This window comes from Carettochelys insculpta, chromosome 9 (genome assembly GCF_033958435.1).
Source record: "Carettochelys insculpta isolate YL-2023 chromosome 9, ASM3395843v1, whole genome shotgun sequence".
NCBI lineage: Eukaryota > Metazoa > Chordata > Testudines > Carettochelyidae > Carettochelys > Carettochelys insculpta.
This window is the reverse complement of record NC_134145.1, coordinates 47,836,695-47,903,170: the sequence shown is the minus strand read 5'-3', so window position 1 is coordinate 47,903,170 and position 66,476 is coordinate 47,836,695. Positions and strand designations below refer to the sequence as shown.

The 66,476-nt window shown below is 44.0% G+C and overlaps 1 protein-coding gene across 1 annotated transcript; it reads right to left on the bottom strand.

Moving 5' to 3' along the window:
* Positions 1-11,124: 11,124 nt before the first annotated feature.
* Positions 11,125-36,877, bottom strand: LOC142017949 (complement factor H-related protein 2-like). The gene is made up of 8 exons (XM_075003304.1): positions 36,769-36,877; positions 25,763-25,945; positions 24,237-24,437; positions 21,025-21,225; positions 20,740-20,940; positions 19,136-19,318; positions 16,833-17,033; positions 11,125-12,901 (listed from the first exon to the last, which is right to left on the bottom strand). Exons 1-8 carry the CDS (start codon positions 36,833-36,835, stop codon positions 12,894-12,896), a joined length of 1,245 nt encoding a protein of 414 aa, XP_074859405.1. The 5' UTR covers positions 36,836-36,877; the 3' UTR covers positions 11,125-12,893.
* Between the last annotated feature and the right edge of the window lie 29,599 nt (positions 36,878-66,476).

Here is a 66,476-nt window from a genome sequence, read left to right as displayed (position 1 = left end):
AATAGTAAAATGTTTTTTAAATACATTAGAAGCAGGAAGCCTGCTAAAAAAGCAGTGGGGCCCTTGGATGATAAAGATATAAAAGGAGCGATCAAGGAAGACAGTGCCATTGCAGAGCGATTAAATGATTTCTTTGTTTCAGTCTTCACGGCTGAAGATGTTACAGAGGTTCCTAAATCTGAGCCAGCCTTTTTAGGTGACAAATCTGAGGAACTCACTCAGATTGAAATGACATTAGAGGAGGTTTTGGAATTAATTGATAAGCTGAATAGTAACAAGTCTCCAGGACCAGACGGCATTCACCCAAGGGTTCTGAAAGAACTCAAATGTGAAATTGCGGAGTTATTAACAGTGGTTTGTAACCTATCCTTTAAATCCACTTCGGTACCAAATGACTGGAAGACGGCCAATATAACACCAATATTTAAAAAAGGCTCTAGAGGAGATCCTGGCAATTATAGACCGATAAGTTTAACATCAGTACCAGGCAAATTAGTAGAAACACTAGTAAAGAGTAAAATTGCAAGGCACATAGAAGAGCACGAATTGTTGGGCAAAAGTCAGCATGGTTTCTGCAGAGGGAAGTCGTGGCTAACTAATCTATTAGAATTCTTTGAAGGGGTTAATAAACATGCGGACAAGGGGCACCCAGTGGACATAATATACCTAGATTTCCAGAAAGCCTTTGACACGGTCCCACACCAAAGGCTTTTATGTAAATTAGGTGGTCATGGGATAGGAGGAAAGGTCCTTTCATGGATCGGGAATTGGTTAAAAGACAGAAAACAAAGGGTGGGAATAAATGGTAAATTTTCACAATGGAGGAGGGTAACTAGTGGTGTTCCCCAGGGGTCAGTCCTGGGACCGATCCTGTTCAACTTGTTCATCAATGATCTAGAAAATGAGGTAAGCAGTGAGGTGGCAAAGTTTGCAGATGACACCAAGTTGTTCAGGACAGTCAAAAGCAAAAGGGATTGTGAAGAACTACAAAAAGATCTCAGCAAACTGAGTGATTGGGCAGCAAAATGGCAAATGAAATTTAATGTGGGTAAGTGTAAGGTAATGCATGTTGGAAAAAATAACCCAAATTACACGTACAACATGATGGGGTCAAATTTAGCTACGACAGATCAGGAAAGGGATCTTGGAGTTATAGTGGATAGTTCTCTGAAGACATCCACGCAGTGTGCAGCGGCAGTTAGTAAGGCAAATAGGATGTCAGGAATTATTAAAAAAGGGATCGATAATAAGACAAAAGATATCATACTTCCCCTATATAAAACTATGGTACGCCCACATCTCGAGTACTGCGTGCAGATGTGGTCTCCTCACCTCAAAAAAGATATATTGGCATTAGAAAAGGTTCAGAAAAGGGCGACTAAGATGATTAGGGGCTTGGAACGGGTCCCATATGGGGAGAGGCTAGAGAGACTGGGACTTTTCAGTTTGGAAAAAAGGCGATTGAGGGGCGATATGATAGAGGTATATAAAATCATGAATGGTGTGGAGAAAGTGAATATAGAAAAATTATTTACCTTTTCCCATAATACAAGAACTAGGGGACACCAAATGAAATTGATGGGTAGTAGGTTCAAAACTAATAAAAGGAAATTTTTCTTCACACAGCGCACAGTCAACCTGTGGAACTCCTTGCCCGAGGAGGCTGTGAAGGTCAGGACTCTATTAGGGTTTAAAAAAGAGCTTGATAAATTTTTGCAGGTTAGGTCCATAAATGGCTATTAGCCAGGGGTAAAGTATGGTGCCCTAGCCTTCAGAACAAGGGCAGGAGATGGATGGCAGGAGATAAATCACTTGATCATTGTCTTCTGTTCTCCTTCTCTGGGGCACCTGGCATTGGCCACCGTCGGCAGATGGGATGCTGGGCTCGATGGACCTTTGGTCTGACCCAGTATGGCCATTCTTATGTTCTTATGTTCTTATGTAAATATGTGCTGAAAATTCTGCCACCTTCAGAGAGAGAGAGAGAGAGAGAGAGAGAGACTCAGCGACTTGTTAAGCAAAAGCTGTTGTGCGTGCAAAAGAAGGGGTCTAACATAAAGCAAGAGGGACAGGAAATATAATTTGGGATCCAGGAGCACCTTAGGAATGTCAGAGAGAACAAAGAAGGGTGTTTGTGACATTGAGAGGGATCACCAAGAAGTTCCAATCATATTGTGGTTTTGGCTGTTTAGCAAAACAGAACATTTGTGGCTTCTGAACACTGGCTATAGGACAGCTGCTATGCAAGATTAACATGTTCATTATAGGCAATTCTTGAAACTTTTCTAAAATCAACGCCCATAGGGAGTTTGTCTCAAAAATTCCTTTGACACTGCAGATATTGGGCTGGAACACATGGTGCAAATTTGGTAAATTCAGTCCAAGATTTCCAGGATATGTTTCCCTTCTCATAAAAAGAGTCAGCTTTCTACAATGGTAGATGCTTATCATGCTTTTATGTGCAGAAGTTCAGAACAAACAGTGGGGCGGAGCAACACAAAACTCATATCCCTGAAGTCCCCCTGGACTCAGCTTGGGTACTGCAATGGCCTCTTCAAAAGCATTAATAAAAGATTAGCCATTTAGTTCAGTTCTGTGGAGTGAATAGTTTTTGGCTGGACAGTACAATGCACTGAATCAGACTGGTAGACAAGCATTTGTTTGCTGAACAGTGCATGGTTAACTAGTGCTGACTGAGTGCCAACACCAAAAAAATCCTCCTGCTGGAGAAGAGGCATTGGTGTGAATAATCTACGTCTTCCTCTTGGATCACACCAACTTATGTTGATCTGCCTGGTGTTCTCAAGTGAAATGAAGTGTTCCAGTATGCCACATTAACAGAAAAGGATGTGCCAAATGGAAAAGTCAGACATGTGGGAATATCAGTTTAGTGAGTATATGTAGTGCAGGGTTCTGAAGAAAGATGGTTTATAAAATCTGATGTAGTTACCAAATTTTTCTAAGCAGGAATTTTGGAAAACTCCATCAAACACTTCTTGTACATATGATTCTCAATCTTTCCAACACCAGGAATTCCTCTTTTAATACTGGAATAACTCGTAAAATCCATCTCAAGCTTTTCAGGTCCCCAGGGTACTTCAGACCCACAAAAACTCTGTACAAGCTCCCTGGGGTAGCAGAGGGTAGTATTTAAAGAAACCTTGGCGCTGAAGAACTAATTGATTATTTTGCATAATGATGTTTTCTGAAGACCAAAAAATGTTTAAGTAACCTCGGTTTACCTGATATTGATCCATGAGGGATTTCTCTAATCCCACAGTAAATATCATGTTTATCACGGAACAAATATTTTCCTCATCATACTGGGAAGGGAGAAATTCCATTCAATCTAAGAGTGTCATGAAAAAAAAAGTTTGGCCTGTAAACTCCCAGTGGAGTTTCCATATGTTATTTCTGGTGGTTAATGTTGGAAGACAGGAGATAGAATAATGGAGGAGAGTCAGAAAACACGATCAGTCTTAAAATAATTGCGGGGGACGAATTCAGAGAGAAGAAGAGCTCAACATCAGCCATCACAGGCACTGGATTTAATTCATTACCCCTCATGATTACTTTACTGACATGTATCATCACTCAGCTTCTCTGGGCTTCCTGTGCTAAGGGACAAAGTAAAATACAAAATGAGCCAAATATTCAGTAACACTTCAGCTTAATTCTTCCCTGATGTTCGATGATATTATATATACTCAGTACAGCTCATGGTAGAGTTGAATGGGAGAGCCAAGGAGAGAATGTATCTAAAACGTGGTGATTTTCTTGAGCTTCGCTGCAGATCAGGATATGCACTTGCAAGGAATTCATCTCAATCTACGTTTATGGTGCAGTGCAGTGGAAGTCCCACTGTCTATCCAGGATGCAAACGTAGTTAGAGCTGGGCTGTAATACAGGGGAATTCTGGGGACGCTGCTGAAAGACTCAAATGATGGTGAATTCCTTAGAGACAGGTCTACTTATAGTCCAAGACCGAGGGCTCTCCACTATGAGGTGCATCAAGCCTGTCAAAAGGGCCCTTCTATTCACCGCTCTGGGTAGCAAGAAGTCACGCAAGCAGCCCCCTTAGATATTGTATCTTTCCTATGCCACCACCAACAGCACTTCTAAAACAGATGGGAGGTTAGGAAGACCAAGCTCACCATATCACAACAGGCTCTTCTAATGCCAAAGGACCAGCCACATTCCCAGGTTAAGTGAAGACACAGATCTTAGCCAAAAGAGCACACTTTGCCACACTGGTATAATCCAAAATCTAAAGCGCTATCAATAAAAGGAAAGAAAGAAGGAATAAAACTAAAAATAATTAAAGGAATGAAATTGCGCCTACCAAGTGCAAGTCTTTGGTGCGGGATTATAGCAGAGATGGTGCTGTTACTTGTCACTTGTTAACAAGCAAATATCATGTTCCTTTTAGGGTTTTTTTTTTGTGTTCAGTTCCAGTATTAAGAGGATTTTCTACATATCCCTTGAGATTTTTCCTATTGTATCAGAGCACATTCACAGTAGTGTTGTGTAATGTTTGCGATCAGACAGCACTTATTCAAAATCCCTGGTGCAACTATTCTCTATTGCTACACTTAATTTAGAAGCTACTGGGAAGTGTGGCCCCCCTGCTATTGATTATGGCAACACCACTGGAAGTTATCATGTAATGAAAGGATTTGAATATGTTTACTGTGAGTCTGGCCAATGGACGGATCCACCAGTTTGCTTAGGTTGGTATTAATACCTATGATATGAAAAACTGATGAATTATACAGCTCTGTTGTTTTGCATTCTATGGGCACTGTTCTGAAGTTACACCTAGTGATATAATACTAATTTAAATCCATCAGTCTGCATGAAGTCACTTTTCTTTCACACTAGAGTACGTGAGGGGAAGACTCATATTCTCTATAGAAATATCGCTGAACAATTTTTAAAGAAAAGATCAGCAAACACATCATTATGAATATTTGGAATGTATGCATCCCCCAAATAATATCTCAGTTAAAATCTATAGAACTCCATTACAATGGAGTAGAAATGATGCTGCTATAGACAGCAGTGGATTCTCCTTCTGTCCAGGGCTACGTCTACACGTGCCCCAAACTTCGAAATGGCCACGCAAATGGCCATTTTGAAGTTTACTAATGAAGCGCGGAAATGCACATTCAGCGCTTCATTAGCATGCGGGCGGCAGCGGCGCTTCGAAATTGACACTCCTTGCCGCCGCGCGGCGCGTCCCGATGGGGCTCCTTTTCGAAAGGACGCCGCCTACTTCGAAGTCCCCTTATTCCCATGAGCTGATGGGAATAAGGGGACTTCGAAGTAGGCGGCATCCTTTCGAAAAGGAGCCTCGTCGGGACGCGCTACGCGGCGGCAAGAAGCGTCAATTTCGAAGCACCGCTGCCACCCGCATGCTAATGAAGCGCTGAATATGCATTTCCGCGCTTCATTCGTAAACTTCGAAATGGCCATTTGTGTGGCCATTTCGAAGTTTGAGGCACGTGTAGACACGGCCCAGGGGAACTCCAGCTGGCATAAAACTTATGTAGTCTGCTCTGCACCATCCTGTCTAGAGTACACTGCTGTGCTGCAATCACTAGCTTTGAAGCTGCTTCTTTGTGGTTCTTTACTAGTTCTTTACTATGGTGAACTGATCATGTGGGCTGGTATGTCCTGGATGTATCTTCTAGATTTAATATTAACAAATAGGGAGACTCTGGTTGAAAATTTGAAAGTGCAAGGCAGCTTGGGAGAAAGTAACCATATAATCACAGAGGTCATAATTCTAAGGGAAGGTAAAAGAAAGAACAGCAAAATACAGATGATGGTTTTCAGGAAGACAGATTTTGGTAAACTCAGAGAACTAGTAGGTAAGGTCCCAAGTGTAGAAAAATCCTCTTCTGAGGTGATTTATATGTCCCTGTTCATGAGCCGTGGTGTCTGTGTAGTTGCCCTGCATCCTGACCAAACAGCCCTTAAGCTAAGCATTTAAAATTTATAATCTGCTTTACCAGCAGTGGTGACATATTTCCCTCACGAACCACATCAAAATTAGATAAATTGAAAAATATATTTACTGTTAAAATGGTATTTAGATACACAAAATGGCCGCTGGAAAATGACAGTTAAAGAATGACAGTTACAATTAATATTCGGCGGGCCATAAATATGTATGAAGTTATGGTTTGAAAGGTTTCAAACTGATTGGTTAATTTAGAATCCTTATACATATGTAGTAGTCAAATGCCCCTTTGATACATTGTGGCACTGAGGAGGACCTAGCAGGCAGAAGTTGTCAAACAGGTCCACCCAGGCAGCATATATTCAGGAGAGCAGCCCTGCTTGGGGCATTCTGGACCAGACCTCGGAGGAGAGCAGAAGAAGAAGAAAGAAGACTACAGAGAAGGACTGAGCTAAGAGCTGGACTGAGCCTGTAGCCGAACATTGCTGGCGGAAGAGCCGAAGCTGACCTGCGTGTCAGTCATCGCTCGCTAGCCGCCGTGGGCCGACGAAGAACAGAAGAGTTCCAGCCAGAAGACCAGAAGAGCTCCAGCCTATACAGAGCAAAAATCACTAGTAAGGCTCCGGTTCTTTTATCCGGAGGGTTTGCCCGGCAGACCGCACCGCCCAAACAACGGTGCCCTGCACGGAGAAACCGCAGCAGCGACCCTGCCCTTCCAGTCACCGAACTTAGCTCGGGCCGGTGTCTGAAATATCACGGTCATTCCTGAAAAAACACAGGAGGTTTTGTTAACCAAGCCGGTTTTCCTCCTGGTTCTCTTTTTCTTCCTTCCTCCTTTACTATCTGACCTGACGCGGCTGCCGTACAAGCGCGCCGTGAGGGTCATAACTTCCTAGCTCGAAGAGAACTACAGGCCCAGCGCCTGGATTACAGAGCAGGAATAAGGAGGTATTTGCGGTCTGGGTTTAAAGTCAATATAAGTAATTAGGTGAGCAGTTAATGTTTTTATATAGTTTTGTAACAGAGAGTGGATTGGGACTTCCCCAAGTCCATGATCTACGTCTTATATTTTGTACCCCTTGTCTCTTTGTAAAGGCACAGGAGGCCAATGCTATTGGTCTAGCCTAAAACTATTACGTGCACACAGAAGAATAGTTAGGCAAACTGCTTTATAATTATAATCCAGAGCCATAAGCTCCCCCCTATTTAGGAGGGTAGAGCGGTCAGGGATAACCCTATAAAGGGAAAACCCTGGTGTTCTTAGTAACCCTTTAAGGGTAATGAAGGTCTGCAATAAAGGGCTACCATAACAAGGTGGTCGAAATAGGCAGTACCTTTTTGAGGGGATAACCTTTAACTAGGAAAACCCCACTATTTAACTAAGGGGATAACCTCTCAGAAGGAAACCCCACATATACTGGGCTCTCCCCTGCTTGGCCAGCAGGGCAACCCACTTAACTAGAGAATTGAGCTAGCTTAGCGCAGGCAAATTCTTATTCTAAGTAAGATCTGCTCCCCGCGGTAGTCGGCCAAGGGTTGAGCGACCTGGTGAACCTCAGGAAGATCCAGGAATAAATAAATACAATATTCAGCTCTGAAGTTAATCTTTCCATTTTACAGCACGCATTGAAGGCTGCACGGCCCGTCCCGGAAGCGCAGTAAGTAGCTGAAGGGTTAGATAGCAGTGCTGTTATAGCAGTTACCTATTGTTTAAGGCTATAAGCCAATTAGTATTCAAATCCTGTGCTTATTTCAGAAAAACAAGGGTCCACATATCTTGTGCTACTTAGCTTACCATAATCCATACTTTTGTGTTATAAAGTAAACCCTTTCTCCCTGTTTGAACCTGACACCTTGTCTGTATTTCTTCCTTGGGTAAACACACCGCAGCAGCGCAGTTCACACACCCTGAAACCCCGTTGTGACTAGACCCACCGTAGACGGCGAGCAGGGTCGCGGGGTAAAATCCTGGGAGCATTGGAAAGGACTTAGTTTTAGTCCAGTCCATTGCTCTGGTGTGACTGACTTAGCCTAATCAATAATCAAATTTATTCTTACATCACTCACATCCTCGATACCAAGAAGCAAGACTAATAGCAAAAACAAGTGAAGAGAGTTGGCAGTTTATCAAAGGGCCATTATTAAGGGCCCAAAAGCAGGCTATTCCTCTGTGTAGCAATGACAGAAAGTATGGCAAAAGAGCGCCTTGACTTAACCAGCAGATCTTGCACGATCTCAAAAACATAAAGGAGTCAAATAAAAAGTTGAAGCTAAGACAAATTACAAAGGATGAATATATGCAAACAGGACAAGTATGTAGGGTCAAGATTAGAGAGGCAAATGCCCAAAATGAGCTCAAACTAGTTAGAGACATAAAGGGCAAGAGGAAGCCATTCTGTAAATATGATAGGAGGAAGACGAAGGACAGGGTAGGCCCACTGCTCAGTGAGAAGGAAGAAACAATATCAGGAGACTTGGAAACAGAAGAGGTATTTAATGACTTCTTTGTTTCTGTCTTCCCCAAGAAGTCTTATGATGATTGAATGCCAAACATATGGAATGCTCATGGGAACAGGCTAGGTTTTGAACAGTGATTCTCTACCAGAGGTACATGCACACTGGGGAATGCTCAGAGCTCTTTCGGAGAGGGCATTAACTCAGTGTTTTCAACTTTTTATGGATAAAAATATTAGACTTGTTATGGATTCATGAAGGGCAAGGCAAGCCTGACAGATCTGATTAGCTTCCATTATAAGCTAACTGGCTCTGTGGACATGGGAAAGTCAAGGGATCTGATCTACTTAAACTTCAGCAAAGTTTTTGATACAGTCTCCTACAATATTCTTGCACACAGGTTAAGGAAATAAGAGCTAGATAAATGGGCAGCAAGGTGGTTAGAAAGCTGGCAAGATGGTCATGCCCAATGAGTAGTGATCAATGGCTCATCTACAAAAGGGGAAAAAGAACAACCCAGGAAATAACAGTCCAGTCAGTTGAACTTCTGTGCAAGGAAAGATAATGGAACAAGTAATTAAGGAGTTCATCTGCAAACATCTTGAAGAAAATGATTGGCCTTTTGCATACAGAAGTTTTGTAGCCACTGCTGATTGTCTCATAGCTGCGAAATGATGTAGTTCCACCAGCATGAGCTGGTTTAACAGCTCCAGAATGAGTGCTCCAGATTATCATAAGGTAGATTTTTATGAAATTCAAATATTCTGCAGTGTTGCTTCTCAAAAAATGAGCTATTTTGTTTTGAGAATTTTTCGTTTTGCTGTAGACTGTTTATCTAGATTTTATCTGCTTCTTCCAACCATAAATTTAAATTTTTGTAATAATTTCTCTCAATCTAATTCAACAATTTCTATATCATAATCTACTTTATACCCTTTTTTAGTGTTTTCCTTTTAGGGAAATAAGAGTTCCCCCTTCTTCACAGGATGAAGTCATCCCTCCCTTCCTCTTGACAGTGTATGGGGCAGTTTCAGAAAGAGAACACAATTGCCAAAATTCCCAGAAAATACTAGGATCTGAGAATGCCACTGACATCAAAACTAGTCATATAGATTTCAAGTAGCAATCATCTTCCTTAGCATGAGCAGCACCAATACTGTGTGAAATTGTTCCAGACTGAAATTCTCCTCTTAGTTCTGCCAGAATGGAAAAATGAAAATATTCTGATGCACTATAAGGAGTATTTCCATAAAGCCACACCATTTATCAAAAAAGCTAAGTGGCAGTGACTAAAATTCAGCCATGCCTTCTGAAGCTGGTCCACATTGTATTAAACAGCCAGGGTGCTGCAGAGATATTGAGCATGACCCAATGGGTAGAACAGGGAAGGAATAGGGTTGTGAATTTACCTGATCTGTGAGAGTCTTGAGTCCCAGTTTTAATGAATATTTTAGTTACGTTTATAAATAATTAGTTGGACAAAGTAGAGCAGCTTAATAAGACAGTCTGAGAAAACATAAATTAGAATGGGATGGACAACAAGTGGCCCAGGGGAGCTGAGCAATGGGAGCTGCAGGAAGCGGAGGCCCAGCCTGCACCACTGCCCACAGCTCCCAAGCACCAGGAATGGTGAACCACAAACCACCTATTTCCCACCCCAATGCCAGAATAAGCCATTGCCTAGTAGTTCGGACAATCAATGCAGGGGATGGGGGGCATTATTTTACATCCCCACTCCGTATAAAGGTATGGGGATAAGTCACCTTCTTGGGCACATGCTCTAGAGTATAATGGTGAGAGTTTAATGAAAAAAAGGCTGATGTGGCATAAGCACCTAATTCCAAGAGAGAGTCCACCACTGTGAATTCTGCATGCAGAAAGGTGCCCAGCTCCCACTCAAAACCAAGGGTTAGGGCACACTTTGTCCTTTGCATTCCCCACTATCTGTCTTTCTCAACTTGCTGGCTTTGGTGAACTGCACTCTGAGGATATGTCTATGTTTGAATGGAATGTTTGATGCCCAGCTCCCAATGATTAGTACTGCACAGTGTAGAACCTAAAAGTAGGAGTGTGATGCAGCCACACCATCAATAGCTTAAGCAAGCTACAGGAGAGGTGGCTGGGGGTATGGCAGAGCTGTTCTTGGGGAAGCTCGGCTGAGGGAGTGCCTGTGCAGTGCTAGCTGAATACAGCTATGGCAAATATGTCTATTCAAATGGAGCATCACAATCCAAGCTGTAATGAAGCCCTACTGGCAGGTGTATTACTTGCCCCAGACATTGAATAACAAGTCCAGGTATTTAAGATAAAGGCAGAAAATCCACTAACGGTGGGAGAGTGGCAGTCACTAACTCTGGCAATAATGTGAACATTTGCGGGCGTCACACAATTTTGGGGAAAATGGTTGGGATTTTTCTCATCTCCTCGAGTAAAGGAATGTGCTTATTTGTGTTTGCCCCTGCTCTGGAATGTGGATAATACACACAGAAGCCCATAAGTGTTCACTATCACTTTTTTAATTTGTCATTCTGCCTTACATGGTGTCTGATACACTCATTGCTTCTTCAGTTTGTCTAATTTCCATTTTGTTGCTTACAATGAAAGGTAAGCATAGGCAAATTATTCACCTAATATCAAGTCGATGCATCACAGTCCTATTTGTTAGCTAGTGACAGAGAAGGAGCCGTGTTAGTCTATATAGTATCAAAACAAAAAAGCAGTCAAGTAGCACTTTAAAGACTAACAAAATTATTTATTAGGTGAGCTATCGTGGGACAGACCCACTTCTTCAGACCATAGCCATACCAGAGCAGACTCAATATTTAAGGCATAGAGAACCAAAACAGTAATCAAAGTTGACAAATCAGAAAAAAAATTATCAAGGTGAGCAAATCAGAGAGCAGAGGAGCAGGGGGGAGTGGGGAGGTCAAGAATTAGATTAAGCCAAGTGTTCCAAAGAGCCCCTATAATGTCCCAGAAAGTTTGCATCCCGGTTCAAACCATGTGTGAATGTGTTGAATTTGAATATGAAAGAGAGTTCAGCAGTTTCTCTTTGTAAAGCAGACTGGAAATTCTTCTTCAATAAAACACAGACTTTTAAGTCATTAACAGAATGGCCCGCTCCATTAAAATGTAGACTAACCGGTTTGTGGATCAGGAATGTTTTGATGTCTGTTTTGTGCCCATTAACTCTTTGTCTGACAGAGTCTGAAGTCTCTCCAACATACAAAGCATCTGGGCATTGTTGGCACATGATAGCATATATAACGTTAGTTGAGGAGTATGAGAATGTGCCCACGATTTTGTGAGTAACCTGGTTTGCTCCAGTGATGGTATCACCAGAATAGATACGTGGACAAAGCTGGCAGCAGGCTTTGTTGCAAGGAGAAGTCCCAGGACTGGTATTCCTGCGGTGTAGACTGTGGCTATTGGTTAGAATCCTCATAATTTGTTATTATTAAATTATTGAATTATTAAATCCTCCTATTTGTTAGCTGTAAGCTTCCATCTTTGTCTCAAGTTTTTAACAAATCCTAAAATGTTGGATTTGTTCATAAAAACAGGACCAAAATAGATTTTTGAAAAAAGTTACTAAATGAAACTTACAAATCCTTAATATTAGAATTTTCGGTATTTTCTCTACAACTGTGTTAAATGTTTGGATAACAGTTTGATTCCGTGGATGAAAACATGTGGCAGAACCATGACCAATCCTGATGGTCAGAACATTAAAAGTCCTCAGTCTATAAACAAACCTCCTTATGTGGCAATTGAGCTATAAACCTCCCAGACTAAAGATTCATTGTGAGACTTCCAGGAGCTTCCAATCTGATAGCTTTCTTCGATAGGATACTGAGCCTTGTGGATAAGGGAGAAGTGGTGGATGTGGTATCCCTAGATTTTAGTAAGGCATGTGAGCCTGTCTCACATGATATTCTTATCAATAAACTAGGCAAATGCCACTTAAATTGGGCTACTTTTCGGTGAGTGCAAAATTGGCTGGATAACTGTACTCAGAGAGTAGTTATTAATGGTTCTCAATCCTGCTGGAAAGGTAAAACAAGGAGTTCTGCAGGGGTCTCTTCTGGGACCAGTTCTATTCAATATCTTCAACAACAAGTTAGATATTGGCATAGAAAGGAAGCTTATTAAGCTTGTAGATGATACCAAGCTAGGAGGGGTTGCAATTGCTTTGGAGGATAGGGTCAAATTCAAAAGGATCTGGACAAATTGGAGAAATAGTCTGAGGTAAACAGGATGAAGTTCAATAAAGACAAATGCAAAGTGCTCCACTTAGGAAGGAACTATCAGTTTCACACATACAGAATGAGAAGCGATTGTCTAGAAAGGACAGTTCAGACACTCGTGTTCAAATACTTTCAAAGACATACTGCATGAACATTATATTTAATTGCTAGATGGATTCTGATTCTCTGATCTGGGTTAAGATTATTTGCTTGATGTTTCTTTTTATTCACCCTCCTGTCCGAGAAAGAACAAACACCAGAAAATTAATTCAGAACATACTGATTTTTTGATACAAACAACACATGCAAATCACTTATGGATTTCTCACAGAATCAGGGCACTGATTTCAGCATACCTCCTGCAAATTCACAATGGGTAAGGTTAGCCATCTTTGGAAACTAAACAGAACAAATATAATTACTGTTACGCCTGAGCTGCTGTGATTCAGAAACTGTTCCAATTTAAAACTATTATTTTACACAAAATTAACCTAAACCAGCATAGAAAAACATTCACATTATAATTTCATATACATTATTGTGTTTTAACAAGATCCTTGCTGTAGCTACTAGAATTGAAACCTTGTGGAATTTTTTGAAACAGGGATTTTCAGCCTGTTTCAACCTATGACTTTAATCAATTTCTTTCAGCCTGCCCTCTTCATTGCCATGCATGAATCATTTCCTTCTCTCCCCCGTGCTACAAAGTCGTACACTTGTGGTGTAAGAATTGCCATAATAATATAGGAGTAATCCTATTGAAGGAGGAAAAGTAGCAGTTATACGTCTTTTATAGCAGAAAGCAGAATAATTACAAGCTGAACCTCTCTTGTCTGGAACTCTTTTGTCTGGCAACATCCATAATCCAACATAATTTTAGTTAGGCACACAACCACTTATCATGTGAGTGACCAAGTTTCCTGTGATCCTATAAAGTTTGTTTCCAGCCACCAGTCTTGGCTCTCAGCATTCTGGAATTTACCCTAAATGTCTTCTAAGAGCCCAGCAAGCAGTGGAAATGTTGGCAATGCTGCTCAACAATATTGACTTCCTGTGGTCCAGCAAATTCTCTTGTTCAGCACTGGTGAGGTACCATGGTGCTGGACTAGAGAAGTTCAACCTGCAGAATGATGCAAGATAAAACAAAATGAATCTTTCCATCAACTGGGTTTTGATAGCTCACAGTGGCTATGTCTACACTCGCCAAGAACTTCGGAATGGCCATGCAAATGGCCATTTCGAAGTTTACTAATGAAGCACTGAAATACATATTCAGCATCTCATTAGCATGTGGGTGGCCGCGGCACTTCGAAATTGATGCAGCTCGCCGCCGCGCAGCTCATCCAGACAGGGCTCCTTTTCAAAAGGACTTCTGTGACTTCAAAGTCCCCTTATTCCTATGAGCAGATGGGAATAAGGAGACTTCGAAGTAGACGGGGTCCTTTCGAAAAGGAGCCCCATCTAGACGAGTCACGTGGCGGCGAGCCATGTCAGTGTCGAAATGCCGCGGCCACCCGCATGCTAATGAGGTGCTGAATATGTATTCCAGCGCTTCATTAGTAAACTCCAAAATGGCCATTTCAATGGCCATTTCGAAGTTTTTGACAAGTGTAGACACAGCCAGTAAGCGTGTTACTAACCTGCAGGAAGTTTGTACAGCCTGGGGATAGAGAGACTTGAATCAATTGAGTTAGTTTAAGGAATTTATGATTTATGCTTTAACATAGGGCTCTGGCATCCACACCACAGTGTGCACAGTCATGTCAAAATAATCCTATTCCAGAGTACCTAACACTTCAGGTGCATCTACACTTGCATTCCCCTTTCGAAAGATGCATGCAAATGAGGCAAATTGAAAATGCAGGTGAGGTAGAACTTTGCATATTTGGCATATCATTTGCATATCCTAATTTCAAAAGAGCATTAAATAAATGGAAGAAGGATTCTTTCAAAGATGGGTTTACTTTCAAAAAAGCAGCATCTACACTGGCTTTCTTCTTTCAGAAGAAGCTCTTTTGAAATTAGAATATGCGAATGAGTTGTCAGATATGCAAATTTGCGCCACATTTGCATTTTTAATTTACCTCATTTGCATGCCTCTTTCAAAAGAGGAATGCAAGTGTAGACACAGCCTTCCTCCTGTCTGTCCCCTGCCCAGTGTCAACACACCAGCCTTATGCATATGTTTCGTTATGGAAAAACTCTACAGTTTCCTGTAAAGTTGCTATTATTTGGATTCATGTGCTCATACAGAGCATATACACTGCATAATTAGGCCCCTGGATGACTGTCTCAGCAGAATGACAACAGTTTGAGAAAGCTTTATACCAAACTTCCATCTACTCTGAGGCTATGTCTACACTAGAGGGGTTGGTCGATAAAACTGGCAGTTTATCAGCAAAACCCACTCAGTGTTTACATTCCCAAGGTGTCCTGTCAAAGGTAAATCACCAGAATGTGGCAGTTTTGACGACAGTGTTATCCCACTCCCCACAAGGCAGATCATCTCTGTGACAGAGATCTGCTGATATAAAGCCTGTCTGGACATTCTGGCTGCATCTACATGGAACCGCTCTCCCAGCATCTCCATGCTAATGAGCAGCCTCGAAATTGCAAATGGCTGCTCATTAGCATGGTCCCGTGGCTCATCAGTATAGCTGCTCAAGAGCTCGCTCTGAGCAGAGGGGGACGCTGGCGGTGAAGAGGCCGTGCGGATGTGTCCCTGCTCTCAAAAAGCCCTTCTGAATTTCCAGGCATAAGGGGCTGGTGACAGAGGGGCTTTTTGCTGGCAGGGGCATGTCCACACAGCCTCTTCACCACTGGCACTTCCCTCTGCCGAGAGCGAGCTCTCACTCGGAAATGCTAATGAGCCAAGGGACTATGATAATCAGCAGCCATTTGCAATTTCAAAGCTGATTATTAGCATGGAGCTGCCGGGAGATGGGTCCATGTCGACCCAGCCTCTAGGAGGTCTTCTGTCAACAGAAAAGGCCTCCAGGCTGCCATACAGGTGCTCTAGAGGATTCCTTGTCCACAGCCATCAATGCTCTATGGTTCCTGCCTCTGGGCTTTCTGAAAGCCGCAGGGAGCCGGAGAAACCTTGTGGCAGGAAGGTGAGTATTGCAGAAACAGTGCCACGTGGTTCCCTCCAACATGCCTATAGCCACGCCAGCCAGCAGCTTGGCTGAGCAGCAGATGCCACACAATTCCCCTGGGCCCTAAGGGACTAACTGGAGGGTCCTAGGACCTGCCACAGGGCTAAAAGAGGTGGGCTTGCTCCTGGACCAGCACCAAGGTACAGACCCTGTTGTACCCATGGAGTGAAGAGAAGACCCTCCTCAACCCCAGAGCCCACAATGACAGCTGGAGAGCTGGGACAGGACCCACCACCTGCCTCCACTGCACACAATACTTCTTCTCCACATATGCCCATCAACACCCTGGGACCCAGCCCCTGCCAGACCTAGAGACAGAGATGAGGTCTGAGGCAAGCAGCAGCACCCTCATCATGACCCTACAGTTGGTCTTCACCAGACAGGCCACCACCTGTCTTCAGAGCTGGGTAAGTTTCCTCTGGTAAGTACACAGTGTATCACACACCCTAGGACATGGGAGGTGGGCAAAGATGGCGTGTCCTGCAAGCATCAAGGATACGGGGACCTGTACTGTGAGTTTGTATTACTCTGACTGGTCCAATAGTAACAGAGAGGGAGCTATCTTAGTCTGTATTCTAACAAAACTGTATTCTAACAAAAGCAGTCATCTAGCACTTTAAAGAGCAACACAATAATTTATTAGGTGAGGAGCTTTGGTGCGACAGACCCACTTCTTCAGATCTCACTGGTCCAGATCTGATCAGCTCAGCTTTCAAGGGGCTATCCCTGGAAATGAGCTAGCCCCTCATGGCAGATGGCACTTCGGCTATTAGCTGGTCCAGATCTGGTCAGCTCAGCTTTCAAAAAGGAGCTAAAATATCAGCTTCAGAGAGCAAACAAATTAATGTACATGAGAGTGGAAATCAGTGGCCTCAAGGAGGAATTGGATCATCCACAGAATTTAGATAAGATCTGACACAATGATGCCATTTTATTTTTAAACTGAGAATTCCAGAATAAAATGAAGAAATCTTTCAGTCAGATCATTCTCTGATATTGCAGCTTATTTACCTCTTTTCTTACACTTAGCATATTCCAGTTTCCCTTGAACACACTCTACTCTAAATGCAGAAGATGTTGGATCCCTCACATATCCATTATTACACTCAAGTTCAACCAAGTCTCCACCTTGCACATATATTTTTGTCTTTGAGGTCCATTTCAGATGAATATTGTGTTTTGCCATTTCTTCTGGGGATGTTATACATGGCTCTAGAAACAAAAAAACATAGTTTCAGCACACACATGTGAGTCTCTCACTGATCATTTGACTCACTAATTGTATTGAGACAGACCTGGTGCCTTCATGTTCTACATAGCTAAATAAAGCAGGGCAATATTTTTAGGATACATTTGAAATGCAAATGAGAGATGGTTAGGTTGAGAGAGCAAGAAGATGTTCTAGAGAAGAAGGCTTTCATATTAACTGGAAGCATACTGTGGAAAGGCACAGAGAGGAGACTGAACAGAGAGACAGATGGCCTTAGAATCTATTTTACCATACGTCTACACGTGAAGCCTACTTCGAAGTAGCTTATTTCGATATAGTGACATCGAAATAGGCTATTTCGATGAATAACGTCTACACGTCCTCCAGGGCTGGCAACGTCAAAATAGGCGCAGCGAGGGAACGTCTACATGCCAAAGTAGCACACATCGAAATAAGGGTGCCAGGCACAGCTGCAAACAGGGTCACAGGGCAGACTCAACAGCAAGCCGCTCCCTTAAAGGGCCCTTACCAGACACAGTTGCACTAAACAACACAAGATCCACAGAGCCGACAACTGGTTGCAGACCCTGTGCATGCAGCATGGATCCCCAGCTGCGGCAGCAGCAGCCAGAAGCCCTGGGCTAAGGGCTGCTACACACGATGACCATAGAGCCCCGCAGGGGCTGGAGAGAGGGCGTCTCTCAACCCCTCAGCTGATGGCCGCCATGGCGGACCCCGCAATTTCGATGTTGCGGGACACACAACGACTACACGGTCCCTACTTCGACGTTGAATGTCGAAGTAGGGCGCTATTCCTATCCCCTCATGGGGTTAGCGGCTTCGACGTCTCGCCGCCTAACGTCGATGTTAACTTCGAAGTAGTGTGCACGTGTAGACACGGCTCATATGGCCTCTTTGTGCCATTCAGCTGACACAAGTGGATCAGAACTCAGGCATAGCAGGCCAAGAGATTAGCATACTTGGAGAAGGCTACCAAAGGCATGGCCAGAAAGCTGACACACTGGCAGTCAATCTTCTGGGGTTTGATTAAGAGCATTTAACGGAGCCATTCTAACTGACTGATCACGGCACCACCGTCAACCCCCAGTACTCCTCACAGCCATGAGGAGTAAGAAAAGTGTCTGAGAGAGTTTCTTCCATCAACCTCCCACTGTGGGGGCTGACAGCAAACATTGATTTAAAGAACAATTGCAGCTACTCAATTCTCATAACTGGAGTTGGGTAGTTTACATTCATTTTTTATTCCTTGTGCATATCTGGCCTATTCGATCATGTAAATCTCACAGATGAGTCTCCCTATTGTTGTCCCTCCCCAGCGCTTGGGTGGTTGATAGGGCACAAGTGAAAAGGCACATGACAGACTAGTAGTGAGCTATGAAGCCAGGTCCAGAATACACAGGCCTGCTACATAATCAGTTCATTGTAAATTGAACCCCCACCTCCCCTCACACACATGCATGCACACACACCATTGGGGATCACTGTATCACCATGCACTCCAGCCACCCCTTATTCCTCACTCTGAGCATGAGGAGGTTGGACAAAGGGTGGTGTCGAGAAGACTACGTAGGTTTTATGCCAATTAAAGTTGTCCCTGTGCAAAAACAGAATCACAAGCTGGTCATGCCAGCATCATGATTACACCTACTACTTAAAAGCTATGACTGATATTCCTCATGCTTTTCCATACCCTGTTGAATTGTATTTCACAGCATCTGCCATATTTGAAATCTTTTCTACTTGTAGTATATTTGAATATATCTTTTCACTTCTTTTGAATGCTGTTTCAGATTCTAACTAAGATATATTTTGGCAGAGTATTCTAAATAGCAGTCATGGTATGGACATTTGCCATTTTCCAATATTTTCTTTTTGAAATATCTGCACTGATTTTCTCATAAAGAATGTGAGATTTCCTTCCACATATCTGGTGCAAATCAGGAATAACTTCATTTATGCTGATGGAATTATTCTGATATTACAACAGTGTAGCTGATTTCTGACTTGAGCCATAATATGAAAAATATCACAACTGTATAACTTATGACAATTCTTTTTAGTATCATGGATTATTTGTACCTACCTAAGCAAACTGGCGGGTCTGTCCATTGGCCAGATTCACAGATGACAATTGCGGAACCCTGCATTCTATGAAAATGTTGGCATTTGTATTCCAGTCTTGAACCTGACACATATTCTTCCTTTGGAAAGACCAAGATATCTCCTCCATCAATAACAGGTGGGCGACCACATTTTCCAGCAGCCTCTGAAATTAAGTAGAGATACAAAAATATGTACATCAGTGACTATTTATAATAAATGCCATAAGATCACAAATATTACAAAACAGAAGGCCTACCCTGCAGCCAGAGCCCGAGGAGGAGGAGCAGCACCCTGGGACCCAAGCCCTGCAGGAACCAGAGACAAAGATGGGGTCTGAGGCAAGCAGTGGCACCCTCATCATCACCCTGCAGTTGGTCTCCACCAGACAGGCCATCACCTGTCTTCAGAGCTGGGTGAGGTTCCTCTAGTAAGTACCCAGTGCACCACACACCCTGGGGCATGGAAGGTGGGCACAGATAGGGTGTTCTTCAAGCATCACCAGGCTAGCTCAGGTGGGACCTCATGCTGTGGTACAAGCACATGGAACCACAGGCAAGGTACAGTGTCCCACCTGGTCCCTGCAGGCAGCCCCTAGGCATGGGTGACAGCATGCTACAGACTCAATGGAGGCTGGATGACCCACAGACCCCAGGGCTGTGGCAGGGGGAGCTGCCAGAACCTGCCATGCCTGTAAGGCAGATCGCCAGAAGGGAGCTGGCCTGACCCCAGACATACCAAGAATGGCGGTCCTGGCATGTAGGCATGACAGCAGGCGTGAGGCAGCACCCAGTCCTGTGGACACCACTGTGAGCTCCATGTGTGTGGGGGGCACAGGGGAGGCTGGGAAGGGCCAAGCCTCTCCTGGATCACCTGCCCCCCACCTGGTTTGTGTCTTGAAAACACCTGGTTTTTAACTCCATTTTTTCCATCTCACAGAAAAATAAGACAGAAGATTTTAACTATTGGCTGAATACTCAGGCCAAACGTGGTAAGTCAAAGATAGGCAAATGAAATTGGAATGGAAGATGTCCAGTCACCCAACTTTAGTAAAATGCCTTTGCAGTCTTAGTTGTACTTCACTATTGAAAATAAATACTGTACCATCTGCAAATTTTGCCAAGTCACTGTTTACTTTTTTTTTTTCAGATAGGGTGTTGAACAGCTCTGTCAGGAGCACCATTTCCTTCTCTCAATTCTTGGTAAGATTGGTTCTAGGAGTAAGGGGATTTTGAAGTGTGCAGGATCCTTTCAAAAAGGACCCCATGTAGACAAGCCACACACGATCAAAAGCAGCACTTTCAAAGTGCCACAACTATCACCATATTCATTGCAGCGCCTCATTAGCATATCCTGAAGTGTCTCATCAGCATCTTCCTTTCAAAAGGTGGGGGTGCTAATCTAGACACAGTCTTTGTCTTCCCTATTTAGATTGCAAGTAGTTTAGGTCAGGAAAAAGGATTTTCGGCAAGTTGGTATGGCACCCATCACAATGGTGGTTTTGTAGTTCTTAAACCTGAAGTTCCTCCATAAAAATTAAGAAATATTTTTGGCCCAGTGATTCACCAGATATTGGTGATTGCTTACCTGGTCTCTTGCAATTAGGATATTCCAAATGTCCTTCCACACACTGTACTCTAAATGCAGAAGATGTTGGATTCCTCACATATCCATTTTTACACTCAAATTCAACAAACTCACTGCTTTCTAATTGCATTATTGTTTTTGAGGTCCATTTCAGACCGATATTGTTTTTCTCCATTTCTTCTGGGGAAGTGACGCATAATTCTGGAAAGAGACATGTATAATTGTAGCATGTCCATATGGATGTATAATTGGAAATATAACTGCATTGAGATAGAACCTGTTTACCTACTCTCTTGCAATTAGGATATTCCAATTTCCCTTCCACACACTGGACTCTAAATGCAGAAGATGTTGGATTCCTCACATATCCATTTTTACACTCAAATTCAACAAACTCTCCGCTTTCTAACTGAATTCTTGTTTTTGAGGTCCATCTCAGACCAATATTGTTTTTCTCCATTTCTTCTGGGGCAGTGATGCATAATTCTGGAAAGAGAAATGTAGAATTTTAGTACATGTATATGGACATATCATTTGCAATTTGATCACTAACTACACCGAGACATACCCTGGATCCTAATGATTTATTTAGCCAACAAAAACAGGGAAATATTCTTGCAAAAGATGTGATGAGAAAAGGGAAGATGGGAAGTAAGTGAGGAAGAAGGCTTTTGAAATAACTGGGGTGTCACTATGGGCAGGGGCAGAGAAGAGACAGGGACTAGGTGAATCAATAGTCAGTCAGATCTGATTTAAAAATCTGCCTTTTTGTGTCACTCAGCAAGGCTGCATCTAGATTCAGACTGGCTGCTGGCACCATGATGCAAAAGAAGGTTCATAAAAATGCAAATAGTCACTCATTTGCACATTCACAAAGTTCATTTGCATATTTTCAGCAGACATAGACGTGGTCTTATTGACAAAAACCCCTCTGTTGCCAGCTCCTTATCCCTGAAAAATATCAGAGACAAGGGACTTGGTGACAGAGGGGGGTTTTGCTGGCAGAACTACATCGAAACTGCTTGTTTTCTGCTGAGAGTATGCAAATAACCTGTGTGAATATGGAAGTGAGAAGCCATTTGCAATTTCTTAACCCCTGATTTGGATCATGCTGCCAACAATTGGACTAATGTAAATGGGCCCAAACTTAAGTCATAATCAGCCAATGGATTACTCTACATGTGGAAAGGTGCTTCATGCTTCATGAGAAGGAACTGAGGGCAATTAGCTCATACAGTGCTAGTTAACATGGGACTGCACAGGATCTACATTTATGCTGAACAGACACGATTATGTGAGCTCTCTGATCAAAGGAGCAAGAGAGGCAAGTGCACGTGTGGTGGAGCCCCGGTTGGGACACTGTTAGGAGAAGAACAAGAGGAACTCCAACTGATGGAAGCTTTCAAAACAACAGTAATCTACACTAGAAGCATCTCTCGAGAGAAGTTAATGTCAGAAAAGATATTCCAACAAAATTTGTGTCAACAGATCCTGTCTACACATGAAAGCGGATCAATTTTTGATCAGCTCATGCCGCAAAAGAGCCCTCGCCCCACCCCAGAACGTCTACACAGCTTTTTTGTTGACAGTTTCTGTCTACAAAATGCTTTTTGTGTGTAAACACACCAGGACTTTCGTCTATGAAACCTCAATTTTGTCTGCAAAACTCTGTAGTGTAGACATAGCTGTAGTGCGTAAAAGAACAATTTGACCACGGTTGGACCCAGATGAGCACAGGGAGACCCCCTACAAGTCATTCTATTTTATAGTTCGGCCTCTCTGCATTATTCAGTCGATACAAGGTGTTGCCTAGGCTTTGAGTTCAAGATAACCAGGACCTGTACTGTGGCCTTGTATTACTCTGACCGGTCCAATAGTAACAGAGAGGGAGCTATCTTAGTCTGTATTCTAACAAAACAAAAAAAGCAGTCATAAAGCACTTTAAAGAGTAACACAATAATTTATTAGGTGAGGACTTTGCTGAGACAGACCCACTCCTTCAGATCTCACTGGTCCAGATCTGATCAGCTCAGCTTTCAAGGGCTATCCCTGGAAATGAGCTAGCCCCTCATGGCAGATGGCACTTAGGCTATTAGCTGTGACCAATGTTCCAAGTACACTGTATGCTTGTGCGGCCACTCCTGAGAGATTCAAAAGACGATGGCTGATTAGCAGGGTGTCCACAGACCGTTAGTTGTTTTGACTGGTAGTGCACACCAAGTGCACATGCCTCAGTGTACATAACAATCTGGACATCGATGGAAAATTATCCACACATGAATGGAAAAATTGGAGGGAATATTGGAAGTGGAGTTAATGGTGCAGTGCCCAGGAAAAGGCAATTCAGAAGCCAAGCCCAGCTGTGTCTCACACAAGCACACCTTCAAGACTATTGTACAGCCCTGGTCCTTAGGCATGGATCAACACAGGAGCTAGGGATAAATTGGTGCAGCTACCTGTGACTGAGTCACAAGCTACCAGAAATCCAGTGAATAGCAAGAGAAGACCTTTGGCCCTGAGGAAAAGAAGTGAGATTATTTTCTGGACAACGTGCAGAATGTGAAGGCAGACTTAGACTTCTGAGCAGAGATGGTTCTGCCCATTGTTTGTTCATTCCGCATTCAGAGAAACAAGACTTGGTGTACATTCTTTGTAATTGAAAAAAGCTGCTTCATAGTAAACCCAACTCTATTCCCAATTTTTCTTCGTAATAAAAAAATCAAGATTGAAGACCCTGAATAATGGCTAACCACTACAGCCAAGATGGGGAACAGCAAAGATGGACAAAGAAGTTCAAACGATCTGAAAATGGAGGTAGAGACTTCAAGATAGAAATTAAAGAAAAAGCTGGTAGTTACCAAAAAAAGGTATGAGACAGGACTTGCCATCTGAGATAAACATTTGTTGGGGCAGGAACAAGAAAGTCTCTAGTGAAGTCTAGTGAAGTCTCTAGTCTTCACAGTGAAGAAAGGCCAGGAAGATAAAGTACGTGACAAGCAAACTGCTCCTCATGGATAGAGGGTTTCACAGGAACTCAAGATCAGGAAAGTTTTCCCGACAAGAATTTTCTTAACAGTGATAAGCTCCAATTAGGACTGAAGGAGCTAAAATATCAGCTTCAGAGGGCAAACAAATTAATGTATATGAGAGTGGAAATCAGCAGCCTCAAGGAGGAATTGGATCATCCACAGAATTTAGGTTAGACAAGAAAATTTACAAAATTATTCTACTTTACTGGTAATATAAAGAGGACCAGATGTCAGAAGGCAATCATATCAATTCAGGTAGTAAAGGGATTGTTTTGCATGATAGCTTCATCTCTTTGACTTTCTCTGTTCTATTTAGATAGCAGGCGATCAGGCACAGGAGCTTTGCTTTTCCACGTGTTTCTCTTGCATCTGACACAATGATGCAATTTTATTTTTAAACTGAGAATTCCAGAATAAAATGAAGAAATCTTTCAGTCAAATGATTCTCCGATATTGTAGCTTACTTACCTCTTCTCTTACACTTAGGATATTCCAGTTTTCCTTGAACACACTCTACTCTAAATGCAGAAGATGTTGGATCCCTCACATATCCATTATTACACTCAAGTTCAACCAAGTCTCCACTTTGCATATAAATTTTTGTTTCTGAGGTCCATTTCAGATGAATATTGCGTTTTGCCATTTCTTCTGGGGATGTTATACATGGCTCTAGAAACAAAAAAACATATTTCAGTGTGTACATGTGACTGTCTCACTGAACATTTGATTCACTAATTTTATTGAGACAGACCCAGTGCCTTCCTGTTTTACACAGCTAAATAAAGCAGGGCAATATTTTTAGGGAACATTTGAAATGAAAACAAGAGATGGTAAGGTTGAGAGAGCAAGAAGATGCTCTAGAGAAGAAGGCTTTCATATTAACTGGAAGAATACTGTGGAAAGGCACAGAGAGGAGACTGAACAGAGAGAGATAGCATTAGAATCTATTTTACCATATAACCTCTTTGTGCCATTCAGCTTATGCAAGTGGATCAGAACCTAGGCATAGCTGGCCAACACATTAGCATACTTGGAGAAGGCTACCAAGAGCACAAACAGAAAGTTGAAACACTGGCAGCCAATCTTCTGGAGCTGATTACGATCACTTAATGGGGCTGGCAGCAAAAACTGGAGTTGTGTATTTTATATTCATTTTTTATTCCTTGTACATATCTGGCCTATTCGATCATGTACATTCACTTATCTGTCTCCCTATTGTCGTCCCTCTCCAACTTTGGGTAGTTGATACAGCACAAGAGAAAAGGCACATGACAGACTAGTCATGAGCTGTGAAGGCAGGTCCAGAATACACAGGCCTGTGACATGATCAGTTCCTTGTAAATTCAACCCCCGCCCCCCACCACCACCACACGCACACACACACCATTGGGGATCGCTGTATCACCATCTATTCCAGCCACTCCTTACCCCTCACTCTAAGCATGAGGAGGTTGGACGAAGGGTGGTGTTGAGCTGACTACGTAGGTTTTCTGCCAATTACAGTTGTCCCTGTGCAAAAACAGATTCACCTGCTGGTCATGCCAGCATCCCGACTACATCTAGTACTTAAAAACTATGACTGATATTCCTCATGCTTTTCCATATCCTGTTGAATTGTATTTCACAGCATCTGCCGTATTTGAAATCTTTTCTACTCGTAGTATATTTGAATATATCTTTTCACTTCTTTTGAATGCTGTTTCAGATTCTAAGATATATTTTGGCAGAGTATTCTAAATACCTATCGTGGTGTGGACGCTTGCCATTTTCTAATCTTTTCGTTTTGGAATATCTACACTAATTTCCCAATAAAGAACATGAGATTTCCTTGCACATATCTGGTGCAAATCAGGAATAACTTCATTTACGTTGTTGGAATTACTCTGGTACTACATCAGTGTAATTGATTTCTGACTTGAGCCATAATATGAAAAATATCACAACTTTATAACTTATGACAATTCTTTTTAGTATCATGGATTATTTGTACCTACCTAAGCAAACTGGCGGGTCTGTCCATTGGCCAGACTCACAGATGACAATTGCGGAACCCTGCATTCTACGAAAACGTTGGCATTTGTATTCCAGTCTTGAACCTGATACATATTCTGCCTTTGGAAAGACCAAGATATCTCCTCCATCAATAACGGGTGGGCGACCACATTTTCCCACAGCCTCTGAAATTAAGTATCGATATAAAAATATGCACATCAGTGACTATTTATATTATATGCTATAAGATCACAAATGTTACAGAAGAGTGCTTTCATTGTGCTGTGTTTGACCAGAAAACATCGCAAGGAAAAGTGAAAAAGCATTCTATTCATATTGGAATTGACCAGAAAATGCTGTGTTATAGCTTTAAAGTTGACACTGCATTATACTTCTCATTAACAACTAACGGTAGAAACCAATGGTAAGACTTTCTCTAGACCTGATTCTGGGTTGCTTTTGAAATTAGTTAATTCTTTGGGTCAGTCATCCCTGCCTGACTAATATCACCATTGTGCCTTGAGCAATGACTAGCATGGAAACAGATGGTAAGAGGCCTTGACCCAACTGCTGCTTCATGGGTAGAACTGAAAAGTGCCTCCATGGGCAGCACCTACTTTCTCCATGACCATCTTTCCATGCATGGTATTGGATGCACGCTGCATTTACCCCATAGTGTTGTGAACTTTGGAATTATCGTGGTATCTGCTTATTGAAAGACTGAGGGTAAAATAACGATAAGAGAACACAGGCTAAAGAAAAGTTTGGATAAGCGAAGGAGTGAAATCTGAGACAAAGAATAACAATAAAGATGTAAATGAGTGTGAATTGAACAAGAAAGACATACCAAAGTAAAGGACAGCTACTAAAAAAAATTTGGCTCTCAAAATTCAGGATTCTGTGTTTGTATTAAGAGTTCTCATTTTTCCACTGACAATAATGCTTTACTAGATTTAGAAATGTACTGTTTACATGTTTTTCCTGAAGTTGTAGAAGGTTCAGTCATTACTAAGATTTTTGTAAACTTGTACACGTCTAAATTATTATTACATAACTGAGTTATTTTATTTTCTCTAGAACATGCATGTAAACCCTTTTGCATACAACTGCCATTAAGATGTTGTACCTCTGAATGCTATATTTTATTTAAAATTGCACTAAATGAATATAAACATGTTATCTTTATGAGGAAAAGGCCAGAAAGCTTCACTCAGTTGCAGTGCTTCCAGAATGACAAAATGAATCAAAAATAACTTCAATCTGTTTTCACAATGGCTGCCACCACCAAATATGCATATATTAAAAATGAGACACATGGCACAAGGAAGCAAAAAGTGGGGCATGGGATCATATCAAAAATCCCATAATGAGTTAAACTACAGCTTTTTAATGATTAACATCTCTTGAATATCCTGGAAATGGAGGATGAAAAGCAGCCGTAAAGTCAGAAGAAAAGCTGTCATAGGGCCAGAAAGCCATGAATTTTCTACACAACCTAATGCTCCTTAGTTAAGATGAAAAAGTCGGATACTAAGTATGTGATTAGGCTACCTTGGCTGCATCAGCCCAGAATTTTAGGAAAGAGCTGTATGCCTGTAGCAGTTTCCTCACCGCTTCCAGAATTTCCTGTCCTCCCAGAAAGAGAAAGAACAAAGTCTCTGGACAGCCTTTCAGTCCAGTAGCAACAGTCCCATTCAGGAATGGCTAGGCAGACTGAGGCGGACATCAGCATCTTGGTTATCGTACATAAGACAATTTCCATGGAAAGAGAGAACAGGAAAGCTTCAGTCAACTGGGAACACGTTAATGATGAATTGCATGAAGGACAAAAGGAACTAAAACATCAGCTTCAGTGGAATATCAAAGGGATGTAGACCACACCAGAAATCTGCAGCCCAGGTGAGAAATTGTATTCCTGAAAGGATTTGAGTAAGACCAGATATTTGAGACTCTTTTTACCACATTTATAGCCCACGGAGATGAGAAAGTGATTGCCATTAGTTAAATAATACCCTGCTCACTTTGTTCATGAGCTATATCATTTTTGTCTTGTCCATTGAGATCACAAGCTAGCTGCTGCAAGAACCAGGATTTCCCATGTGTTTCTACAGTAACTCTCTCAAAAATGTAGAAAAATCCTCCTCTGAGGTGATTTATATGTCCCTGTCCATGGGCTGTGGTGTTTGTGTGACTGTCCTGCATCCTGACCAAATAGCCTTAAAACTAAGCATTTAAATTTATAAAATCTGCTTTGATAGCAGTGGTGACATGTTTCCCTATCAGACCGCATTAAAATTAAATAAACAGCAGAAAAAATTTACCTCAGAAAATGGGTTTAATTTACTGTACAGGTATAGGTCTATTTAAGTGTATAGGTGTAACCGTTAGGTGGTGTCAGTTGGTATTAATATTCATTAGGTTATAAATATTCACGAGGTTAAGATTTAAAATTCTTTAATCTGATAGGTTAGCTTAGAATGCTCATGAATAGGCAATGAGCAACTGCGTCCTGGTTGCCGGGGCGACGCAGGAGCGGACGTGACACGTACAGGTGTCCAACCAGATCCGCCCTGGCTCCATAAATTCCGGAGCGCAGCCCCCTTCCAGTCAGTCCGTCGTCGACCTCGGGAGGAAGCGGACCGAAGAAGACATCAAAAAGGACTGAGTTTAGAGCTGGACTTTGGCCGTAGCTGAAGATCACTGGCGGAAGAGCCGAAGCTGACCGGCGTGTCAGTCGTCGCTCGCTAGTCGCCGTAGGCCAGAGAAGACCAGAAGAGAAGATCAGAAGAGCTCCAGCATATAAAGAGCTGAAATCATTTGAAAGGCTCCGGTGCTTTTATCCGGAGGGTTCACCCGGCAGACTGCGCCGCCTAAACAACGGTGCCCTGCACGGGAGAACCACAGCAGCGACCCTGCCCTTCCAGTCACCGACCCAAGCCTAGGCCGGTGACTGACAACCAAGGTCGTTCTAAAATCCAGGAGGTTTTTTGTGTACCAAGCCGGTCTTTTTCCTCCTGGTCTTCCTTCCTCCTCCTTTTTCTTTCCTGTCTGGCCTATCCGCGGCAGCCGTAAAAGCGCGCCGTGAGCGTCATACCTTCCCAGCCTCTGAAGAGACCTGCGGGCCCGGCCCCCGGACGCCACAGTGGGAGAAAGGAGGTATTTACCATCTAAAGGTCCTATACCAGCATGAGCAACTGGATGTGTCTATTCTATTGCCTATGTTGTGTATTTGCATGTTGTTACTTATGTTAATATGGATGTAGGTTTAGTCTTTTTCTTGTTATGTTTACTGTTTCTAATTGCAGTTCTTAAGTTTACAGTGTATTACTGTTGCTTTGTACTTAGAGAATCCGAGTATACAGTACTGGTTTAGGCAGTGGACTGGGACTGCCCCAGATTCCACAGTTTGCGTCTTAAATTTTGTAACCCCCGCTTTCTAGTCTACTATTGAAAAGCACAGGAGGCCAATCTTATTGGCCTAGCCTAAAACTATCGCATGCATATAGAAGATTAGATAGGATTATTAATATTGTTATAGATATCAGAGCTATAAGCTCCCCCCTATTTAGGAGGGTAGAGCGGCCAGGGATAACCCAATAAAGGCAAAACCCTGGTATTCTTTGTAACCCTTTTGGGTAATTTAGAGGGAATAACCTCTTTGTAGGCAAACCCCGCATAAATTGGGCTCTCCCCTGTTTGGCCAGCAGGGCAACCCATTTAAATAAAGGGAATAAGCTTAGCTTAGCATAGGTAAATTTCCCTACTTAGTAAAATCTGCTCCCCAAGGTAGTTTGGCCAAGGGTTGAGCGACCTGGCGAACCTTAGGAAGAGCCAGGAATAAATAAATAAATAAAATATATAGCTCTGTATTAATCATTTCCATTTTTACAGCACGCGAAGAAGAATAGCATGGTCGCCCCGAAGTGCACAGTAAGTAATAGAAGGGGCTAGATAGTATTGCTTTGGTTATGTTGTTCCATTGCTTGAGGGCTATTAGCCTAATAGGCATTAAAATCCTGTGCTAGGACTAGAAAGGCGAGGGCTAATTTAGATTTGTAATTGTTAGGTTAGTTTCAGTGATAAACCATACCTTCTATTTCCTTAAATAAATCCCTGTTGACTTTTTTAAACTTTAATAACTTGTCTGTCGTTCTTCCTTGGGCAAACACATAGCTTGCAGTGGCACTAGTCACACACCCTGAAAACCCCGTTGCGACTAGATCCACCGTGTACAACGAGCAGGGTCACAGGGTAAAATCCTGGGAGCATTGGGAAAGGCTTGTTTGTGGCATAGCCTGGTGCTCTGGTGTGGTTGACTTGGTTTAGCTATCACCTTAATTTATTCATACGTCACTCACATCCTCGATAAAAAACATTCTTTTTTAAATCCCAGACTTTTCAATAACATCTAACAAATATTTTAGTCAGATGGCTCCCCCATAACGTATTTTCCCTTCTTAACATTGTAATCTAAATGCAGGGCTCAGTTATAACAAAATTCTATAAAGTGGTCAGCAGTCGAAACAATTCTATCTATACCTTTCCATCTTTTTTCCAGAGTGTTTTTCCTCATAACTTCTGGGAACGCTGCACTTCTCTTGAAAAACTAATGAAAGATTATTTAATATGTTGGAAATTTGTTTAGTCCTATAGAATTTGCTTTATTATATGAGCATGTTATGGTTATTGAACTCATGTTCCTTGATGACTGATTTTAAAATATGTTGCTGAACGTATTCTGAAACACTACACCATAAGATTTCATTGTAATTTTAGAGTGGTGGTGCCTCACTGTTGCCTTCGGACACTGATCTAGTCAACCCTTCAGCATGTATGTATGTTTAATCATGTTCCAATTAACTCTGAAGCAGTGGTTAGAAGCAGTACTTGTGTCAGAAAGTGCTGAATAGAAAATCTGCATTCACAAGACATCTCATCAAATTTCTATGGATTTTTTCCCCTTTCACCCTCAATGGCTTGAGTTAATAAAGGAAATCCTGGCCAGCCTTTTAGCTTGAGGTTTCAATGAATATCTAGGCTCTTACATACCTAATTCAGTTCATTATTATATATTTATAATATTTCATTAATATGTCTATGAGATTTAATGGATCTTTAACTATACTATTATGTGACACTGAATTAGAAGGAAATGCTGTGTATTCATACTGAATAGCATTGAATGTTGTCCCATAACTATGCCTAGACACATACTGCTTTCTGAAACTTACTTTTAAAGTCACTTCCATCAGGCTTCTAAATCAGCATTCAGAATTTGTCATTTTACGTTTCTTCCATGTGCTAAGAAAACTGAATTAAATAAGGTGAATGTTAAATTGTTTGGTCTATTTACATATGCAGGCTTTTTGGCTATGCAAATATAGTACAGGGGAAAATTGAACAGACACTTACGAAGCCATGTAACTTGTGCAGTCACCATGATCCTTTTCATGCCACAAAGATAATTTTATATGCACCCTGTGTCCATTTTCCTAAGTGAAATGTGATAGTTATGGATCCTGTCATTCCATGAAAACAGTGTATTTCACTGAAGAAGCTGCTGCATATATTGGCAGCTGGTCAGAACTAATGTCTCCATTTTGAATAGAAGGTGCACACGGAGATGGGGTGGTGTTAGCCGGTGGCCGGGTAATGTACGGTGAGGTACCAACTATGCCCTTGTTATCATCCGAGTTTAAAACTGCGAGAGCAGGGAGCTCGTCGCTGCAAGCAGCCAAAACAGGGTGATGGATTCCCCTGGGTCCTAAACAACCCAGGTTTTTCCTGTTAGAGCAGGGAGCTCCTAGAACTCTCACCTATGGCCAGGCTGTGGTAACCAAACAGTTAAAGTTCTTTTTGTTATGCTGGCTGTGTTGCAGTGACAAAAGGGTTAACAGCAGTCAGGCTTAGATCTTAACTAGTTACAAGTTTATTTAAGCTACAGTTATAAGCGTGCGGTTACAAAAGGCTATTGTCTACTTCTTATATGCTAGCAAAGTACAGGTGTTAACAAGTTACGTTACAATCCAATACAAAGATATCTGTTACCATTTAACACAATGATATCTTGATACAATGAAGTCTAGTTACAGAGCTCTAATTCTTTAGCTGTGCACAAAAAAAGGAGACCTAGCATAGGTATATCTTACCCTCTCTGAGTCTCTCGATACCAGCGTAGCCAAGCCAGATCGGTCACTCAATTCTGCGGAAAGACGAATACGAGGTAGGGCGTCCCCACTTGCGAACCTCGGGAGGCAATCACCCGACCCGACCAGCAGGTAGTTGGTGGAATGCACTCAAAGTTAGAGTTCTGCTGGGCCCACCTTTTATAACCCTTTTTGGTTACGTATTCTCTTTCTTATCTAAGGTGCCAGATCGTACTGGTCTGTCTTTGTGACGCCAGTTTGTTACAAGGGCAATTCTTACTTAATTTGCACTTGTAGGACAGGAGATAAGCAATTTAGGAGTACAGGACATTCCTTTTGTGTGGGCGGGGACTGCCTCTTCTGGGATGGTATGTGTGTGTGTGTATCAAATCCATCAATGCCAGCTGGGGTGATTTCCTGAGGGCCCCCCCCCCCAGTTGACAGTTTGGCCTGTTAGCCTTTTATCTGTACTTTCTGCTTCTCAGGGTCACGATAAGCTAGCACATCTGGGCCTCAATGAGGGCATCAAAGACTGTGCTGTCAGCAGCCGTATCCGTGCCCTGTGTGCTCCTCAGTGGGGGGGGGGCAGCGAGCAAGCTGGCTTGTAAGGGGGAGACTTTGTCTGGCTACAGGTGGGGAGTGGGTGCACCTTCCTAACACATCTAAAATAAACACAGAGCACTGAGATACACAATAATTGTAATATATTATCATATTAGGTACTCAGAGTAAAAATGCTAATATCACTGTTCCCTGCCCCAACAACAGCTGTAAAATTCGAACCTTCGAGAAACTAAAAGCCCAATCTTGCTATATTTTAAAATTCATATTTCGCTTGCATCAGATTTTTCTTCTCATCCAGGTCTCAGTTCCTGATTTCAGTTAGTTACTGTAAATATAATGTGGAAAGAAGGGTTGTGGGTTAGAATATTGAAAGTACTTTTTATGGGTTGTGTTGAACTCCATATATGGAGTTATATTGAACTCCATGATCTAGAAAAGCTCAGGCATGTTGACGCATCTTAATTAGACTGTTTCTATACACTCTGTAGGAGGCTGGATAAGAAGGTAGAGGAGCACTTATGTTCATCTGGAGCATTTTCCAGTACCAGGTGTAGTAGTGGTTATTGTGATATAAGCATTTCTTCACATAAATAAATTTAATTTAAATTAATTTAATTACATTTAATTTAATATCATACTCTGGACAAGCCTAGGGAAAAGTCTAGCACAACTCAATATTTGTGTTTCTCATCTGGTGTCCTTGTTACACGTTATGCTCTAAATTTGGACCTGGCATACTGAAATGTTTTTCATGAACTAACTTAACTTCTCACCTGTCTCAGTCAACTCCAATTAAACACTAGCGGCCATATCCTTAGCCCTTGTTAAGGTCCTCTTGCACCACTGGAGTGATCCAAAAGAACGTTTACACTAACTCTAACTGGGATTGGTGAAGATTCAGTGGTTGTCAGTCCTGGAACCAATGGGATAGGGCTATAATTCACAGCATTCCCCCAGATCTTAATGAATAGAACATTTCCTATTTGACTTCATCAGTCAGCGCAACTTAAAACAGCCCTTATGCTGCTTTTAGTTAACCATGTGTTTCCCCTCTTCCCCACTATCAACTTGTGGCCCCACTTCAGGAGAGAGAGAAAGGTATCTGAATACCCTTCAGTCTGCTCAGCCCCACTAAGCATTGGCTGAGAAAGTTTTCAACTTATACAGTATTTTATTTCTTAGTCTAAATATTTGTTTTCCTTGATAGATTCTTCTAAAGAACTTTACTGAGAACTTTAACAAGCAAAGAATTTCTACCTTTTGCTCCCACTAACCCACTGTCTTGCCAACTCTTTCTACAGATCATAAATGAATGGAGAAGCAACTCTGCTAGATTCATAGGGTCTACTGCACCTTTGAACTTTGTATTTGCAAGCAAGCTCATTTGACCTTAAATGCATCTAGTCTGACTTCTCCATCAGAAGCTATTTTTTTCCAATATATGCTGCACTTTTACTAGTTTTAGCAATTTTACATTAGGGCAATAAATGTGGCTATTCTACTCTGATCTAGTCAACATTTCTTTCCCCGACAACAAAAGCAATGAAGCCCTCTTAAATGAAGACAAGGTAATTTACTTCACAAGTGCTTTCTGTGCAATGCACACTTTTGATAGTGATATTTTTTCAGTCTTTCGCAAATAGAAAACCATGAAATTCTTCTCTTTTTTGTTTGTTCATTTTTCTCCCAGACCAAAATATCCAAGGCATTGTAATTTAATTACTCCTTATTTGTGACAAAGTATTGCCATTTGATGCGAAGAAACAGACAAAGGTGGTATCTGCCCTCCCCACCACTACACACACACACATCTTGTTAAATCTTAGCTTGATCTCTCATCATTACAGACTGATTTAAACCTGCAACATGAGGTTGTATATTATTTCCAATTATTTTACTCTTCTTAATTATTATATTATTGAAAAAGCCATATCAATTTTGAATCCTTTTTGGATTCTTGCTGACTTCTTGGCCTCAGTCACTTCCTATGGCAATGAGTTCCTGTGTGTGTGGTGAAAAAGTATTTGCTTTTATTAGTTTCGAATTTTATGTCTTGAAATGTCAGGCAATGTTCACTATATGTTGAATTTCAAGGAAATACCTTTCGCAACAAGAAGTTCAGTAGATTTTGAACTGTCATGAGAAATAATTAGATTTCTAAAAGCAAAATCTCTGCATTTCAAAGTTCAAAATATTGGTACTACATAATGTGACAACAAAAATTATATTTGAATGATTTACTTTTACCTACTGCCAGTTATACTTAGTGTTAGAAACACTGAAAAGAAAACCATGGGATTTGATGTACAAAAGATCATCTTACCCTCACAAATTGGAGTTTCTGTCCAGTTTCCATTGATGCAGAAGGATTCATTTTGCCCCTTCATTAAGTAAAACTTTTGGCTTTTGTACTGTACAAAAGAGCCTGAAAGAAGCCTCTTTTTGGGTGTGTCTATGCTAGGAACTAACTTCGAAATTAACTTTGAAGTGAGGCACTCCATTGAAGTAGCTAGCAGAGAGTCTACGCACATTTTCCCTTACTTTGAAGGGAGACCAACTTCAAAGTCCTTATTCCATTCCTGAGAATGGAGTAGTTCCCTACTTCGATGTTTAACTTCAAAGTAGGGTGTGTGTATATGCTCTCCTTTGAAGTTGCTTACTTCAAAGTTGTACTTTGAAGTAAGCAACTTCTAAATTATTTTTGTAGTGTAGACGGAGCCTTTGGGAAATAGTATCATATCTCCATTACCAACAGGAGGTGAATGTCCAAATATCACAACCCTCCCCAACCGAATCTGAATAAAACCACTAAATACTTGAAAACAATACCGTCTAATGTAAACTCGTTGATTTAAGCATTTATAATGAGCTTATCATGGCAGAATCTACTTCAGTCTTGTAAATTAAGATTAAACATGCTCTTTCAATATAGTTCTACTAATAGCTACATAATAGCTACATGTGGCTTGTTTTATATGATTTTGAAAGTTGATTTTAGATGTACTGAGAGTCTAGAGGTCAATTCACCAGTGTTCCCAACTACAGTTTGCTTAGTCTTTTAGAAAAAGAAATCCCTTAATTATACTGGATCCAACACCCACAAATGCTAGAAGATCTAGCTCCAGTGAAAGAAAAATCCTGAGGTCTGCTGAAATGTTAACCAATTAGATTATGACAAAGGTATTCAAAGATGCCTAGAAGATGAAGGAGAATTAGTATTAATTGCAATGTGTACTGCGCATCTACATTCTTCGGGGATTTCAGCACTTTCAAACAACATAATTATTTTTTTAAATCACGTAGTCTTCAAATGCATGAATCACTCACCTAAGCAACTAATCAATGATGTTGTAGTTATCTTTGTTCTTCCTTACTTGTATTTTTCACACACCCCCATGTGTTGCTCCTCTTATTATAAGGCCTGTCTAGAACCCTTGCCCACTGGGGTAATCTCTACTCAGAACTGCTCCACACGCTTGATTCTTACTGAGGAATTAATGCTAATATACAAAATAATTATTTGAGCCAAGGAAATTTTAAACAACTGATAACACAGGGTGCTTGCATCCTGCAGATCTAAGTGGACACTGTATATGGAATTCAGTTATCCAGATATGCATGCCCAAAGAAGCGTACATCTTCCAAAAGGTTTTAAAGTACTCAGCTGTTCAATTATTGTGGATTATCTGAGCAAAACCACCCTGTCCCACATTAACAGTTATGTGTCAAGTGATCCCTTTAGTGTATGAAAGATACTAATTGCTTGCAACCCTCCACATCTCTTGGAAAGTCAGCCTTCTCTGGGCTATTTCTATGGTAAAGAATTCAACAAGTCTAGAGTTAAAAATTAAAATGTACCCTTCTCCATAGAGCTCAAACCACTATTTATTGGTGTCTTTAAGGCAGCTCTCCCCATATTTACTTTATATCAGGCCCATACCCCATAACTTCTACAATCAGCATAATATTACAAAATTTACCTTAGTAAATTTACCTTAGTAAACTTCGCCGGCTGTCAAGATTCCAGTGATAATACACAGAGAACTACTAGGAACATACTTTGGCACTCTGAATCCCTCTGAAACTTTTTCAGCAATGCACTACACTTTCTTTCATTAGACACATGGAAATAGTCTCTAGAACAATACAGAAGTAAGGCTTTCTAACTAACCTTCCTTTTCTCTATCACTCTCCTCTATTTGTCACCAATTCCTCTATTCACCATGGTCTGTGAGTCACTGTGTTACCTGGTAAACTGGGAATGAGGATCCTGATTCTTTAATTCATTCATTAATTACCTTGTCCAGAAGCATAGGATGTCCACAGTATCTGGATGATGATACATCTCAGCAAATTCATCTTCATGCTGGATAAAATACACTTAGCACTTTTAATGCCTGATATGGAGTTCTGCTGTTCTCTGGCTCCTATCCTCAGCAAATGAAGACTGACCTTTCTTTCTAGCCTCTCCTGTTAACTCTCCCCTGCCTTCTCTTGCAACATCAAATTCCAGAGATAACAGATGCAAACTCGACAGAAACACAGTACAAGTTGTACGCATGTTAAGAAGGGCTCTCATTATATAAAGGTCTCCCTTCACATGATTTTCCAACTGTTTAACCAACCCATTCTTTTGCACATAATTTTTGATTAACTGGGTCACACATACACCCACAATGAAGACTGTAGGATTTTTATGGCACACGTACATGGCCTCTTGTCCTCTTCCCTTCTCAAATGAAGCACCATGAGGAGGCAGCTTGGCTGGCAGGTGCAGCGAACAGAACACAGAGGTTATAGCTATGCTAGACGTTTACTGTGGGTTGATCTATTCATCAAGCCTGGAACAAACATTTGGGTGGTGTTTACAATAACCTTTATATTTGTGTCACTTATATAAACTGGCTGCCAGTTGGGCTGTGGTGAGAGGAGCTCCGGAAGCCTGAGAGATCCCATTGCAGTGGAAGTTAATATTGTGTGAGGTTTACTGTTTATTAGTCATTGATCAGGACACACAGGACTTTGATTTTTGGCATGAGGAAGAGCTTATTTCTGTAAATCTCATTGCGAAAGAAATTCCTGGCAACCAGTAAAATCTGTTAGTACTATTCATATGTACTGACTTGAAGTTCTCTGATGCTAGTATATGTCCATGTCCTTTAGCCCCTTGGGGAGTGTATTTGATTTAGCAATAAACAACCACACAAATATTCATTACATGAACATTCTTCTCATGACACTTTAAATATAGGCTAGGAGGCAGTATATTTGCAAAAATATAGAATTATGGAAATACACAGCAAAAATATTAGGCGGTATTTCATCACAGTACACTTTACATGAATAAACTAGAGTCAAAAACAAGAACTCAAGCTCTGAAGTAAAAAATGCATATCTTAATACTGAAGTTGAAACCAAAATATAAAAAATCCTTATCCAGAACAATAATGTACTTGGCTAGGGTACCACCGGGACTGGCAGAGCATGAATTTGAAAGCATATCAGGGTAACTGAATGTGAGTGCAGCTAAGAAGGGCTTGGAGCTAACGACCATGAATGGTGACAGGGGGCACAGTAAGGCATAGGAACCTAGAAATCACCTGGCCAAAGGTACTTAATTTCTTAATTCCTCAGTATTTACTTTACTGATATCATAGCCCTTTGCTACTTTCCACCTCTGTGATGGGGTATGGAAGGGGGTCATGCCTTCAACATAACATGCTTCCTCTTAACCTACTCTATTCCTCTGATCAGGGGCCGAGAACATGCATTGTGATCCTTTTAGTGATGTAAATCTTGGTGTCTCAGAAAAGACTGCTGGGCAGGACTCCACCCAGTGCAGTTGTCTTTATGCCTGGTGGTGGAATACAACAGGTGGGAAAAATGTAATTCTGTGGGAGCACAGCCAAAATCGAAACACAGCTAATAGGAAGGAATAGTGAGCCTTGTCTATTATTTCCTCAACCTAATGGCCTCGAGTTAGTTTCTTCCTGGCCCCCTCCTGTAAGTAAAATGGATGATTCCCAAAGAGGAGGAGGAGGTAGATCTTGATATTTCAAGGAGCTCTGCAGCACGAGATCAAAACCACTGAATCAAGGTTGTGGTGAAGAATGAAAGGAAAACAAAAAGATGTCTCTGTGCCTTAGAGGTTGTGTTGATCTTTTTCAGATGTAATAATAAGAGGAAGCGTATCACTGTCTCGCATAATTCTGAGGCCTACATATTACTTTGTTGGTGTGTCTGGCATTTATATCGCAAAGTGACTTAAAATGGCCCTTGAGTCCTATCAAGCATCAAAGGCTTCATTTTTGTTCTTATTTAAGAGGTGGCAGTGTTTGAAGGATGGATTCATGACTGGACCTAGTGGCCAGAACAGGAGCTGGGGATATATGCGGGGGTAAATCTGGTTTCAGCATAAGAAAGTCAGAGTGTGAGAAAAGCAAGAGGGTAAACCCGATGTCAGAAGGAAGGCATGCTCAGATTAGCAGAAGATCTCCAGCAAGTACTAGAAACAGATGGAAGCAATCCAAAGCAGGGAGACCCTAGCTACACAGAGTACCTCCTGTTCCTGCATTTGGCCTGTACAGAGATAGCTAACAATCCCTGTGCATCCAGTCAGGCATGGCAGCTGGGGCAAAAGGTGGAATTACCCTGGGGCCCCAAATTTAGCTGCAGCAGTGGCTGGAGCTCTGGGCCTCTTTGAAATCCCATAGCAATGTTGCTTTACTGCTCTGTGCAGCCGTACGGGGGTGGGAGGCAGTGCTGCAGTCAAAGCCATGCTAAAGGGCTGAAAGCCCTAGGACCCACCCCTTCTGCCTTTGGCACTGCCCCTTCTGGGGGCACAGAGCCAAGCCTCACTCCTACCTTGCCCAGGGCCTGCAGTGGCTATCAGTCCTGCTGGTCACAGTTCACATTTAACACATAGGCATGTCTGCCTATCAGGAGATACGTGTGACAGTTGTGTTGCTACCTCTCTGCTCCTGCAGCAGGCTGTCCAAGCAACAACAACAACAACAACAACAACCACCAAGCAAAATCCTGACACCAGTTCTACTTCAGGACATCATGTGCAGCCCAAAGCAACTGGCACTTTGATAAGCACATCTTAAAGTTGGCTGACAAACAGGTTGAACTTCTTCTTTGTTCCATGGCTCCAGTCTGGATGGTACTGCTACATAGTTTGCTCAAGCACAGCTGCAGTCACCAATGCTTCTTGTCTTGGGATGACTGTAAAAATATTTATGCCACTTGATGGTGACTTGTTAGCATCAATCCACCTTTTTGAGGTGGCACCACAGAAGCAGACGTTGCCACAGGTCCCTTGCTGGTTTCAACAAGCCTTCATTCATTTGCCTAAGCTGTCTTCTGAGTACTGAGCATTGCATGATGCCTAGTTTGCATATCTTCTCCAGCATCCTCCACTGGAATTTCCAGGTAAGCCAATATACATTAGGGAGTCATCCCATCCATAGGACGAGGTGGGGTGGCTGCCCTTGACCCTGCACTTTTGGGGACCCCACAGTGGCCACTTCTACTTTCCAGAATGGAGGAACAGGGAGTTACTGGAGGCTGAGGGCCGCACTCAGAGAGGCAGCAGGTATCACCCCCACGCTAACTCACCATGTGGACAGCAGGCACTCAGCAGCCCACTCTGCCCTCTGACCCACTACTGGCCTGCTTCTGCATCCCACTTCTTCATGTAGGCAGGAAGTGGAGTTCCTTGGCACCAGAGTTCACCACTTTCTGCCACTGTGGAGAAGCTTGGTGCAGTGGGCCAGGAGCGCAGCATGGTGTAATGCTGCTCCACCTCCTGCCACCCATGTGGTGAGTAGCAATGAGCTGATGAGGCCCTGAGCAGAGCATATGACCAGGTGTCCACAGGAAATGGGAGCCCATAGGCCCAATCAAGTGGAATGGGTCCCCCATTTTGTAATTTCGGGATATGGCCTGTACAGTGTAGATAAGAACCTGCCAAAAAAGAAGTGCTCCAGCAGCTCTTGTTGCCTCAACTGTATCAGAGGGAGGTCATGTGGCTTGCCCATGTCATTCCCCTGGCAGGACACCTTGGAAGGGAAAAGACTCAGATCCTGTCCTGCTTCTTTTGGCCCAGGAGCCACAGGGAGGAGGCAGACTTCTGTGCCTCCTGCCCAGAGTGCCAGCTCACGGCAACTCAGGTGGTGGAGAAAGCCCCACTAATTTGTCTCCTCCTGCTCATGAGTATACCATTGTAGTGGACATAGTTAGCCCACTGGGGAAGAGAGCAGCTGGGTATTGGTTCATCCTCCTCATAGTTGACTATGCAACGCAGCACCCCAAAGCCATGCTGTTACATTCCATGAGTACCAAGTGGTGTCTGAGCTCATGAACATCTCTGCTCAAGTCTGAGTCCCTCAGCAAATCCTAACAGATCAGAGGACAAACTTTATGTCCAAAACAATGCAGCAATTCTGACAGTTATTAAAAATTAAGATACTCTGATCCTCTGTCTAACACTCTGGGCTGATGAGGAGCTGATCTGGGACCCCCACAGCTAAGAGGCGGCATGCCCCTGGTTATGCCTGCCTGGACAGGAGCCTCCAGGACTGTGGCCACCCTGCCCAGACCACGAAGCAGGTCTGGGCCAAGGTTAAAGAGTGGTGGCATGGGCATGCCAGCACATGTGATGCAGCCCTGACACCAGGGCAGCTCCTGTGACCTGCCCCTCTCATAAGGAACTGCACAGCTTGCTGCAGGCCAAGGACAGCTTCTCTTCCACCAACCCTGTGGACACTGTAGAGGACGCTAGCCCACTGCCCCTGGAGCCAGAGCCACAGCTGGAGAGGGACCAACATGGGACCATGCCACAGGCAGAGCTAATGTTGCACCTGCAGTTCACAGAGGGCATCTTGGTGATCGTCTTGGTTTTGGCTTCATCAAGCCAGGCCTCACTGGATCTCTTCAGGGAATCATCCAGTAAATACACCACACAATGCACACCCCAGGCTCCGGGGAGGGCTGCCTGCCATGGCTCCAAGCAGGCCAGCTGCAGGGGTGCTGGCCCAACCCCAGACACACCCTGGAGAGCGCGGCCCTGGCATACAGACATATCTGAAGATTCCAGTCAGCATGCATCCCCTGCATACAGTACATGGGCTGCATGGTTGGGGAGTATGCAGGGAGGGCCAGGCTGCACCTGTCTCACTCACCACATGTGCCAGGACCCCTCTGTGGCTGGACATCCACCCTGGGCTGCAAGCCCATCATGTGAGGCAGTGGTGGTGGCTGCAGTGGTCAGCCTGGTAGCTGAGACACCAAGGGGTCCCCCTGAGGCGGGGTCCATCATGCAGGGGCACAGGCCTGCACTCCTGGGACAGGCCATTCCATGGCCTGGGAGTGAGGGTTGCTACTCACCGTGGGGTGATGGGCAGGGTTTTGGGGGCTGTGCTGTGGAAAAGACTCAATGTCTCCCCCAGTCTCTTTACAGCTGTACCATCTGAGTGCTGGTCCAGACCCCACTATGCTGCCAGAGCTAGCCAGCCCCATCCTGGTACCAGAGCCAGCCAGCTTGAGAGCAGCACCCTAGAGGGATAGCACCACACCTCCTGTGAGCACACACACCTGCCCTCTGGTGGCAAAATGACCTGCTGAAGCAGCAGCTGTGGGAGGGCAGCAAGTGGAGACAGGATCAGGCATGGGCATTGAACCAGTTGTTGGCAAGTATAGACCCCATCACCATCAGGGAGGCCAGGGTGACCCAGGGGCCAAGAGCCATAATCACCTGCCCTCTACAATGTGGAGCGTAGGAAAGCAGATTGCAAGGAGGTCTACTCTGGAAAGAATGGGAGTTTGTACAATACTGTAGGGTCCTGCACAGATTCAACTCACTTTAATATAAAAACGCTTTTGCTGAGTCCACCTTCATAGAAACATCCTTCTGATCTTCAACACTCTCTTCTCTTGCATCAGCTTCAGTGTCTCGTGCATAATCCACTTCTTATTGATCTTCTCATCTTCTGGAACAGTCTGCTCAATTGCCTCTTCCATTGTTGTGGCTATTTTTCTAAGTGCCCGCATTCCTAATCTTCTCTTCGAGTGCTGATACATATGCATGACCTATTTCTTCCTCACCTAGCCTCGCCACATCTCTTCTTAAATTACGTCTTCAACTTTCACTTGAGTTTCATTTTGGTCTTTGCGATCACTAGACTCTGGTCTGAGTCTAAATCCACTCCTAAGAAAGTTCAGCACTGCAGTACTAATGTTACCCATCTTCTTCTTATCCAGATCATATCTATTATGTTCCTGGACTTCCCATCATTCAATTGCCATGTCCACTTCCTACAGTCCTTTTGTTGGAATCTAATGTTGCAAATCACCACTTCATGCTCCATAGCAGACTCTAGCAGTTTCTTGCCTCATTAGTTTCTTTCTCCATATCCAAACCTTCCCATGACTCTCTCCCAACCTTTGTTGTCTGTTCTGACCTTCAAATTCCAATCTCCTCCTATGATCAACACATTTCCCTTCAGTATTTCCTTCAGTGTCTTTGTCAAGTCTTTAGAGAATAGCTCATTCTTTTCCTCCATACGTTCTGGTGTGGGTGCATACACCTGAACGACCAAGTTGTTGAACAGTTTTGCTTTGAATCTCGCTACCATTGTTCTTGCACTCACCAGTTTGTATCCTAGCAATGCTCCTCTAGATCTTTTGCGAAGAAGGAATCCGACTCCTGCCTCATGCTTCCTTTCGTTCCCTGACCAAATGACTTTGCAACCACACATTTCTCCTGATGCCATCCAATGCATCTCTGCTAGTCCAAGCACATCACAGTAGCGTCTCTCCATCTCCTTTTGAAGCAAGTCTAACTTTCCAGTCCCCCACAGTGTTCAAACATTGCACATTCCAATTGATAGCATATGTGTCAGTTGTAATTTTCTTTCAGTATTTAACTTACCAACACAACCCTGATTGCTCAATTGGTTCTATGGAGTTTGTTTATCTGGGTGACGTTCAAGCTGGCACCTTTTATCAATTAGTCTTATTGCCATCAGATTTCATTTGTATTGTTGTTTCATGATCAGCACTTCATCACTCATGTGACCAACACTCCTCCTTTATTCAGGCTTGGGAGTGACATGGAACCCCTAGAGGCTTCTTGGCTTCTGATGTTTCAGTGTTCCTGATGACTGATAATAGACATCTATGGGAGTTTGGAGAACTGCAAAGCATTAAGAGGTCAACCTCTGTACCCCAGACATTGTCTTGCTTCATTTGGCTTTGGATCAAGTACTTCTTCACAGCAAGACCAACCAAGGCTTCAAAATCATCTTGATAGTCAAAAGATTTCATTACATCATCACAGCAGCCCTGACTACAGTGAAGTAATCTTCAGACAATGCAGAATGAGGGACTTATTTTGTCCGGATGTTGGATCTTACCAGTATTTCATCTCCTCTCTTTTTTTCTGCATTTTCCTATGAAATAAATGAAAATGATGAAGAGTGTGAACAGTCATTTTTATGCATTTTATGTTTTTCTTTGTGTGTGTGTGGTTTTTTTTTTTTTTTGCTTTTGCTTATGTTTTATGGCTTAAAACCCTGCTGCCTAACTTTAGGATTCTCGCCGAACAGGCATGACGAACTTTATAGTGAAAGCTACCCAGGCACTTCTGGCTATGTAGTGATTTGTGCCTGGGTAAGATGCCCTATATGGTGCCATATGTCATCAGTCGTAAGGAACTGTATAGTTCAGCTTACATGTAGTGTCTTACCATTTGGAAGGATCTCGCCCTTTTGGGAGGGGTGGATCCTGATTAACAAGTTGAAGTAATGACAGGAACAGAAAGCAACTGTAACAGTGATAATTACAAATAAATAAAGTTGGTTTTAAAATGTAAGTGGTCAACTGTTCAGAAATGCCCATTCTTCTGCCATTGGTGGTAGAATGAACATTTCATACCTTCAATGGCTTTTCCTATGCACCCATTGCATATTCTATTCCTGACTTCAGTTTTCAGGCAGTGCACACGATATAGTAAGTAACTCAACTTTAGTTATTCTCACCCAGGTGAAAGTCAATAAATTTAACATATGTTACCTTGCTGAAGAGCACCGTGTCGTGATTGCTGCCCATTTAGTGCCTCCTGCCTCCTACATAGGCCCAGTTTTCAAACTAGACAGATACTAAGCTTCATGGCCTCAAGTACTCATGAATGACATTGAAGATGATTGGACTCTGTGTCATGGCCTCAGTCCACACAAAGTTCAAGCCCCAGCAGGGTCAGAGCCAGTAAAGCCACCACAGTCGAGATCCTCTGCATACAAATTATGGGCACTACAAAAAGTGCTATTCTAACTAGCCTTAGCCAGCCTTGCACTTCCAAAGGCAAACTAACAAGTGCCATTTTGATGGGAAGCTCGGGGGTTTGTGTGACGTCCCTGTCTGCACTGAACATCCAAACCTCCCTCCCTTCCCCACCTGCCTTTTCCATGTTTTCCTGGAATGGGCATTGATAACATCAGACCATTCAATGTCATCTCCTGAGATTTTCTCCTCCTGTTACTTTCTACTCCTCCTACTCATCCTCCTTCTCCAGCCCTCTCACAAGCTTCATCTCAGAAAGGAAGTGCAAGCACTCCTAAGACTGGGGGCAGTGGAAGCAGTCCGTATGGAACACAGGAATGGGGTTTTATGTCTACTATTTCCTGATACTCAAAGCTAATAGGGGCCGCAGTCACATTCTGGGCCTGCAAGACCTGAATTGTTCTTTAGCAAGGCTTAGGAAGTTCCAGATAGACCCTCTGAGATTGATCATTACCTCCCTGAATCCTGGAGACTGCTACACTGCCCTCACTTTCCAGAAGGCGTACCTCCACATGCTTCATGGGCCACAGATGATGCTTCCTGTGAATGATGGTAGGTCAATAACGCTTCAATACACAGTCCCTCCATTTGGCATGTTGAAAGCACCCAGGATGTTCACAAAGTGCATGTTGGTGGATGAACTTAAGAATGGCTAAAGTGGGTTAGACCAAAGGCCCATCTAGCCCAATATCCTGTCTTGTGATAGTGGCCAATGCCAGATGCCCCAGCGGGAGTGAACAGAATACGTAGCCATTGAGTGATCCCTCTCCTCTCAACCATGTCCAAACTTTGACAAATAGAGTTTAAGGTCACCATTCCTACCCATCCTGACTAATAGGCATTGATGGACCTAACCTCCATGAATTTATTTTAGTTCTTTTTTGAACCCTGTTAAAGTCCTGGTCTTTGCAACATCCTCTGGCAAGGAGTTGGAAAGGCCTATCCTATGCTGTATGAAGAAAAACTTCCTCTTGTAAGTTTTAAACCTGGTACCCATCAATTTCATTTGGTGACCCCTTGTTCTTATTCTGTAGGTACAAGTAAATAAATTTTTCTTATTCACTTTTTCCACACCTATCATGACTTTATAGACTTCTATCATATCCCTCCTTAGTCTCCTCTTTTCTAAGCTGAAAATTCCCAGGCTTTTTAACTTCTCTTCATATGGCACACTTTCCAAACTCCTGATCACTTTTGTTGGCCTTTTCTGAACCTTTTCTAATGCCAATATATCATTTTTGAGATTAGGCAACTCCGTGTGTAAGCAATACTCAAGATGTGGGCATACCATGGATTTATACAGAGGCAATAAGATATTCTCTGTCTTATTCTGTATCTCTTTTTAAGTGATTCCTGATATTCTGTTTGCTTTTTTGCCTGCTGCTGCACATTGAGTGCGTGTTGTCACAGAACTATCCACAATGACTACAAGATCTCTCTCTTGAGAGTTTAAAGATAAATTAGTCCCTGTACTTCTGTATGGTGGCAGCTTACCTCAGATTTGGGATATCTAGATCTACCCATACCTCGATGACTGGATGGTCAAGGGCAGCTCCAGATCCCAAGTTCAGGAGTACACAGCATTCCCGCCATTCACATACTGTGCTTCAAGTCTGTTGGTGAATGACAAGAAACCCATGTTAGTACTGGTGCCAAAGATAGAATTCATTGGGAGTACTCAATGCCACAGCTGCCAGTACATTCCTTCCAATTGAGAGGGTCAAAATCCTAGTAGACTTCATTGGTGAGTTCTCCAGGTGCCTCATGATGATGACCAAAGCATACCTGCATCTCTTGAAGCACATGGCAGCACACACTTACATCATACGCCATGCTAGACTCCATATGTGTCATTAGCTGTTATGACTGGCCTTGGTGTTCTCCCAGTCCAGAGATTGCTTGGGTCAGGTTCTCACCATTTCTGAGATAGTACTTACTTCCCTTTGATGACAGGTCCATCTGAAGAATTTCCTGCTACAGTAAGAGGCATCCTAGGCCCAGCAGGGTCTGAACTTTTTGCCCAGTCCAGAAGGGACCCTCCTCTTGGTGCCCTGGGCTGGCTCTTGGGCCTTTCAGACAAAGTTAATGACCTGAGGATCTTCTTTGCCAGGAGGTCTAAATCCAGATACAAGCCGCCAAAGATCTGATGCTTTTGCATCCTGTTTGGAAAACCTGTTCGTTGGGAAACCTGAAATCTTTTTTTTCTAAACTTTCCTAAGTGCTTTACTAACCCTCCCCTTCCTTCACTTATAAAAAGATTATACAGGCAAGTCAGATCCCCCCTGGAAAAAGGGACTTTGGTTAACATGGCAAGGGAATGTAGGAAGTAGGAAATGAAATGTGGGAAAATGTTGTCAGATACCCTCAGCCACTTGTGGGGCATTTTTTTCTCATGCTGAACCATTAACAACCATAAATCCATGAGACTCAGGAAATTGTGAGATAGGTTCCCACAATACACTGCTGCAACAATCAATTTTGGCAATTTGTGTGTGGCAGCAATAAGTCGATTTTGTGGGGAGTATGTGAGAAGGCAAAGATGCTCAAAATTACATTGATAAAACCCAATATTAATTAATTAATTTTATTCAAAATGATTTTAGCTCAGAGTGTAGATGCAGCTAGAGAGAGAGAGATGGGCTCAGAAATTAGTTAATCAAAAGCTGTTGTATGTGCAAAAGGAGGAGTCTAATATAAAGCAAAAGAGACAGGAAATATATTGTGGGATCCACGAGTACCTTGGGAACGTCGCAGAGAACAAAGAAGAGTGTTTGTGACATTGAGGGTGATCACCAAAAATTCCCGTTAAATTGTATTTTTGGCTGTTTAGTAAAACAGAACATCTGTGGCTTCTGAACACTGGCTTTAGGACAACTGATATGTAAGAGTAAGTGTTTCATTATGGGCAACTTTTGAAACTTTTCAAAACTCAACATCCATAGGGAGTTTGTCTCAAATATTCTTTTGACATTGCTGATATAACGTTAGAGCCTAGGGTGCAAATTTGGGTGACTTCTTTCAAGGATTTCCAGGACATGTTACCTTAAAAAGACTCTGCTTTCTAAAATGGTGGGTTCTTGTCGCATTTTTGTGTGCACAAGTTCAGAACAAACAATCGGGTGGAACTACAAAAAACTCATATCCTTGAACTACTTCAGTACTCAGCTTGTGTACTGTAATTGTCTCTTTAAAAGAACAGAAAAGTATTAGCCATTTAGTTCAGTTCTGTGGAGGGTATAGTTTATGGCTGGACAGTACAATCAGACTGGTAGACAGACTTTTGTTTGCTGAACAGTGCATGGTAAACTCGTCCTGAGTAAGTGCTGACATCAAAAAAAAAAAGAAACATGTTGGGGAAAAGGCATTGGTTTGAATAATCTATGTCTTTGTCTCATCTTGGCTACGTCTACAAGAGCACACTACGTCAAAGTAGCCTATTTCGAAGTAGGAACATCGAAATAGGCTACTTCGACGCTTATCATCTACACGTCCTCCAGGGCTGGTGCCATCAACGTTCAATGTCAAAGTAGCAATGCGGAACGTAGAAAGGAGCTGCCCCGGAAGGAAATGCAGAGCATCCACACACACATGCACCCTCTTTCGAAATAAGGGGCCAGGAAAGCCCGCAGACCAGGTCACAGGCTGGACTAGCCCTTCCGGAGCATCAGCAAGCTGCTCCTTTAAAGGGACCCTCCCAGACACACCCGGCCTGCACAGCACGAGGTCTGCAGAGCAGTAGCCACTCTCTTGCAGACCAAGTCACAGCAGATATAGACACCCAGCAGCAGCAGCAGCAGCAGGAAGAGGAGGCCCTCCAGGTAGTTATTCAGGGGGCAAACACCCTGCTAGGTGCTTCCCGGGAGGCCGCCCAGTGGTTCCTGCCAGAGGAGCCCTCCCCGGAGGCAGATGGGGACACCCCGACCACCGGGCTCCCCTCTTCCTCCCTCACCAGCTGCTCCCCCGCCTCTAGAGCTGCCCCACCAGCTCCGAGTGGTGGGAGCAGCTCATCATGTGGGAGTGGGACGACGATATCTGGCTCCAGAACATCCGCATGTGCTGGCAGACCTTTCTCGAGCTCTGCCAGTGGCTCACCCCAGCACTGAGGCACCACAACACCTGGATGTGGTGCGCCCTCCCCGTTGAGAGGAGGGTCGCAATAGCCGTCTGGAAGCTGGCCACTCCAGACAGCTATCGCTCCATGGGACACCAGTTTGGAGTGGGAAAGGCCATGGTCGGGGCCATCGTCATGGAGGTAAGGAGACCCACTGGGGGCTGGCGGGGCCAGGTGTGGGGTTGTGGGGGAGGAAGGGAGGGGCCGGGTGTGGGGCTGGGGAGGGAGAGGCACCGGGGAGGGAGGGGCTGGGCGGGTGGGGTACCCGGGGAGGTGCCCGGGAGGGGGACCTGGGGTAAGGGCCCTGGGGCACCCTGCACAGCCTCATGGGTGCCTGTGTTCCCTCCCCACAGGTGGTCTGTGCACTTAACATCATGTTGCTCCAGAGGGTCATCTGACTCGGGGACCTGGACGCAGCTGTCACTGGATTAGCCTCCATGGGGTTCCCGAACTGCTTCGGGGCTCTGGATGGGCCCCACATCCCCATCCGTGCCCCGGACCACAGTGGAGGAAGATACATAAACTGCAGGGGCTACCACTCTGTGGTCCTGCACGCCATGGTGGACAGTCTGGGCCACTTCCAGGACATGTACATGGGCTGGCCCAGCTGCACACACGAGGCCCATGTTTTTAGGACCTCGGACCTGTGCCGCTGGCTGGAGGTGGGGACCTACAGCTCCCAGAGGGGGATCCCTCTGGGGGACACCACCGTCCCCCTCTGCCTCGTGGCAGACGCAACCTACCCCCTCCAGCACTGGCTCATGTGCCCGTACACCAGCCACCTGAACGCCAGCCAGGAGCGGTTCAACGCCCACCTGAACCACGCCCGCCAGATGGTGGAGAGGACATTCGGCCATCTGAAGGGACACTGGCGGTGCCTCTTTGCCCCACAGGACATCAGCCTCCAAAACATCCCCCAGGTTGTGGGTGTGTGCTGCATGCTCCACAACATCATTGACAGCAAGGGGGAGGCTTTCGTCCAGGGGTGGGTGGTCGATGCCAGAACAGGTTTCCCCCAGCCGGCCACCGCACCCAGCTGCCAGGCCCACCATGAGGGGGTAAGGGTCCTCAAGGCCCTGCGAGCCCACTTCGATCAGGGAGACCCCTGAGCACCTCCCTGGCCTTCCCCAGAAGACCCCCCCACACACATAGCCCGCACTGCCCACACACCACCCCCAACACCCGCATGCGACCCCCCCCAACAAGCACACACCTCCAGCTTTTTGGAAAATAAAACCTTTTTTTTTCAGAAACCTCAAAACTTGTTTTGTTCAAAACAGAAACTGCAACTAATATACAAAAAGGGGGACAACTATATACATAGGGGACAACTATGTGTAGGGAATGTGGCAGAAGGAATGCAGTGCTGCTGAAGGCTGGGAGGAATGAGTCTCCCAGAGGTCATCTGCATGAGAATGCAAAAGGTGTGCATGTGTGATACCTTTTCAGGCAAAGCCTAATGGGTAGCAAGTAAGCCATGAGATTTGGTCTATTGTAAACATGTAGTTGTAAAATCACAATTTAAGCTGACACTAAATGCGGGAGTTGTGAGATCTCACCAATGCTCTGGGTTGTTGTGGGGGACAGGGCAGTCGCCTTAGCTGTGTAAGACATTGATTACACAGGGCTCCCTGGTTTAAAGCATTGTGACAGACAGAAAAGGGGTACTGGTTGAGTCAGCTTGCTGAGTGCTTTGGCCATATAGCTATAAGCCTGGCTTGACAAACCCTCCCCACCTGTTAAAAGATAGAGCTGAATACTAGAGTGTTTGTGAAACCCCACACTAGAGATACCAAGAGCTGAAATCACAGAGTGGCAGCTGAGGCCACACAGAGCTGAAATCACTGGGTTCTGCCTTAGGGCAGTCCCAAGCAGTGGGGTTACGACTGGTGGACAACAGCAGGACCAGCGGGCGGCCGGTAGGGGCGGCGGCGGTAGATGACGGCGGGCGGCCGGTAGGAGCGGCGGCAGGTGACGGTGACTGGCAGACGGCTGGTGACAGCAAGGGGAGGCTACAGACAAGTGGACAGTTAGTATTGCCCTGGTGAGGTATCTGTGGGCTTTGAGTTTGGGACTGCACCACAGAGGGTACACCCTGTAACTGTGTGTGTGTGGAAAAGGGCCAAGAGCCCCAGCAAGAGACTGGGTTCTACTGCATATGGGGATGGTATCTGGGTAAAAGGGGTTTTGTCTCTTCTGTGCTGAGATATACTGCATCTGTTGCTGTAACCTTGGGGTAGGTTACGGTCATTAAACAAGCCATTTCTATCTCAGACTCTGTGCTTGCGAGGGGGTAGGAGAACCGCCTTACAGGCACCCAGCACGGGGGTGAAATTGTCCCAGGTCACTGGGTGGGGGCTCGAGCCAGTTGGTTGTATCCTTGATAGGAAAACCCCACAAGAGTTGAACCCGGCCCTTCTGGCAGGCATCTGGTGTTAACAGAAGGGTTACATAAGTACATGGGGACCCAGTGGATGGCTCGGCCATTGGCCCATCAGTCCAGGGCGGGGGTAGAGGAGCGTGACCCCTGCCGGGTATGGCTCGCAACCCCACCCCGGTGTCCGCGGTCCTGGCATGGCCAGCTGGGGGCTGGGAGGACCAGCAAGTATGGCCGGGATGCCTCCACTGGCCAGTCTTCAGACCCAGTCGGCTCTGTGGAGCTTGCAGGTGGTGAGGTGGGTGGGGCGGTAGGCGGGGCAGCAGGCGGCAAGGTGGGTGGGGTGGCAGGTGGTGCGGCGGGGGGACCTCAGGTGGAGCAGCGGGGAGGGCGGCCCAGGGGGCAGTGGGGGACGGGAGCCGGGCGACAGCCTTCCGGATCGACCTGGCTATGTCCTGACAGACCCCCATAAAGTCCTCCCATGCTTCCCACTGCCGGGTGGACTCCTCCCGCTCAAACTGCAGTCTCTCCTCTGCCACCTCCGTCTGCCGCCGGAGAGCCACCAGGAGCTGTAGGTCCACAGGGGCCATCCCCAGAGTCTGGCCATGGCAGGACCGTCCCGCTGCCCTTGGGGGTGTCTCCGGCCTCTGGCGGTGGCTGGCCTCCGGCGGGCTGTCAGGGATGACCAACAGTGCCTGGCTGCCTGGGGCATCGGATGCTGCAGCTGGAGAGAGGAAGGGGAAGGCTGTTAGTACAGTGCCTTGGCCCGTGGCCCGTTCCCCCCCGCCCCCTCTTGGGTGCTGGGTCTCCGTCCCCGTTGGTGGGTTTGATGTCCCTGTTGGCTGTCACCATGGCATTGTCCCCCGCCCCCGGGGTTAAGGCTGAGTGCTGTCCATGTGTGCGGGTGCGGACGGGAGCTGATGTCTGTGTCGCCGTCCTGGGACCATACTGTGGCTGGTCGTTTGTGAGTTGGGGTCCGCTGGGGGTGTGTGAGGCTCCCGGTCGTGGCTGGTGCCCCCGCCCTGTGGCCCATGGGTGTGTGCTCTGTGGGGTACGTACCTGACCATCCATTGCTGTGGTCGGGGGAAGCCCGGTGGGCAGACACCCGGCTGGTGCTCCAGGAGGGGAGGTCGATGAGGAGTCCCCCCCCTCGCTGCTGGACCCCTCCTCTGCTGTCCCAAGGGGGGGCTCCTCGGGTGGGCCCCGGGGTGCAGGGCTGGCCTCCAGCTCTGAGGCCTGCTGGGGCTCATTGTCCGTGGTGTCAAGAATGGCTGGGGGGAAGGAGGTGTCCCGGGGGCCCAGGATGGCCCCGAGCTCCCTGTAATAGAGGCAAGCGGCAGGGGGCAGCCCCAGACCAGCTGGCCGAGTCCTGGGCCCTGGCATACCCCTGCCACAATTCTTTCACCTTACTCTGGACGTGATCTGGAGTGAGGACAGGGTGACCCCAGCCAGCCAGGCCCTCAGCCAGTAGGGCGAACGCTTCTGCGTTCTGCCACTTGCGCCCCATCACGTGGAGCACCTCCTCTTTACCCCAGAGCCCCAGCAGGTCTTGGAGCTCAGCCTCTGACCAGGAGGGGCCCCGCCTCTTTTTGGCCTCCCGTTTGCCTGCAGGGGGTGCCTGGGTCCCCTCAGGAGGGGAGCCCTGGGGGTGCTCTGGGGGCTGGCTGGATGCCATGGCGCTGGGTGCTCGGGTTGGAGTCCAGAGAGGGCATGCAGGGCTAGCACATGTGTGTGCTGCTGCCTGCACGCTCTCAGCTTCCTGCCACAGGAAATCCGGGCCCATGGTGGTTTAAGGCTGCTGCACATGGGGACCATAGAGCCCCGCAAGGGCTAGACAGAGTGTCTCAACCCCTCAGCTGATGGCCGCCATGGAGGACCCGACTATTTCGAAGTAGAAGGATGCAGATCGTCTACACATACACTACTTCGACGTTCAACGTCGAAGTAGGGCGCTATTCCCATCTTTGGATGGGAATAGCAACTTTGACATCTCGCCACCTAACGTCAATTTCAATGTCGAAATAGCACATGGCGCGTGTAGACGCGACGGGTGCTATTTCGACGTTGGGCTGGCTACTTCGAAGTAGCTGGCTAGTGTAGATGCACCCCTTGTATTACATGGAGGCTGCAGTTACACTAGAAGAATGTGTCAACAGATGTTTCTTTCAGAAGAGGTTTTCCAACAAAACATCTAACAACAGAGTGCAGCCACACGCAAAAGCTGAACAGAAGAGCACCTTGCTCTGTCAACAGAGTGGCAGGACTGCCCAGACTGCTCTCTCTCAACAAAACAGGCACCCAGCACACTGGGCTTCCCATTGACTGGATGCCCTGTCTGTCGAGAGAAGACCCCCCTCCAGCACATCCACTGGCTCTTTTGTTAACAAAATCTGTCGACAGTAGCGGTATGCCTCATGGCTAAGGGGCAGAATGCCGATGGCTAAAGTGCTGAGTTTTATCAACATACTGTTGACAAAACATATTTTGTGAGTGGACCTTCTGCCAGTTTGGGTGGCAAAACTTGCAAGTGTAACCGTAGCCCTAGTTATGCTGACCTGTATGGTGTTTTCAAGTGAAATGAAGTGTTTAGTTTGAAGGAACTTCAGCAACTAAAGTCTTCCAGTATGCCACATTTATCTGAAAAGGTCATGCCAAGCAGAATAGTCAGATGTGGGAATATCAATTTCATAAGTTTAAGTAGTGTAGGGTTGAGAAGTAAGATGGTTTGTAAAATCCAAGGTAGCTACCAATTTTTTCTAAGCAAGAATTTTTGAAAACTCCACCAAAAACCTCTTGTACATATGATTCTAAATCTTTCCAACACCAGGAATTCCTCTTTAAAGAATGGAATAAATCACAAAATCCATTTCCAGACTTTCAGGACTCCAGGGCCCTTCAGACCCACAAAAACATCGTACAAAGTCCCTGAATTAGCAAAAGGTAGTATTTAAACCTTGGCAGTGAAGAATTAATTGATCATTTTGCATAATGAAGCTTTCTGAAGACCAAAAAATGTGTGTTAAGCAACCGGTGTTTATCTGAAATCGATCCATGAGAGCCCTCTGCAGTAAATATGAGGACAGAAAGCCCACATAGTCAAAGAGGGCCATGAAAAAAAATTGCACAGTACTCCCAGTGGAGTTTACATATGTTATCTCTGGTCGCTGATGTTGAAAGACAGGTGATAGAGTAACGGAGAAAAGTTAGAAAACAAGATCAGTCTTCAAAACGAGTTGCTGGAGGCAGAATTCAGAGAAGAGCAGAACTCAACATCAGCCATCATAAGCATCAACCCTGATGGTGACTTTACTGAGATGTATCATTATTCAGCTTCTCTGGGCTTCTTCTGCTAAGGGACAAGGTACATACAAAATGAACCAAATATTCAATAATGCTTTAGCTTAACTCTTCCTTGGTGTTTGATGATATTATATGTACTCAGAAGAGCACATCGTCAAATGCTGTTACAGCAAAGTCCCAAAATTCAGCTCATTTTGATTGATATTGGGGACATCCCTGACCCCACTTTACATGGACAAAACAATCCTACCACAAATTACTCTATTAAAGTTGAGTAAAGGAAAATATTTAAAGGTGGAAGGTGTTATTGACTCTTATTTTGAAGTAATTTTCATGTGTCAGAACTCCTGTGTGTTAAAATAGAGCTGAGTACAGCCACCAAATACTTGAAAGTTTGGAGTGCAAATGCTAGTGAATCTTCCCAGTATGTCTGTACGTGTGACTTCTGTTATCAGAACAACTGCTGAAATTCACTCATGCACTCATGCCTTACTTATGCTGTACGAGTAATTGTAATGATATTGATTGTGTTTTGGTTTATTTAGAAATTGTGTTTTGTATCACTTAAAAGTTATATGGGTTGAGGAAAATACACTGGTGTATGGATTTGTACGTACCATGCAGACAAGAGCACTACATAGGTTTATGGATAGTGCAGTGGGGCCTACAGAGAAAGTGGGTATTTCAATTTCTGACATCAGACCTACTTTGTACATTCCTATGATGTCAATTTTGAAAATATGTCTTAGAGTCCTGACTTTACAGCAGACTCTGAATTCCTGAGTAGACAGGGGCTATTATTTATGTTTAGAGACAGGAAAAGAGGATTTCTGTGAAACTAAATTCTTAAAGTGGACCTGGTTTAGTGGTGAAGGAATCTGAGTTATAGGACCCTTGTTTCATTTGAACACCAAGAATTAAGTTGAACATTTCAGACCTCAGGATTAATCCTGCAATGGTCCGCATGCAATTAAACCATATTATCCTGTTAGAGGACAGGGCTGATCTTCCACCTCAAATGAGCAGAGAGGGTTCTGCTCCAGGAACCCACATATTGAAGGTGGGCTCCTTATCTTGATCAGAAGGTCAGTAATAGATCAGGTCACAGTTATTTTTGAAATCACATGTCCATTTATGACATGGCAAGACTGCCTTCTCTGGGACGATGCCATCACCATCCTATGAGAGAGAGGGTATAAGGTGCTCTTGCTGAAAGGCTTCCAGCTGTGGGATAGAGCTCCCAGAAGAGATCAGACAAATGAGATCTGTTTAACATTTGGTCTAACTGCAAAACTCTCCCTTTTTGATAATCAGAAAGACACTTATAACAGCAACTACCTGCGTGTCACTAAAACATAAGATAAAATTACCCTATGCAGATCCTACCAGCCAACAAAAGGAAGAAGAGCTATAAACTTCACCAAGTCTACAGGGCTCTCATTAGGAGTCTTTTCCAGGAAGCACTTCCACAATGCAATACTCAGAGCTATTTTTTTTTTAAAAGTTGAAACTATACAATCTTAATTGAAAGAGATTTATTGCCTAATGTCCTTTTTCCAGATCAACTTCTCTGTTTCTGTATAGAAAATATATTGTGATCCTCCAGCACTGAATAATGTTACTTCCTGCCCACAAAACAGTGTTCAAAAAGGTATAATGATAGTAAACTGCGATTATAGATTTCACTTTGAAATAGAAAACAGGGAAAAGACAACAGAATGCACAAATAATAGCTGGCTAACTGTTTCAAGATGTGCCTCAAGAAGCCTATTATAGCGCCCTATCTGGAAGGAGAAGTGCATGTATCGTACTATCTGTAGTTATGGTTACTGCACGTTTGTCTGTCTTAGGCTGGCCAACCTTTCTGGATGTTCTCAAGTGTGTTGAAGTGATGGCTTCATCCACCAATTGCTGTTATTCAGTAAATTTTAAGGACTTGTTTGCAGTCAGTAGGGAAATGTTTGATTTGGGCATAAGCCTTCCATATTTATTGTTGTATGCTGCTTTCCGCCACAGCCCTGTTATCCATATGAGGCCCAGTTTTTCTTCTGCCTGTCTAATTTAGACTTTACCCAGGCATTAAGTCCATTGTTTATATTCATAATCCCCAAGTCATTTTTCTATTGAATTGCAAGGACGCTTATGAAAGAATTGAAAAAGGGCTTTTCCCCATTTCAGTGGATACCATTATGGAGCTTGGAGTTCTTTGGAGCAGGACCATGTAGTATCCATACTATTATAAAAGGATAGGCATTCATCCATCAGCTATCCATCCATCTCTCCATCCATCCCACCTGGGCCCTGCTAGTATTAATAAATTCTCCTTTGTCTCAGTGTTCTAGATCTTTTCATTTTCCTCTCCATGGTTGTCTGTCTCTAGATCTCATCTTTTTGATATATGTATTTTTGCTCCAGAATGAGCAGTTTCAGGTGCGGTGTGGCACATTGGACGCTCCTTTCCTCCTAATTTATCCTTTTGACAATTCAGATCAGCTGAGGTACTGCTGCAGACCGCCTCCCTGGGGGTGGAAACAAGATATTTTTGGATGTGGAAAATCCACAACTGTGGTGCTGCATCAGTTCTGTGTTGCTGTTGCTAACTGCATGGTGCAAGGTTCAGCTAAACAGCATTTCTTTCCTTTTCTGTTCTCCCTTTTATTGTCTGGTTATTGCAGTGACTGAAAGTTGTGTGTGTTATTCATGAACATTCTCAGGTAGCATGATGCTACATAAACCATAAATTATTCAAATAAAGAAATTGTGCAGAGGACTTATTTAATAAGTCAAATGAATTTAGATCATTTTCCTACACCAAACAACGTTTATGAATCTGTTGCAGCTCCAGCATGTGAACAGCCACCGGACATTGATTTTGGAGGGATTGTTAGCGATGAGAAATTGGAATACACAGAAGGTGATAAAGTACAGTACAAGTGCAATCCTGGATACAGCCTGATGGGAACTGAATGGATCACATGCAATGGGAAAACCTGGACACCTGCACCAAACTGTCTGTGTAAGGGGAATTGCTTCCATGCTTTCTCCTAGGGGTTGGCTCTTTAGCAGAAATGACATCATATCAAATCCTTGTATTTGTGTCCTCAGCTGTCAGATATCAGAAATCCACACAGACACATGCGTCATATGGAAAGGCTTGGATCCAAAAATCCCAAAAAGCCTGGTTTAAGACTCAGGCCATATCTAGTCCCTAGGGTTTGCTGTTAATGAGATCATTGCAAATTAGGAGAGTCTCTTTTAAAAGACAGCAATGGAGTATTTTGATTTATTTTTTTCATTTATTTTCTCCATTTTGTCAGATTCCAAGATCTTGGTTAAAAATAACCTTAAATATGAGCAGTGGCACATGACTTGATTACTGGAGGCATGTGTAAAATATCCATATAAAAGAATATGGAGATGAAACAACATTGTACCATCCTAAGAAAAAGAGTTGCGGCATTAGCTTAAATTGGCAAATAATATTCATCCAGATACTAATTGCAGTGACATCACCGGAGATGATGGGCCCCATATCTCAGGGTGTGGGGTGGCGGGGGTTTGGACTGGAACATCTGGTCAAGGAAGGATTGTGGTGGCACTGCTGACTGGGCCATTGATCGTCAGGTTAATGATCCTGTATTGCTACAGCAACCTGCTGTGGGATGGCAGACTCTCTGCTCAGCTGCTGCTCTGCACCATGGGTCTCCTGGTTGTTCCCAGCCTGTGGGGCTGCCTACAGCCATGGGTCCTAGTGCCCTGCATCTCAGTTCCTGCATCAGGACTAAAGCAGAGGAAGCTCCAGTCTCCTGCTTTATGCACCAGCCCCAGCTGCTCCTTCTACCCTCCCCCCTATTCCTCTCCTTCCCTCTCCCCGAAGAACCGCCAAAGCTGCAATTCCAGACACCACACAGTGCCTGCATGAATAATACTGTGATCTTTTACAGTTACTAGTCAACAACACTAATTTTTAATATTATCCTTTTTGAAGGACTAAAAGGGATTTCCTCTTCATCTTAGAGTTCTCTTCTTTATAATAAAATCTTATGAAATGAATACACACATTTTATGTCATCAAGTATTTTATGACACTATTAACACCTAAACAGAAGAGGGGGTTGCATTCCATGTATATGTCAGCTGTTTAGGATGTTAGTCATGAGGGGAATTGATAAACCCTCAACTTCAGTCCTGGAAGGTAAGTATCATAGGAATTAATTTTATTTCCTGTTCCCTTCACCCTGCTCTAGTCATGTCTAAGTCTGTATGTAAGTTGTGTGAGTAATATGAGCATCATCTAGCATTTTAGAACTTCTCCTTCTATATGATGGCATTTTAGTGCACAAGATTTAGTAGTGCAGGTAAATAGGAGGGGAGGGGTCAGGGCCTTTCCAGCAATAAATAGCTAATTCCAGCAAGTTCTCGAAAATACAAGCTACACTATGGAGGAACAAATGGGCTTACATAGAAAGTCTGTAACCGTCTCGTTCCCATTGGCTTCACCAGCAACAAGAGCAAGCCCTAAATTCACTCTTGTAATTCTTACTCACAAAAGTGCTCCAAATGCAAATAGACTCATAGGATCTTGTGCCTACAGCCAGTTTGCAGGAGCAGGCCCTTCGCAGCATTTGCAGAAAGACAAGACTTTGACCAATTAACATACATCATCAGTTTCTCCTCTTTAGGGATCATTTTGTTTTATGGCTGAATTCTTTGGCATTTATAATAAATGAAGATGATGATTTCTGATTTCTGTGTTATTGAGAGAATAATTTATTTTGTATGGGATTTTGGGCAATTGATTTGGACTAGAGTGCGTTCCTCAATATATATGGCACTTTACAATATTCTTTTAACTATGCAGAGAAATATATTTTTGAGTGAACTCACCTTATCACTGAATACAGCATCAAACTACTTGACCTATGTGTTAATTTTGGCTGAGAGAGCGCTTTCCAGGGGCAGGAGGGAGAAAACATTTTTGGCCTGGCTATTTAGTATTACTACCCCAAGATTCCAAAATTCATGGGACTAGCTTAAAATATTTTTGGGGTCTTTTTATTTATCTTCTCTTATCTTAGACTGTTATAGACTTTATAAATAAGCCCATTTGTTCTCAGAGTCTTAAGGTTCTTCGGATTTATATTTTTGAGTTATTCCTCAACATCCACAATGCCTAGAAACTCATTTTATTAAACAAAAGATGAGATTCCTGTATATGCACTTGTCTCCTGGAAGTGCGTATTTTAAAACATCCCAAATATCACTAGCAGTCTTACATGTGAGTTGGCAACATTTGTGCATGTGTATTTATATGTGCATCTGTATTAACATTTAGAAACACATCTTTTATTGAAAGTCAGCATTGCGAATTTTGGAGTTGTAGTTATAAATACATTGTAACCTATCTCTGGATTAAGATATTGGGTCTTATTCATCACCGTCTTTCTTTCTTACATAGTATTTTTACATCTTGCACAGAGTGCCCAGAGAAATTGTTGTGTTTTGCAGACCCTTTTCACAGGGCAGGTAAATGACTACACAACGAGGAGGACACTGGAGAATTAAGCCCTTCCATTTTAATTTTTTTCTTGTTTTTCTCTAGCACCATGTAGTATCACAAAACAGCAACTGGAGGCCAAAAATCTGTTTCTGTCTAGTGGCCAAAGACGTTCACAGTTGATTCTGAGTGATCACACACTGGGATTTATGTGCAGTGAAGGATATAGCCTCACAACCCCTTCAGTCAGGAAGTGTGTTAACGGTCACATCGATTTGCCATCCTGCATCTCTGGTAAATCTTCATGGTATTTTGATTATTCAGTTTGTGTTTCAGTTTCTCAGTTTTATTTGATCTCTTGTGTACATCATTTAGACATGTCAGTTGTATTTATGCAAAACTCCTCATGGTTTGTCTGCATTACAATGCAGCCTTTAATTACATGACAATACACTCTGGTTTCCACAGAGCTCTTGCCTCATTCCGGGGGATTTCATTGCTGTTCAGAGGACCAGCACAAAGTTGTAGAATGGGGCCTGGGTCTTCTGCTGCTCCTCTGTGCATGGATGAATTTCACCCTCCATGAGCAGATTAGATGACACTTGTTTGAGATGGCCTGCATGGTGTCTCCCTCCTCCCCCTGGCATTTGTAAACTACCCATACACTATTCGGTTTTAGGAAGAAGGGGCTTTTGAAGTCAGAGGGGTCCTTTGGAAAGGCCCCTGTGTCTATGGGCAGTGTGCATTCCAAAAGCAGCACTTTCAAATGGTGTGCAGCCACCATTATGCTAATGAGGCACTGCATATTCATGTCAGCTCCTCACGAGCATCTTCTCTACTGCCTCATTAACATGCCCACTCTGAAAGGAAGGGGCATGTGTAGACATAGCCCTAGAGAGTAGTGGAGGTGAAGGCGGCCGGAATAGACACGTGAGGCATTGTGGGATACCTCTGGGATACAACTGGAGACCAATAAAATTGATGTAAAACAATGCTGTTTTCACACTAGCATTAATTTAACCTTTTAAATTCAAACTTGATGTTAATCCACCTGAGGGGGCAGGCAAGAAAGTCAAATTTTGTGCACCTTAAAATCAAACTAATGGTATTTGCGGTGCACACAGTCACATTGTAAAATCAAGCTAAGTGCCCTAAAATCAACTTTCCGCTCTAGTGTAGATAAAGCCTAAGTAAAGGTGTGAATAGGGCAAGGGCCTGGTCATAGAAAGACAAGGAAGACAATTAATCTTAAATCGATATCTCATTCAGTGAGTACCAACCAGCCTGCTCACTGAGGCTGCGTCTACACGTGCACGCTACTTCGAAGTAGCGGCAGTAACTTCGAAATAGCGCCCGTCACGTCTACACATGTTGGGCGCTATTTCGAAGTTGAAATCGACGTTAGGCGGCGAGACGTCGAAGTCGCTAACCCCATGAGGGGATGGGAATAGCGCCCTACTTCGACATTCAACTTCGAAGTAGGGACGTGTAGATGATCCGCGTCCCGCAACATCGAAATAGCGGGGTCCTCCATGGCGGCCATCAGCTGGGGGGTTGAGAGATACTCTCTCTCCAGCCCTTGCGGGGCTCTGTGGTCACCGTGGGCAGCAGCCCTTAGCCCAGGGCTTCTGGCTGCTGCTGCTGCAGCTGGGGGTCCGTGCTGCATATACAGGGTCTGCAACTAGTTGTTGGCTCTGTGTATCTTGCACTGTTTAATGAAAGTGTGTCTGGGAGGGGCCCTTTAAGGGAGCGACTTGCTGTTGAGTCCGCCCCGTGACCCTGTCTGCAGCTGTGCCTGGCTCCCTTATTTCGATGTGTGCTACTTTGGCGTGTAGACGTTCCCTCGCTGTGCCTATTTCGATGTTGGGCTGAGCAACGTCGAAGTTGAACATCGACGTTGCCAGCCCTGGAGGACGTGTAGACGTTATTCATCGAAATAGCCTATTTCGATGTCGCAACATCGAAATAAGCTATTTCGAAGTTGGGTGCACGTGTAGACGTAGCCTGAGTGAGTTAAAAATAGAGCATGATCATGCAATTAAAGACTCCAACATAATGCACACACACATTTTGCAATCTTAATACACTTTTGAATTTTGATAGTGTTTTATAAGTAATAGATGTATTTATATTTGACAGTGTGAAAGAAAACAGTAGATATGAAATGCAGTTATTACAACTAAATACATTGCGTATAAAATTAGTGTCTGACCTCAGCTGAGGTAAATTGGCACAGCACCAGTGTTCATGTGAAGTTACACTAATTTATACCAGTTTATCTATACCAGTTTAAGATGAAAACAAAAAACAGTCAAGTAGCACTTTAAAGACTAACAAAATGATTTATTAGGTGAGCTTTCGTAGGACAGACCCACTTCTTCAGACCATAGACATACCAGAACAGACTCAAAATTTAAGGCAAAGAGAACCAAAAATAGTAATCAAGGTTGACAAATCAGAAAAAAATTATCAAGGTGAGCAAATCAGAGAGTAGAGGGGTGGAGGGGGAGTCAAGAATTAGATTAAGCCAAGTATGCAAAAGAGCCTCTATAGTGACCCAGAAAATTCCCATCCCAGTTCAGACCACATGTTAATGTGTCGAATTTGAATATAAAAGAGAGTTCAGCAGCCTCTCTTTCCAATCTGTTGTGAAAATTCCTCTTCAGTAAAACACAGGCCATTTCTACACAGGCCACTTCCTTTGAAAGTGGCATGCTAATACAGGGAGCGAAATATGCTAATGAGGCATGGATGCAAATTCCCAATGCCTCATTAGCATAACATCATGTGATTTGGAGTCCGGAAGACCGCTCTTGCATACTCCAAAATGCCGTGTAGAAGCGCGGCCTCCAGGGGAGACTTCCAGAAGGAAGTCCTTCTTCCGGAGGCTCCTTCTTCATCAAAATTTTTTTCCAGAAGCAACTCCCCCCTGCCCCCATGGCCGCTGTGACGCATCCATGCCTCATTAGCATCTTTCTCTCCCTGCATTAGGGAAACGGCCACAGACTTTTAAGTCATTAACAGAATGGCCCACTCCATTAAAATGTTGGCTGACCAGTTTGTAGATCAGGAGTGTTTTGATGTCTGTTTTGTGCCCATTAACTCTTGGTCTAAGAGAGTTTGAAGTCTGTACAATATACAAAGCATCTGGGCATTGCTGGCACATGATGGCATGTAAGATGTTAGTAGAGGAACATGAGAATGTGCCCATGATTCTGTGAATAACATGATTAGGTCCAGTGATGGTATCTCCAGAATAGATGTGTGGACAAAGCTGGCAGTCGGATTTTTTGCAAGGAAAAGTTCCAGGACTGGTGTACCTGCAGGACAGACTGTGGTTGTGGGTGAGAATCTTCATAAGGTTGGGAGGTTGTCTGTAGGAGAGAGCAAGCCTGTCACCTAGGGCCTTCTGGAGTGTGGCATCCTGATTAAGGATAAGCTGTAGGTCTTTAATATTGTGTAGCAGTGGTTTGCATTGGGGGCTGTAGGTAATGATCACTGGTGTTCTGTTCTTGGCTTTTTTGGGCCCATCTTGGAGTAGCTGGTCTCTGGGTATTCGTCTGGCCCTGTCAGTTTGATTTTTATTTCTCCTGGTGGGTAATCCAGGCTTATGAATATTTGGTAAAGATCTTGTTGTTTTTGGTCTCTGTCAGTCGGGTCAGGGCAAATGCGATTGTACCTAAGGGCTTGACTATAAACAATAGATCTAGTTATGTGTGCAAAATGGAAACTAGAAGCATGTAGGTAAGTATAATGATCAGTGGGTTTCTGGTAAAGGGTGGTGCCAGTCAGGCCATCCTCGATTTGTACTGTAGTGTCCAGGAAATGTATTCCTCACGTGGAGTAAGCAAGGCATAGGTTGATGATGGGGTGCAGATTGTTAAAGTCTCTGTGGAATTATTCCAGAGTCTCTATACCGTGGGTCCAAATCATAAAGATGTCATCAACATATCTTAAGTATAGTAGGGGTAATAGGGGATGAAAGCTGAGGAATCGTTGTTCCAGGTCAGCCATACATATATTAGCATATTGTGGGGCCATGCAGGTACCCATAGCAGTTCCACTAATCTGGAAGTATAAATTGTCCCCAAATTGGAAATAATTGTGGGTGAGTACAAAGTTACAGAGGTCAGACATCAGACTGGCTGGTTTAAGATGAGGTCTTTAGTGTCTGGTCATTGTGCCTAGCTCAGTACCATATGAGATTTCGACTCACTGTTTCCCTAACATTAGGCAAGGATACAATAACAAAGCCAAATAATACATAACAACCATTTTTTTCATATGATTCTTATAATTGTCATATTTTTCCCCTCTAGAAAGAGGAAAAAATTGTAGCCATCCACCCACTGTTGAGAATGGAGACATAACTACTTTCTTGGAAAAACGGTACACATCTGGTTCCTTTGTAGAATTCAAATGCCAAAAACTTTATGCACTGGAAGGACAGAACAGATCTTTTTGTGACAATGGAAATTGGACAAACGCACCAGTTTGTTTAGGTAAAAAAATACTACTTAGGCTTTGAGGTTTATTTAGACATTCTCTAGGTCAGATTTCTCACTTGTGTAAACAACTTACACTGAGTGCTTACTGCGTGAGTTACCAAGACAGCTACTCCTTTTTTCTTTTTTTTTTTTGTTTTAGAGCCATGCACTATCTCAGTGGAAGAAATGGAAAACCAGAGGCTAGAGCTGAATGACACAGCGAAGGAGAAAGTGTATCTAAAGCGTGGTGATTTTCTTGAACTTCGCTGCAAATCAGGATATGCACTTGCAACTAATTTATCTCAATCTACGTTTATGGTGCAGTGCAGTGAAAGTCCCATTGTCTATCCAGAATGCAAAGGTAGGTAGAGCTGGTCTGTAATACAGGGGACTTCTGGGAACACTGATGAGAGAGTCAAATCAGGGTGAATTGCTTAGAGACAGGGCTGCTTATAGTCCAAGACCAAGGGCTGTCTGCTATAAGGGACATCAAACCTGTCACAAAAATTCTTTCTATCCACCACTCTGGCTAGCAAGAAGTCATACAAGCAGCCATTAGACATTCCATTTTTCCTATGCCACCACCACCACCACTTCAAAAACAGATGAGAAGTTAGGAAGACCAATCTCACCGTATCAGAACAGGCTCCTCCATTCCCAAAGGACCAGCAACATTCCCAGATCAATTGATGTCACAAATCTTACTCAAAAGAGCACACTGTGCCAAACTGGTATAATCTTAAAGCCAAAAGCTACATCTACACAGGGATGCTACATTGAAATAGCTTATGTTGATGTAGTGAAATCAAAATAAGCTATATCAATGAATAGGGTCTACACATCCTCTAGGGCTGGTGCCGCTGATGTTCAACATCAATGTTGGGCAGCATTTTATTGAAGTAGGTGCTGCAGGGGAGTGTCTATATGCCAAAGTAGCCCACATCAAAATAAGGGTGACAGGAAGAGCTGCAGACAGAGTCACAGGGCGGACTAGCACTTCTGCGGCAACAGCTAGCCGGTCCCTTAAAGGGCCCCTCCCAGACACACTCAGCCTGCACAGCACACGGTCAGCAGAGCCACAGGCACGCACACCCCATTGAAGCAGTATGGACCCCCAGCGGCAGCAGCCAGAGGTCCACACACCCGCCCCTGCAGGAACAGTGCTGGCTCTGCTCAGTGCTATGCAGGAGGCAGATGACCACCTTTTATTCATGGAAGAGGAGCTGCCCCCAGGGGAGGAGGAGGCAGCCCCAGACCTTGCTGCCCTCCGCCCCCCACCCCCGCCGCACATGACGCCGGCTGTGGAGATACCCCACGAGCACAGACTGATGGGAGCGGCTGGTGTTCGGCGAGTGGGACAACGAGCACTGGCTCCAGAATTTCTGCATGAGCCGGCAGACATTCCTGGAGCTCTGCCAGTGGCTCACCCCTGCCTTACGGCACCAGGACACCTTCATGCAACGTGCCCTCACGGTTGAGAAGTGGGTTGGCATCGCTGTCTGGAAGCTGGCCACTGCAGACAGCTACTGATCTGTAGGGCAGCAGTTTGGTGTGGGCAAGGCCACCTTCGGGGCTGTCCTCATGGAGGTAAGAGGACCTGGGAGTCCTGGGGTGGAGGGCCAGACACACCCTGCACACCCCTCACTGGTGTTCTCTCACGTCCTTCCCCTGCAGGTCATCTGCACAATCAATGCCCTGCTACTCCTCAGGCTCGTGCGGCCTGGGGACCCGGATGCCGCCATCGCTGGGTTTGCCAGCCTGGGCTTCCCAAATTGCTTTGGGGGTCTGGATGGGACCCATATCCCCATCCATGCCCTGGAGCACAGCAGAGGAGGCTTCCTCAACAGGAAGGGCTACCATTCGGTGGTCCTCCAGGCCTTGGTGGACAGCTG

What these genes read in the sequence shown, in the direction of transcription:
- LOC142017949 (XM_075003304.1), bottom strand. Translation starts at nt 36,835, where the DNA reads ATGAAGATGAATTTGCTGAGATGTATCATCATCCAGATACTGTGGACA. An exon ending in TCCTAATTGCAAGAGAGTAG is followed by an intron (nt 20,941 to 21,024) that starts GTAAACAGGTTC and finishes GTCTCTTTCCAG; the next exon opens with AATTATGCGTCACTTCCCCA. An exon ending in TCCTAATTGCAAGAGACCAG is followed by an intron (nt 19,319 to 20,739) that starts GTAAGCAATCAC and finishes ACTTAATTTCAG; the next exon opens with AGGCTGCTGGAAAATGTGGT.